General features: G+C 41.9%; 3 protein-coding genes, 1 long non-coding RNA gene and 1 pseudogene across 6 annotated transcripts in view; 3 read left to right on the top strand and 2 right to left on the bottom strand.

The window, feature by feature from the left end:
* Nucleotides 1–14,851: 14,851 nt before the first annotated feature.
* LOC311137980 (zinc finger protein Eos-like) lies at nucleotides 14,852–17,533 on the top strand (the record flags this gene model as incomplete). Its single annotated transcript, XM_084172625.1, has 7 exons — nucleotides 14,852–14,898; nucleotides 15,032–15,136; nucleotides 15,323–15,592; nucleotides 15,793–15,960; nucleotides 16,097–16,246; nucleotides 16,330–16,461; nucleotides 16,656–17,533. The coding sequence occupies exons 1-7, from the start codon at nucleotides 14,862–14,864 to the stop codon at nucleotides 17,531–17,533; spliced, it is 1,740 nt and encodes a 579-aa protein (XP_084028751.1). The 5' UTR covers nucleotides 14,852–14,861.
* A 5,130-nt stretch (nucleotides 17,534–22,663) lies between these two features.
* Nucleotides 22,664–24,589, bottom strand: LOC311138132. The gene is made up of 3 exons (XR_014614018.1): nucleotides 23,980–24,589; nucleotides 23,243–23,417; nucleotides 22,664–23,069 (listed from the first exon to the last, which is right to left on the bottom strand). It is a non-coding gene; the product is annotated as an uncharacterized lncRNA (long non-coding RNA).
* A 9,740-nt stretch (nucleotides 24,590–34,329) lies between these two features.
* Nucleotides 34,330–39,779, top strand: LOC311138807 (dynein regulatory complex subunit 2-like; annotated as a pseudogene). Its single transcript has 6 exons — nucleotides 34,330–34,473; nucleotides 34,609–34,776; nucleotides 34,873–35,042; nucleotides 35,448–35,586; nucleotides 35,642–35,812; nucleotides 38,492–39,779. The product of its transcript is annotated as a dynein regulatory complex subunit 2-like (transcript).
* Nucleotides 39,780–39,877: 98 nt separating this feature from the next.
* LOC311138773 (peptidyl-prolyl cis-trans isomerase FKBP11-like) lies at nucleotides 39,878–51,558 on the bottom strand. Its single transcript, XM_084173595.1, has 6 exons — nucleotides 51,282–51,558; nucleotides 51,030–51,092; nucleotides 50,279–50,369; nucleotides 50,057–50,090; nucleotides 49,717–49,787; nucleotides 39,878–40,131 (listed from the first exon to the last, which is right to left on the bottom strand). Exons 1-6 carry the CDS (start codon nucleotides 51,393–51,395, stop codon nucleotides 39,923–39,925), a joined length of 582 nt encoding a protein of 193 aa, XP_084029721.1. The 5' UTR covers nucleotides 51,396–51,558; the 3' UTR covers nucleotides 39,878–39,922.
* Nucleotides 51,559–67,248: 15,690 nt separating this feature from the next.
* The window catches only part of LOC311139062 (receptor tyrosine-protein kinase erbB-3-like), a 32,205-nt gene continuing 27,364 nt past the window's right edge, over nucleotides 67,249–72,089 (top strand). Inside the window, exon 1 of one of the 2 annotated variants that reach the window (XM_084173916.1) lies at nucleotides 67,249–67,725. In XM_084173916.1, the coding sequence (XP_084030042.1) occupies nucleotides 67,641–67,725 (85 nt within the window). In that variant the 5' untranslated portion in view covers nucleotides 67,249–67,640. The remainder of the gene's footprint in view (nucleotides 67,726–72,089) is intronic. The other variant, XM_084173917.1, reaches the window with a different exon arrangement.

Genomic DNA, 72,089 nt, shown 5'->3' on the forward strand with positions numbered 1-72,089 from the left:
TTTTACTGAGGAGTGGCTTCCGTCTGGTCACTCTTCCATAAAGGCCTGATTGGTGGAGTGCTGCAGCGATGGTTGTCCTTCTGGAAAGTTCTCCTATCTCCACAGAGGAATTCTGGAGCGCTGTCAGAGTGACCATCGGGTTCGTGGTCACCTCCCTGACCAAGGCCCTTCTCCCCCGATTGCTCAGTTTGGTCGGGCAGCCAGCTCTAGGAAGAGTTTTGGTGGTTCCAAACTTCTACCATTTGAGAATGATTTAGGCCACTGTGTTCTTGGGGACCTTTCAATGCTGCAAAAATGTTTTGGTACCCTTCCCCAGATCTGTGCCTCGACACAATCCTTTCTCTGAGTTCTACGGACAATTCCTTCCACCTCATGGCTTGGTTTTTGCTCTGACATGCACTGTCAACTGTAGGACCTTATATAGACAGGTGTGTGCCTTTCCAAATCATGTCCAATCAATTGAATTTACCACAGGTGGACTCCAATCAAGTTGTAGAAACATCTCAAGGATGATCAATGGAAACAGGATGCACCTGAGCTCAATTTCGAGTCTCATGAATACTTATGTAAATAAGGTATTTCTGTTTTTTATTTTTAATACATTTTCCAACATTTCTAAAAATTTGTTTTTGCTTTGTCATTATGGGGTATTATGTGTAGATTGATGAGGAAAAATAATAATTTTATCAATTTTAGAATAAGGCTTTAACGTAACAAAATGTGGAAAAAGTCAAAGAGTCTGAATACTTTCCGAAGGCATATAAATATATACAGTGCCTTCGGAAACTATTCAGACCACCTGACTTTTTCCACATTTGGTTACATTACAGCTTTATTCTAAAATTGATTAAATAAAATAAAAACTCCTCAGCAATCTACACACAATACCCCATAATGACAAAGGGAACTGTGTAGAAAATAGTAAAAATAAAGAAAAACCCTTGAATTAGTAGGTGTTCTAAAACTTTTGACCGGTATATATATATATATATATATATATATATATATATATATATATATATACAGTGTGGAAAAAAAGTATTTAGTCAGCCACCAATTGTGCAAGTTCTCCCACTTAAAAAGATGAGAGAGGCCTGTAATTTTCATCATAGGTACACGTCAACTATGACAGACAAATTGAGAAAACAAAATCCAGAAAATCACATTGTAGGATTTTTTATCAATTTATTTGCAAATTATGGTGGAAAATAAGTATTTGGTCACCTACAAACAAGCAAGATTTCTGGCTCTCACAGACCTGTAACTTCTTCTTTAAGAGGCTCCTCTGTCCTCCACTCGTTACCTGTATTAATGGCACCTGTTTGAACTTGTTATCAGTATAAAAGACACCTGTCCACAACCTCAAACAGTCACACTCCAAACTCCACTATGGCCAAGACCAAAGAGCTGTCAAAGGACACCAGAAACAAAATTGTACACCTGCACCAGGCTGGGAAGACTGTATCTGCAATAGGTAAGCAGCTTGGTTTGAAGAAATCAACTGTGGGAGCAATTATTAGGAAATGGAAGACATACAAGACCACTGATAATCTCCCTCGATCTGGGGCTCCACGCAAGATCTCACCCCGTGGGGTCAAAATGATCACAAGAGCGGTGAGCAAAAATCCCAGAACCACACGGGGGGACCTAGTGAATGACCTGCAGAGAGCTGGGACCAAAGTAACAAAGCCTACCATCAGTAACACACTACGCCACCAGGGACTCAAATCCTGCAGTGCCAGACGTGTCCCCCTGCTTAAGCCAGTACATGTCCAGGCCCGTCTGAAGTTTGCTAGAGTGCATTTGGATGATCCAGAAGAGGATTGGGAGAATGTCATATGGTCAGATGAAACCAAAATTGAACTTTTTGGTAAAAACTCAACTCGTCGTGTTTGGAGGACAAGGATGCTGAGTTGCATCCAAAGAACACCATACCTACTGTGAAGCATGGGGGTGGAAACATCATGCTTTGGTGCTGTTTTTCTGCAAAGGGACCAGGACGACTGATCCATGTAAAGTAAAGAATGAATGGGGCCATGTATCGTGAGATTTTGAGTGAAAACCTCCTTCCATCAGCAAGGGCATTGAAGATGAAACGTGGCTGGGTCTTTCAGCATGACAATGATCCCAAACACACCGCCCGGGCAACGAAGGAGTGGCTTCGTAAGAAGCATTTCAAGGTCCTGGAGTGGCCTAGCCAGTCTCCAGATCTCAACCCCATAGAAAATCTTTGGAGGGAGTTGAAAGTCTGTGTTGCCCAGCGACAGCCCCAAAACATCACTGCTCTAGAGGAGATCTGCATGGAGGAATGGGCCAAAATACCAGCAACAGTGTGTGAAAACCTTGTGAAGACTTACAGAAAACGTTTGACCTGTGTCATTGCCAACAAAGGGTATATAACAAAGTATTGAGAAACTTTTGTTATTGACCAAATACTTATTTTCCACCATAATTTGCAAATAAATTCATAAAAAATCCTTCAATGTGATTTTCTGGATTTTTTTCCTCATTTTGTCTGTCATAGTTGACGTGTACCTATGATGAAAATTACAGGCCTCTCTCATCTTTTTAAGTGGGAGAACTTGCACAATTGGTGGCTGACTAAATACTTTTTCCCCCCACTGTATCTACATTGTAGAATAATAGTGAAGAGATCAAAACTATGAAATAACACATATGAAATCATGTAGTAACCAAAAAACTGTTAAAACTGAGATTATTCAAAGTAGCCACCCTTTGCCTTGATGACAGTTGTGCACACGCTTGGCATTCTCTCAACCAACTTCATGAGTTAGTCACCCGGAATGCATTTCAATTAACAGGTGTGCCTTGTTAAAAGTTAATTAGTGGAATTTCTTTCCTTCTTAATGCGTTTGAGCCAATCAATTGGGGTATACAGAAGATAGCCCTATTTGGAAAAAGACCTGGTCCATATTATGGCAAGAACAGTTCAAATAAGCAAAGAGAAACGACAGTCCATCATTACTTTAAGACATGAAACCTTCTGGTTTTACTACTTGGTTGCTATTGAGATGTGTAGTAAATAATTAGTGCTTTATATAGTAATTTAAGTAGTAATGAATGATAAATGGGGACGTTTCACTACTGGTGAGCACTACATATTTCCTACTCAAATCACGACTTAAAACCTCCACATTGCTACACAATTTTTGTATTTTTTATTAAATTAATGACATGTATTAAATTAATTAACTACAACACTTTTAATCCATTTTAGGCCTTGTCTTCATTCAGCGTTGACTTACAGTAACTATCTTCAGATCCTCTTTTTTGTTGCAGACACATTTCTCCACCACATAACCTTTTAGAAAATAAAAACAAGCACAAGAGACAACAAATTATTACTTAAGCCATTACCAATCATCTGCTAACCGAGTTAATCTTACCAACAATGGCCTCCAGTCTTATGTCGAGGGCCTCCTTGGCAACAAGTTAAAAGAGGTAAGTAGAATGGGTAAGTATACTAATATGAAAATACTGTTCATTTGCATACAAACACATACTTATTAGCTAGTATTGATGAAAACAGAGGCTACATAGCTTCATTTCAATGGGGCTAGCAAGCTGCTAGGCTAAACACAATACATCTCTATGACAATGCTAAGACCGTTTTGGCTAGCAATCTTTTTGATGTGGTAAAAAGCAGTGGTGTAAAGTACTTAAGTAAAAATTATTTTCAAATACTACTTAAGTCGTTTTTTTTGGTATCTGTACTTTACTTTACAATTTTTATTTTTGACTACTTTTACTTTTACTTCACTACATTCCTAAAGAAAAGAATGTACTTTTTACTCCTTACATTTTCCCTAACACCCAAAAGTACTCGTTACATTTTGAATGCTTAGCAGGACAGGAAAATGGTCCAATTCACACACTTATCAAGAGAACATCACTGGTCATCCCTACTACCTGATCTGGTGGACTCACTAAACACAAATGCTTCGTTTGTAAATTATGTCTGAGTGTTGGAGTGTGCCCCTGGCTATCTGTAAATGATGTCTGAGTGTTGGAGTGTTCCCCTGGATATCTGTAAATGATGTCTGAGTGTTTGAGTGTGCCCCTGGCTATCTGTAAATGATGTCTGAGTGTTGGAGTGTGCCCCTGGCTATCTGTAAATTATGTCTGAGTGTTGGAGTGTGCCCCTGGCTATCTGTAAATTATGTCTGAGTGTTGGAGTGTGCCCCTGGCTATCTGTAAATGATGTCTGAGTGTTGGAGTGTGCCCCTGGTTATCTGTAAATGATGTCTGAGTGTTGGAGTGGGCCCCTGGCTATCTGTAAATGATGTCTGAGTGTTGGAGTGGGCCCCTGGCTATCTGTAAATGATGTCTGAGTGTTGGAGTGTGCCCCTGGCTATCTGTAAATGATGTATGAGTGTTGGAGTGGGCCCCTGGCTATCTGTAAATGATGTCTGAGTGTTGGAGTGTGCCTCTGGCTATCTGTAAATGATGTATGAGTGTTGGAGTGGGCCCCTGGCTATCTGTAAATGATGTCTGAGTGTTGGAGTGTGCCTCTGGCTATCTGTAAAAAAGAAAAGTTAATGGTGCTGTCTGGTTTGCTTAATATAACGAATTTGAAATGATTTATACTTTTACTTTTGATACTTAAGTACATTTGATCAATTACATTTACTTTTGATACTTAAGTATTTTTAAAACCAAATACTTTTACTCAAGTAGTATTTTACTGGGTGACTTTCACTTTTACTTGAGTCATTTTCTATTAAGGTATCTTTGGTGTCAGCCTAAGGGGTATAAAAGACAGGATGGAAGGATGGAAGATGATTACATTAGGGATTGACAAACAGTAGCTAACTAACAACAACAAATATTGTGGTTAAACTCAAATATACTAATTGATAAAAAAAACATTATAAAAATAAAATAAAAGTATAATCTTCGTAAATGATATCATAGGTAGGACTGGTGGACTTATGTCGCACATGCAGCTAACAAAAACATATGGAAATGTCTGCTCTACCCAAAATTACAACCAAATAATTGCAGCATTACCGCAAAAATGGAAGAGGAAAGTGGAAGGGGGAAAAAGTAAGGAACTTGTCTGTTGGCCTTGCATTAAAGATCATAATTGGTTAAAGAAAATTGTGATAAATAAAAAAGTGTACCAGTTTCATTTAAGGACCAAAGGATTGACAGCCGTCCCATATAGATTGCAAAATAGTTGGGAAGAGATTTTTGACGTACCGATTCCATGGAATAGTGTTTATGAACTGACACGCAAAATGACGCCGGATTCAAAACTTTGAATTGTTCCATTTAAATTATTATATAAAATTCTTGCTACCAATAGAATATTATTTATATGGGGGATACAATCTTCCCAGCTCTGCAGATTTTGCTGTGAAGAGACAGAATCATTCGATAATTTGTTTTGGTACTGTCCATTTGTAGCTTGTTTTTGGACACAGGTCCAGGAATGGCTAAAGGATTGCAATATTTACCTGGAGCTAACCCTGCAGATAGCACTACTGGGTGATCTGAAAAGTCATAGTCAATCTGTAGAAACAATGAGAATAGAAAGGTTCAGAACTTTTGTAAAACATCACAGTACAGTTGAAAAATACAGTGGGGAGAACAAGTATTTGATACACTGCCGATTTTGCAGGTTTTCCTACTTACAAAGCATGTAGAGGTCTGTAATTTTTATCATAGGTACACTTCAACTGTGAGAGACGGAATCTAAAACAAAAATCCAGAAAATCACATTGTATGATTTTTAAGTAATTAATTAGCATTTTATTGCATGACATAAGTATTTGATCACCTACCAACCAGTAAGAATTCCGGCTCTCACAGACCTGTTAGTTTTTCTTTAAGAAGTCCTCCTGTTCTCCACTCATTACCTGTATTAACTGCACCTGTTTGAACTCGTTACCTGTATAAAAGACACCTGTCCACACACTCAATCAAACAGACTCCAACCTCTCCACAATGGCCAAGACCAGAGAGCTGTGTAAGGACATCAGGGATACAATTGTAGACCTGCACAAGGCTGGGATGGGCTACAGGACAATAGGCAAGCAGCTTGGTGAGAAGGCAACAACTGTTGGCGCAATTATTAGAAAATGGAAGTTCAAGATGACGGTCAATCACCCTCGGTCTGGGGCTCCATGCAAGATCTCACCTCGTGGGGCATCAATGATCATGAGGAAGGTGAGGGATCAGCCCAGAACTACACAGCAGGACCTGGTCAATGACCTGAAGAGAGCTGGGACCACAGTCTCAAAGAAAACCATTAGTAACACACTACGCCGTCATGGATTAAAATCCTGCAGCACACGCAAGGTCCCCCTGCTCAAGCCAGCGCATGTCCAAGCCCGTCTGAAGTTTGCCAATGACCATCTGGATGATCCAGAGGAGGAATGGGAGAAGGTCATGTGGTCTGATGAGACAAAAATATAGCTTTTTGGTCTAAACTCCACTCGCCGTGTTTGGAGGAAGAAGAAGGATGAGTACAACCCCAAGAACACCATCCCAACCGTGAAGCATGGAGTTGGAAACATCATTCTTTGGGGATGCTTTTCTGCAAAGGGGACAGGACGACTGCACCGTATTGAGGGGAGGTTGGATGGGGCCATGTATCGTGAGATCTTGGCCAACAACCTCCCTCCCTCAGTAAGAGCATTGAAGATGGGTCGTGGTGGGGTCTTCCAGCATGACAATGACCCGAAATACACAGCCAGGGCAACTAAGGAGTGGCTCCATAAGAAGCATCTCAAGGTCCTGGAGTGGCCTAGCCAGTCTCCAGACCTGAACCCAATAGAAAATCTTTGGAGGTAGCTGAAAGTCCGTATTGCCCAGCGACAGCCCCGAAACCTGAAGGATCTGGAGAAGGTCTGTATGGAGGAGTGGGCCAAAATCCATGCTGCAGTGTGTGCAAACCTGGTCAAGACCTACAGGAAACGTATGATCTCTGTAATTGCAAACAAAGGTTTCTGTACCAAATATTAAGTTCTGCTTTTCTGATGTATCAAATACTTATGTCATGCAATAAAATGCTAATTAATTACTTAAAAATCATACAATGTGATTTTCTGGATTTTTGTTTTAGATTCCGTCTCTCACAGTTGAAGTGTACCTATGATAAAAATTACAGACCTCTACATGCTTTGTAAGTAGGAAAACCTACAAAATCGGCAGTGTATCAAATACTTGTTCTCCCCACTGTATATGGCAAATAGAAATCCAATATGAATGGTGTTAAGAGATAGATGGGTGGTGTTTAATGGAGTTGAAGGATGGGACTAATAACAACTAATAACAACAAGATAACTAATGTAAAGCATACTGTGTCCATAATAAGTATATAGGTTATAGCTTGAGAGTTTTTGTGAAAGAGCACAGTTAGAAAGATATGGCATATAGAAGCAAACCGGATGGACATCATGAAAATGATCGGAGAGGTTGAGGGTAGAGGAATTCAGGAGTAAAAACAAACAAAATATAATTATTGTAAAATTGACTGTGTCCATAAAATGTATATAGTATGTATAAGCTGGAAGTAGAGGCCTAAGCATTGTTGTTCACTAGTTTACTCCAATTAGGGAAGGGGTGGTGGGGTTGGAAAGTAATAAAGGGAAATATATATTTTTAAAGGATATGTATATGTATGTATGTGTATATATATATATATATATTTGCGAGGGAAAAAACACGTATGGGGGATTGGAAGTGATGCAGACAATTATATTGATGGAAGTTACAATCTATCTGCAATATTAAAGCTGATCTACCCCATAAAAAAAGTAATTAAAATAAATAAAATAAAACGTTTGTCTTCTTCTGCGGTCACGAGCACAGGAAGTGCAGCCACAAGCTGCAAAACTCTACTGCTCACTACTGAAAAAACGGTGTAGTTTGCCTGTAGTGTTTTGGCTACTTATTTACTACCAACATGAAGTATTAAAATCTCTACCTGATTACTACTGGAAACACTACTGTTTTCCTACTGAACACTACAAAACTCTACTTGAGTAGTGCATCTTGAGTATTACATAAATTATACCTTCACTACACAACTATCTACATAGTCACTACAGCACGAATAGATTTTGTGTAGTAATTCAGTAGTACTTTTTCATGAGGGATGTGGCTCTGGTGGCTGTCCTTGATGTTCTCCTTGGCCTTCCATGACACCGGGTGCTGTAGATGTCCTGGAGGGCAGGCAGTGTGACCCCGGAGAGCTCTGCGGGTGGTGCAGTTGCCTACCAGGCGGTGATACAGCCCGACAGAATGTTCTCGATGGTGCATCTGTAGAAGTTTGTGAGGGTCTTGGGGGCCAAGCTGAATTTATTCAGCGTCCTGAGGTTGAGGTTCACCATGGTGTCAGTGTGGAACTATATATATATATGAGACGGATCAAGAGACACCAGAATGACACGTTCCAACTGACTTATGCAGTTAAATCAAAGACAGCCTATTCTGATATTTCACAGGCTCTACATGGGCTTATCTGGATGTACTATGCAATCACTCTTTCTCTTGTGAAGGACACAGAAACACACACACACACACACACACAGTACAGCAGCAGTGCCACCCTCTGGCAGTTCTCTATACTGTGTCTGTAACATTGCTACATACCACTGCCAAGTGTCTAGTTTTGGGAATACAAATACTTATGTGTTTGCTGGTGTTTCACCCAGGTCAGTACAAATGGTTAATTAATATCAATCTGCATAATTAGACATTTCCAGTGATTGTTCCCTATTGTCTTTTGCAGTCTTATGATTGAGCTTGTATAATTCAATCAATTTTACTACACTTCTTCCCAACCACTTCGTTTCCATCAACCCTCCACTCATCAAAATCTACAGGGAACAGAAATTATACTGCTCATGGGCTGTAGCCTATATACAATTATCTCTTGGATGAGTACAGGGCTAGCCTATCCCTACAGCAAGTTTAGTGAAAATAAAATACTGGTGAAAAAGGCAATTGGCAAGAGGGTGCAACAAATTAGTGCATGAAAGAAAGACAGTTTGTCCTGGCTATAAACTTTTTCATCTGATTGAAAAAACTGGACTATGTATGTGACATAACATGTAGTCTAATGTGCAACAAGTGGGTAATTTGAGAGAGATTAAGGTAGCTGAGCCTTCAAACTCGACATTCTGTTGATGAGAATCCATGGGAGTTAGAAGCGGGTCTTTATCCTGGTGTTTGACGGACCGGAAATTGTTAAGAACTCGAGGTAAATGCTGCCGAGTGCCGGGTTTCCACTAGATAGCACAGCCACAAAGTCAAAATTGTCTTAATGTAAAAGTTCATGAAAACAAAAATTTAATTTTTGGTCTTAATTTAAGGTTAGGGTTAGGGTTAGGCATAAGGGTAGCAGTGTGGTAAAGGTTAGGTTTAAAATCACATTTTAAGAAGATAAATTGTAGAAATGGGCGGGGTTTATGACTTCGTGGCTGTGGTAACTAGTGACGACCCGAGTGCCGGGAGATGCTCTCGTCGCAAGAGAAAACAAGCAGAGAACCAGAAAATCCCAGAATCGAGGCCTATCGTGACAGGTAAGGAAGATTTGCAAAAAGGTTTGTGTAGATGCTGTTTCTATAGAGGTTGGAGTTTGTTGAAGTGCTTTTAATGTAAAGTTGGTAGCTGACGATGCCATCAGCCAGAGATGCTAGCCAACTGATTAGCTGTCTAGCGCATTTTTCTGGGCGGTGGGTACCATAGCAACCGCTTAAGAAACGGGCATTATTCATGTATCTAGCTAGCCAGACATGCTAACCAAGACTTGGCATTGAGATTAAACACTTGCATCTAAAATGTTTGCAATCGATATGATTTAGCTAAGCATCGTTATTAGTAATATTTTATGTTCCTTACTATTTTGTTGATGTTATATCCAACTGTCACTGTCTGCCTTTCTGACTCGGTTAGCTAACGCTACTTAAAAGCAATTGGCTAATAGTTAGCTTGTCAGTTGCCAGGCTGGCCAGACGGCTAACTCAAAGATAGAAGAAGGGTTAGTTACCACTATCTTTGGCCAACTTTAGCATAGCTAGTTAGTGAGTGGCTGACTTGCTGAGCTCAGTTAGCTAGCATGTGCAAACAAGCCAGCTAACTAAGTAGCTAGCCATCTGACTAACGTCAAGGATCATAATAACTACTGTAGCTAGCTAACACTTTCATTTGTGCTAACCAAAGATTATCTGCGCTAACGTAACGTTAGTGCAGTTTACAACCCCCACCAACAGTGTGAGAATATAGCTACATCAGCTAGTTAGCTATGTACCTAGCAAGAAGATGGTCAGTTGGTTTGTTTGGTGATTAAAACTTGCATGACCAATGTATATATACAATTATTTAGGCTATGTTACACTGTAAACAAGTAATTTAGCTAGCTAGACATTTTCATACACATTAACTGAGTATTTGGTGACTTTCTTCTGTACATCAGTAAAATTTAGCCAAATTTATCTTGGTTTTGACCAGTTAGTCTTAGAATTTTTATGCACTTGGCTGGTAGCATATTTGCTTGCATTGCAATCTAGCTAGTTGCTCTAGGGCAATTCCACAGTAGCATAATGATGCAGAGACTTTAAAATGTATGCCAAACAAAAAGCAATGATTGCAAAGTTAAACAAACTACGCAACTCATGCACAAGGACTATTTTTTAAAAACAATTTCAACTGAACATGTTTCTAAAACACATTTACTTGAAGAACAGTGCAGATGCAAAGTTTGGTAACAGAATGACGGTTTGTGCTGTTTGTACCGTCATTCTGTTACCAAACTTTGCATCTGCAAAGTGTAAAATCTGAGTCTCAGCATCATTCTCTGATCATGGAATTGCCCTAGAGCTAATGTAGCTAGCTAGCTATATGCTCTCACTTTTAGTGGGGGTTGTAACCTGTACTAGGTTAGCACAGATAATCTTTGGTTAGCACAGATGAAAATGTTAGCTAGCTAGTTATCATGATCTTTGACGCTAGTCAGACGGTTAGCTAGTTAGCATAATTATGTTACCGTGGTATTTCCCTCTACCAACCAACTATCCTTAAGCCACAGACATTATAGGCTTAGTCCACGGTCTTGAAGGACTTGATAGCTAAGTGTTCAAGTGTTAAACAAAAGGCCATTGCCTCACTCCATTTCATGGGTGATTCTCACAAAACTGGCACTTGACAAAAAAATCATCTTGGATCACTAATATTAGGATCTGTATTTATCTTTTATAATTATTGCTATGTTTATTGATCAGATGTTATGCATTTTATCACACTCTACAATCATTACTGCAACAGTTTAAGTACAAAAAAGGATTAAGAAAATAAATGTCTAATATATTTTTTTTTTTACATTGCTCACCTAATGCAAAGGCCTCAGTTAAACAACACTGAAAACAAGTATATTTAAAATTAAATACATTTCTCAATACCGCAACAACCTTTTCTGAATTTGTATTTTTTCATAATTACTTGTGTATACATGTTATTTTTATGTACACATATTTGGATAAAGAACAAAAGGCACACTCAGATTAAGCCAACATTATTAAAGTATACGTTTTATTTGTCCTAATATTTGCTAAATATTGGGGCATTACGGTAATGATAAGCAGGTTTCGGAGATGATAGTTTGCCATTGAAAAACTGTACTGGGCTCTATTAGAGATTCAGTAACCCAAAACAAACTGTGTCATTTGATAATCCCAAATGATTTGCATAATACTAAAATCTCTGATCTTAATGCAACTGACTAAAATACCCCTTACTGTACTGTAATTACGGGCAAGTACACTTAAGCATAAAGTTACTTTTTTTTAAATGTTATTTGTCCCAGTGCTTGAGGCGTCACTACAGACCCCCTGGTTCGATTTCAGGCTGTATCACAACCGGCCATGATTGGGAGTCCCGTAGGGCGGCACACAATTGGTCCAGCGTCGTCCGGGTTTGGCCGGTGTAGGCCGTCATTGTAAATAAGAATGAGTTATTTAACTAGGCAAGTCAGTTAAGAAAGGTAAACTAAAATAAAAATTAGGACGTGGATATGTGTGGTTCTAAGGTATTTTAATTGTATTTCTAAATTGAATGGGATGCTATGGGCAAATGGCATAAGATGATATGCCTATAAAGTATCTAAATATACTGTTTTGGGATATCAAACAACATTATAGGTGTGCGCTAAAACAGGTACACTTCAAAATGGGGGATATCCTCCTTTAAGTGGTGGGGTTGCTCTTTGCTGAAACACAAACTCCAGATTGTGGCTTTAAGTAAATTAAATGTGGTTTATACACCCATATTTCTTGACAACCCCTACTTAATGAAATAACTAATGTTTTACAAAAATCTATACAATATGTGTAAGCTGTGGTCCTAGTAAATAATTAAAGTTACCAGCACAGCACACCCATTGACATTAGAATTAGCTTATTATCAATACCGAAATGAAGGTTCTCATGACCAAAACGGACCTAAAAGTTATGCGGTAATGAGAAATGTGTGTTTCGGTAATAAGAGCCCCTTAGCTCAATCTATAAGTAATAGGAGACACCCATTATAAGTAAGCAAACAATTGACCACATCACTAAAGCGCATTCATGTCTCCATATACAGTGGGGGAAAAAAGTATTTAGTCAGCCACCAATTGTGCAAGTTCTCCCACTTAAAAAGATGAGAGAGGCCTGTAATTTTCATCATAGGTACACGTCAACTATGACAGACAAAATTAGGGAAGAAAATCACATTGTAGGATTTTTAATGAATTTATTTGCAAATTATGGTGGAAAATAAGTATTTGGTCAATAACAAAAGTTTCTCAATACTTTGTTATATACCCTTTGTTGGCAATGACACAGGTCAAACGTTTTCTGTAAGTCTTCACAAGGTTTTCACACCCTGTTGCTGGTATTTTGGCCCATTCCTCCATGCAGATCTCCTCTAGAGCAGTGATGTTTTGGGGCTGTCGCTGGGCAACATGGACTTTCAACTCCTATGGGGTTGAGATCTGGAGACTGGCTAGGCCACTCCAGGACCTTGAAATGCTTCTTACGAAGCCACTCCTTCGTTGCCCGGGCGGTGTGTTTGGGATCATTGTCTTGCTGATGGAAGGAGGTTTTCACTCAAAATCTAACGATACATGGCCCCATTCATTCTTTCCTTTACATGGATCAGTCGTCCTGGTCCCTTTGCAGAAAAACAGCCCCAAAGCATGATGTTTCCACCCCCATGCTTCACAGTAGGTATGGTGTTCTTTGGATGCAACTCAGCATTCTTTGTCCTCCAAACACGACGAGTTGAGTTTTTACCAAAAAGTTATATTTTGGTTTCATCTGACCATATGACATTCTCCCAATCCTCTTCTGGATCATCCAAATGCACTCTAGCAAACTTCAGACGGGCCTGGACATGTACTGGCTTAAGCAGGGGGACACGTCTCGCACTGCAGGATTTGAGTCCCTGGTGGCGTAGTGTGTTACTGATGGTAGGCTTTGTTACTTTGGTCCCAGCTCTCTGCAGGTCATTCACTAGGTCCCCCTGTGTGGTTCTGGGATTTTTGCTCACCGTTCTTGTGATCATTTTGACCCCACGGGGTGAGATCTTGCGTGGAGCCCCAGATCGAGGGAGATTATCAGTGGTCTTGTATGTCTTCCATTTCCTAATAATTGCTCCCACAGTTGATTTCTTCAAACCAAGCTGCTTACCTATTGCAGATTCAGTCTTCCCAGCCTGGTGCAGGTCTACAATTTTGTTTCTGGTGTCCTTTGACAGCTCTTTGGTCTTGGCCATAGTGGAGTTTGGAGTGTGACTGTTTGAGGTTGTGGACAGGTGTCTTTTATACTGATAACAAGTTCAAACAGGTGCCATTAATACAGGTAACGAGTGGAGGACAGAGGAGCCTCTTAAAGAAGAAGTTACAGGTCTGTGAGAGCCAGAAATCTTGCTTGTTTGTAGGTGACCAAATACTTATTTTCCACCATAATTTGCAAATAAATTGATAAAAAATCCTACAATGTGATTTTCTGGATTTTGTTTTCTCAATTTGTCTGTCATAGTTGACGTGTACCTATGATGAAAATTACAGGCCTCTCATCTTAAGTGGGAGAACTTGCACAATTGGTGGCTGACTAAATACTTTTTTCCCCACTGTAGGTCAGGTAATTTCCCAATTTGAGTTTAGTAATTTCAGTAATGAAAAGGTGTAGTGAAGGCGGTGTTTGAGACTAAGATCCTAATTCTGAAGGCATATAAATGAAGAAATTTAAATGAACTTGTGCTCATCTAAGGATTACTCCTCTAGACGATGCATCATGGGTGAATAAAACATGACTTACATTTGAGTTTTTACAGCATCTTGAAAAAGTGATACGATAATGAGAAACATGTCCACAGACACTGTTTTTACGTAATAAATATTATAGTTTAATGCAAACTTCTAGTTTACCATTTGTATGATTTATGGACAAACTACAGCAACATATTTTGTGTTTTATTCAAATAAGTTTGGTTTTTCTCAAGTGAAATTGTATAAAATGACCCGAGAATTTAATCCGGACGCATTTCGGTAATGAGAATTTTGGGTAAAAAAACAAAAAACAAAATGTATTCAAAAATAAGACTGTGCCATACACTAGGCATCTTAGTCTTCATAATGATAGTTGCAGATGCATCATGGTTTTCTAACTCAATTTGATAACTGTCCGCTGAAATTGCTGGACTTGGCTCAATGAGGGTCAGTTGCACTTCATGAATTTTCAGCTACTATACATTTCCTGGAACTGTGTATTAATGTGTGTACAGAGTAAAGAACTGTGATGATTTAAAGAGGTTCTCCTCTACCTGTTTTCCTTCAGTTAGCTGGTGTTAGAATGGATGACGACTGCAATGGCCGTCCCTACATGTCAGGTAAGTCTATGGAGGGCAGGGCATGGACAGTCCTTTGTATTAGCTGATTTACTGAACTTATGGTTGTGACATTATCGAGATGGCTGAATGGACTGTCAGTAGGCCTACATCATTTTGTGTGTGTGGACTGCAGGCAGTGGAGACTCTTCGATGGAGAGGGAGTTTTCAGGGGCCCTGGGAGGCCCCACAGTGAGCACCCCCAACAGCCAGCACACTTCCCCCAGCCGCTCTCTTAGTGGTCAGTTCCAATTTGTTAATTCCTTTGTTGTTGTTGTAGTAGAAGTACTGAACTTTATTATTCCCAAGGGAGAGTATGGCAGTTGGTTTTGTGGCTCAGATGTTTTTATTTTACTTTAGCAAGCACATCCGTGTCTCTGCTCTCATCATATGTCCCTCTCCTGGTCTAAACCCTGTCTCTCTCCAGCCAACTCCATCAAAGTGGAGCTGTACAGTGATGAGGAGGCGGGCCGCGGCACGGGGCCAGAGGATGAGAGAGGGGACAGGGTGGAGGAGGAGGGGGGTTCTGAGCAGGGAGGAGAGGCCGGAGGAGGGGGCTACAGGGAGCTGGCCAGTCCAGAGCCCATGTCACCAGGAGGTGCCATCCGGCTGCCCAACGGGAAACTCAAGTGTGACATCTGTGGGATGATCTGCATCGGGCCCAATGTCCTCATGGTGCACAAACGCAGCCACACAGGTGACTGATCAATTGATTGAGTGATTGATTGATTAGTCCTTTATACAAAAATATGAGGTTAGTTTGTTGAGCAGATCTGCCCCGAAACCAGGTTGACATTGTAATTTGGGCACGTGACTGGGAATGAAACTGATTTCAAACTGGTTTGTAATTTGGTTTGTAAGGGGTCGGGTGTATAAACTGGTATGTGCCTCCTCCAGGTGAGCGGCCATTCCAGTGTAATCAGTGTGGGGCCTCTTTCACCCAGAAGGGGAACCTGCTGCGTCACATTAAGCTGCACTCGGGGGAGAAGCCCTTTAAATGCCCCTTCTGCAGCTACGCATGCCGCAGACGGGACGCTCTTACAGGCCACCTCCGCACTCACTCAGGTGAGAGGGATACACATACTGTACACACACTTGGGTGAGGAAAATAGGGTCTGAGTTGAACATGTCAGTTCCTGAGCAAAATACAGAGTTCTGTATGTATTCAAGGTATGTTGACTTTATCCCTGTCTGTCCCCAGTGTCGTCTCCCACAGTGGGGAAGCCCTATAAGTGTAGTTATTGTGGCCGCAGCTACAAGCAGCAGAGCACCCTGGAAGAGCACCGTGAACGCTGCCACAGCTACCTGCAGAGCCTGGAGACACAGCAGCCAGCCAACGCTCACACTCAAGGTAGTGTAGAAATAATACATACACACATACTCACACACTGTATGTTACTGCTTCTATCTATGGTGTTATCATGTCTTTTATAGAAGAGGAGCTGAGGGACCTGGAGTTCATGCCTGACAACCTGCTGCAACCTTCCTCAGACAAGATGGCGTTCATCGATCGGCTGGCCCACAGCATCACCAAACGCAAGAGATCCACACCACAGAAATTTGTAGGTAAGCACTTAATTGGAATTTGTTTATGGGGAGGTGAGCAAAGACACCGCTCACACACACAGGTAACACAAAGGGTACAAGATCATTCATGAGATCAGGTGTCAGTTTAAAAATAATGACCGACCTGCACATCACTAGTTCCTCCCTATGAGTTGTGGTACAGTGTGATTCCATGCCTTCTATCTGCCCTGCAGGACAGAAGCACATGCGCCTCAGTCTGGCCGACATGCCTTACGAGCTCAGCACCGCCTTCGACAAGGATGGGGAGACGCACCACGGTGGTCTGGAGCAGCAACACTACACTAGCCTGGGAGGAGGGTACCTGGGGGGACAAGGAGGTGGAAGTGGTGGTGGATCTGAAGGCCTCCGACCCCTACGGTTGCCTCTCCCTCACCCCTCCTGCCTGTCGGAGCTCCGGCCGGTCATCAGCTCGGCTCACACCCCCATGGCTACACAGGGGCCGAGGCTGGACTGCACTGGGGCCGGGGCTGGCCTAGGGTCCACGGGTGTGGGGGGCAGGGAGGCTGCAGAGGGCCACGAGGACCTGCCTCCTGGCTGCAGCCACGGCCCGTCACCTAGCAACGGTTGCCAGGACTCAACGGACACAGAGAGCATGCCGGATGAAGTGTTTAGCAGTGTGGCGCCTGCCCTGCCGCTCAATAACAACAACAATCACCACAACCTCCGCCACCTCCACTCCAACCACCACCCTCCTCCTCCGCCCCTACTGCACCACAGGGGCATGGACAGCCCAAGCCACACCAAAGACAGGGATGGAGAGAGGGACAGGGAGGAGGGTGGCCACCCTGTTGTCCCCCCACCTCCTGCCCTGGCCCCAGGCTCCCCTACCTCCAGGCAGGCGTTTCGGGTGGTGGACGGAGAGGGGCACACAGTGCGCTCCTTCCGCTGTGAGCACTGCCGTGTGCTCTTCCTGGACCACGTCATGTTCACCATCCACATGGGCTGCCACGGCTTCCGCCAGCCCTTCGAGTGCAACATCTGTGGCCACCGCAGCCAGGACCGCTATGAGTTCTCCTCCCACATTGTCCGTGGAGAGCACCTGCCAGGCTGAGGCTGGCTGGACGGGCCTCTGTACTTAGGGCTGTTTTTACTCTGAGAGAAGGGCCTGCAATGGGTTTGGTCTGCACTGCATCACACGAGGGGGAAGGATAGTAAAACACTGTTTTTGGTAAATGATTTGTACACAGGCATTGATACTGATATCACAAACCTCAACTTCAAATAGGCACATTAGAATAGCTCAATTGCATCACTTTTTAAAAAATGGAGAATCCTCACCACTCTGAATACACTTTTCAAAATGTCTGCATTCTTACAAGAAAATGCTAAGATAAAGAGTAAATGCACTTTTCTATCCTCAGAAGTGCCTTTCTCTGGTGTGGTCTGTCTACCTTTCCTCTCTTATCCGGGTAAAAAACCGGGCGCACAAAACAGTGATGCTACTAGCTAGACAATGTGATTTATATCTGACCTTGTTTTCCTCTACTGCACTTTAATCAAGATTTTAACTAACATATAAAATGCAAGAAAACAAACAGTCGTCAATGTGCACTTTGTTGCGCTTGCGAGCTGCAGTCAGACAAATCAGTAGTCGTCTTCTTTAGCTGCCATTAGGCTCCCTAGGAACTTGTCCGTTTAGCAAAGCCCTATTTGAAAAGCACTTTTATCAAATCCATTCCATTCCCTAAAACACTTAGTCCCTGGGGGCGTGGCAGACACAGTGTTGTGTAAGATTGTGTATTTGGTGTATAGTAGGTCATGTATTTTAAGAAGAGTTGTGGTGCAGGCCAGACCCAGGATCCCAAGTCAAATGGTAAGAAGGATTTGAGGGGTTGGCCTCAAATGAGTGCACTTTCCAATTTCAGTTTGTGTGTGTGTGTAGGTGTTTGTTCTTTTGGAAGTTTAGTAAGTTAAATGAGAGAGTTGAAGGCTTTTATCAGTGTGAATGTCGTGGGGTGGAATGCGGTACAGTATGTTTGTTTTGTTTCATTTGATTGCTTTTGTTGCACTGATTATATTAAACTATTTTATAGAAGAGGTTATTTATGGCCTGCACATTTCTCTGTGCAGTGTGTTGAAGGAAATAAAACATTTTTTTAAACTCACTCCACAAAAGGAGAGCCACTGCCACTATTTTGGAGTTGACTTCAACAATGGGTGGAGATAAGATTGTTGGCAATTTTAGAAGGTCCCTGATATCCCACTGTGTTGCTTACTATGAAACAAACCAAAACAATATTATTTATTTAAGTGAGACCTAAAACAATTGTTGTATATTCATTGTATTGTGCCTTTCATGATGTTGACCTCGCTGACAATTCTTGGAAAAATTTATCTTTGACATTACATTAAATATCCCAGCTGGCCCTGCTAAATACCCAAGCTGAATCCTAAATTGCCCTCTACTAATCACTAATTTATGTTTATCAACATAAGTGGCCTAATGTTGATAAACATTTTATAACATCGTCCCAAAAGGAAAGAGACAAAGACATGTTAAAAAAAGAAGCACTTTCAGGCATATGAAAGGTTTTCAAATTATCTTTATTTGATAAGTACATGTGCATGAGATTGTTTGTCACCTGCTGCTAAGGCATGAATGAGTGTAATGTGTGTGTGGTTGACCACAGTCATTGGTGGTTAAGATTGAGAACGTGATTCTTCAGAAGTGACTTCGAAATGCTTATTTTGATTCAATGATTTTCTTTCTTTCTCATTGTTGTGTTTATAGAGCACTGACGTTGGTAAACATTTTCCTTGGAATCATGAAGCATTCAGATCCCTTCAGTCAACTTTGACTTAACAATGCTTTGATCAAAAGGAACGTGATGAATACACAATTGTGAATTAAAAGAAGCAGTTTGGTCAGTTGTGGCCCTACTCTTTTACCCAATCTCTTAGTCTTCACAGTGAATGAACTTGGAAGCCTGTAGGATTTATAGTTCTTGATTAGGGCCCAGAGTTTCCCATGGTCAAGCAAAACTCCTGGCCCTACTCTTGACACAGAATAAGTATGAGAGACAGGAAAATCTGCTGTGGGATTTATTTTTTAAATAAATGTGAAACCCTTTACCTCAAATGATAATTGCCTCTGTGGGGAGTATGGGTTTGGTGATGTTTTTATTTTTTGGTTAATTTGATTTAATTTTGGCAGCCCTGTATCTTCACTTCATTTAATATTTAATTAATCTTACAAAAAAAGGAATGTGCTTTGAAGTGGACTGTATACAAGAAAATGCCTCATCCCAATGTCAGAAGAGTCACAATCTTCTAAAGCAATTACGTAGAACTGAAATTGTACTGAATTACAGGGCATAGTTGCACTTAATCAGTTGCATTAAACTTAATCTGTAATGCTGTTCTAATAGTAATGCCTTATGAACGGATATGTAATTACTGTTCAAAGTAGAGAAATTATATTTCTAATGTAATCCGAAATGGTTGGATTATTGAATTGACGTGGAAGTTCTGCATCGATCGTTTGACGCCAGTTCTTGAAACAGCAGATTTAGGTGTCTCTCCAGATATGTTTCTGTGTGTAAATGTTGCTATTGTGCCTTTGCCCCCTGAGGCCCCTGAGGTTTTCACACTGTTTGATGTTGGCTACATCATAGATTTGAGGACAGAACGCTTGGCCATGGGTCTTGAAAGCTCAAACGGTAACAAAAATTGATGTCATAAGCTAGGTTTCCATCAAATTGGTGACAGATTTTCATGTGAATATTCTAAAATCCGCATAAAGAAAATGTGAATTTTCCCGCAGTGGTGCATTTCCACCAAACTGACTCGTTGCGGATAAAAATCAGTGCGTGATAACAGTGCACAACGTACTTTTTCACGTAAGTTTTCATGTACCGAATAAAAATCTAATGTTCAATGTGTTTCTATCGCATTCAACTCTGATAGTTTTATCACAAACTGTTAAGTTAAATAGCAAATGTGCCTACTCTGGTCTTAGCACGTGCGCTCTAGCCAACAGCTTGCGATACAGTGCGGGTAGGCTCTGCAGGTAGGCTAGTCTACAAACATGAGATTATTATGGATAAGAGTGAAAATATTTGTATTTGTCAAACGGCAGTCAAGCATCGATCATCATGTCACCAGAATATGACCCTCTACATTTATTGGAAAGGAGCATTAAGCTCATACCGTGAACTTTCACCACCCTGTGAAGTTCTTTTATTTAATCTGTAGCCTAATACACTGCATGGATTCCCAAATTGTAGTGGGAGGACCACACACCATGTCATCACGAGACTCCCAAGTTTACTTCGATATGATGGTTATATCAATATTTGCGCATAAAGGTGTTTCCACCGCCATTTCTCGCATAATACATCTTACCGACACAAAGATCCCACCATGTCAAACTAACAAATGATCTGTTACCATTTATAAAATTGTACCGAAGCTTGTTTCCATCACAGCTGTTGTGATTTTTATTTATACAGTATGACTTTACTCACAAAAACTGGATGAAAATGTGGTTAGAGATACATTTGGATTTTTGTGTTAGTTCTAGCTATTTCACATCAGTCACCAATCCAACAACTAGCTACACATGCAGCCCAATCAAAAGACCAATTAGTGAAAAGATCAGAGTCAGCTGCCTGTACAAACGCAGCCTATGGGAGAATCTCAATTGCACACTCCTCCCGTCCTCCTCAAAATCCATTGGAGGAGCAGGTCAGAGGGGTGGGACCTCTGGCATTCTCATCCAATGGGTTATGAGGTGGAGAGTGGCCTCAAGGAGTATGCAATTGCTATTCTCCCAGTGACAATGAGGGGGTTCGATTAATTGTGCCCGTGTAGGCTGAAAGTTGACTGCATTCGATTTGGAACCGGCTGCCTCTCGGGCATGAGCCAGGTGTCCCGCCCTGTCCGACGGCATCTGCCTTCCCAATTAACTAGTTTGAAAATGTAAACATTTATTTTATGGAAAAGAGATGTACGTTTCTGGACGATGCACCCAGGCCAGCGTAATAGAACTCCCTCATTGACTGTCATTCTACAAACTCTGTAGCTTGTAATTGACCCATCTCACAGTTTTAGCTTCAATTTAAAATGTGCCTGGGACTTTACTCAGATCTGTGAATTATGATGCAAAAACATATTTGTTCTGTAAACCAAATGGCATGTACAGTTCTTGAACAGAGCTATATTAAAGAGCTTAACTGAATTAATAGCAGATATGTCTGGGCTTTGGTAATAGTGTGAAAAGGCAAATTCAGTTAACGTAACTCGACAAGGATAATTGGACAGGATGTATCTCATACTTGCCCTGGCTATGACCAGTGCAGTTTCTTTCACATGAAATCCATTTTGACCAGAAGTTCAGCAGAAAATCCCTGAAAAGGTAATCCTGGATTTGATTCTTTAGTGTACTACACTGGATTGCAGTTATGCTTTTAAAACCTGGTGCATGAGGTAACAATACTGTTTGCAACACTTTCCTTACTCAGCTTTCCCCAAATAGTCTTGAGGACAAATTACTCAAGCTTATTTTGTATTTCTCCTTAACAGCCACCCCAGCTTAAGAGAACACATTTTATTACTGATGTGCTCGTTTTTGTGGTTGCATTTTGCCCTTGTTTGAATGTTTTCCTTTTCAAGGTTTCTCTATTGCACTGTGTTTGTGTTCCCTTTGACTTGACTATCTGCTCTGTTACCTTTTCTCCTCCTTCCCCTGTGAATCGTGTGGATTCGCTTTAACTACTGCAGAGCATTTTTACATGTACCATAATGTAATTAAGTATTTGTGTAATCAAGATTAAAACTACTGTAAGTTTTGTACTGTATTGAAGGAGAGTCTATTCCAAATAAATAAACTTTACTTGACTGGCTGATATTTCCTACATTGATAAATAAGACTCAGATATTTATAAAGACATTTTGATTTTGTAGCAAGTGAAAAACATCTTCAAATCAATCTGAGCTCTGGGTGGCCCACCCTGTAAAAAAATAACATATGCCATCAGAACAGTAATCCAAAATCACACCATGTAATAACAGGCAACGTTAGAGGAAAAACAGGAATGGTAATGTCAGTTTCTGGATTTGGTTGAGGATTCTCTTAATGCATGCAGATATCCCAGGCATAAGGCTTTGTCCAGGCCACAGGTGTCAAACTCATCTCATGGAGGACAATGTCTGAGTTTTCACTCCTCCCTTGTACTTAATTGATTAAGGCCTAGATTCAAGCAGATCAAGCGTTAACCCGCGATAGCCGACACCCGCAAAACAACTGCTATGCTGATCTGATTGAATAGAGCCCTAAGGTCACTAATTAGTTAGGAACTCTCCTCACCTGGTTGTCTAGGTCTTAATTGGTCATATTGAAAGGAAATCATGAAAACCAGCACACGCTCAATCCTCCATGGAATAAGTTTGACACTCCTGATAATCAGTTAGTGGCAGAGTTAATGGCCATGGCAGAGCTTGGCGCTTGAGTTCTCACACTGGGCCTGAAGTGGGGTGGTGGTGTGCGGTCCTTCCTGGCCTCTGGAGCAGTTCCTGACCACCTTACTGTGGATGACACAGCTCACGCAGTAGTGTAGCTTCACATAAGAGTTTGGGCAAAACGTAGGCTGCACAGAGGAAAGGATGTTTGAGTATTTAGTGTAATAAACCACTGATCTGGGATCTAATCAAGCAAAAGACAGATGCTCCAGTGCAGTGTCATTCAATGCTGGTCCTGGGGACCGACAGTGTGCCTAATAGCGTCACACATGACTAGTTACCCTTTGACCAATCTACTCACATTCAAACACGCTAGCCTCTGAGATGTCCCTGACAGCAGCCTCAACAATGTTCCTGATGACAAACTCTTTGATTGCCTTGTCCTTGGACACACAGCGAGCACAGTTGGTGCAGCGGATAGGCTGCACATGCACACGGCCCATCTTGGCACGACCGCAGTTCCTTCTCTTCTTAGTCTAAACAAAGGCACAATGGATGTCTTGAAACATGAGCACAGAGGCTCACTGTCGAATTATTCACAAGGGTTTCTCAACTCCAGTCCTGGGGACCCCACTGTGTGCAGGTTCATTTCAGTCAATTAGGTACTCCAATTTCACTTAAGTGCTGTGTCAGTAATCTCAGTATAGAATACTTTGTTACACACGAACCTAGAGTGCAGAAAAATAACCAACCTGCAATGTAACAACTCTTTGAAAACCAAAACAAACAGACAAAACCCATTTTTCAAGTAGCCTCAAGTTCAGTTTCCTCAACTCGAGCATTATTCAGCCTACATAAAATGCATTCATGTTTACATTTCCCGCCTGAGCGTTTCCAAGCAGTGTAGTGGTCTTTGCCAGAACAGGTAGCTAGCTAGTTAGTCCACAGTTGTGCAATAGTTCATTGTATAAACTTAATTCATCAAGTTTTTTTACACTTCAGAACATAAACTGATTGGATGTCAATAGGGGGGACTGTACATTTGACAACAATGTGAGTTGTTTTTCAAAAACGTGGACAACTCAGCAAAACACTCACCATGTTGAACAAAGGCTGGAAAGGGGACCAGAAGTAAGGGTAAGGACGAACGAGTTGTTATTCTTCGGTGGAGTTTAACCGCTGTTGGCATTCAATATGTTGCATTACCGCCCCTAACTGAACTATAGTATACATCCATTACACTTTGTGATACAAATGGGAAAATATTTTTAATGACCCTACCAACTAACCCTACACTCATTAAAACCCACCACCTTATTCCACTACTTTACCCTATCTGATTCTATCCCAGGCCTACGAGTCGGACCTGAGAGGACAGGATACTGCCACTCAACACACCCTGTAACTCTTACATTTTAGTCATTTAGCAGAAGCTCTTACCCAGAGCGACTTACAGTTAGTGAGTGCATACATTTTCATACTGGCCCCCCGTGGGAATCGAACCCACAACCCTGGCGTTGCAAGCGCCATGCTCTACCAACTGAGCTACACGGGACTCTTCTGAAGTCAATCTCGTACCCCAAGTACTTCTCTGCAGCTGCCACCACATCTATTTTCTGTGATTTACGTTCCATTTCTGCGGTACAGTTGATTACCATTACTAGGAACGCTAAGATGCCAACCGTACTGAAACATATCACTCATTGGCCTATCCTCTCAGAATCCCTCACCCTTGACCCACCCTCCTCTACTTCCTCAACATGCGCCATCTTCTGCACTACTCTGACCCTGGCCACCGCCACCGCAACCGCCCTCTCTCGCACCGGACACCTCCGATCCCCAGCAACATGGACCGACAGAACTATATCTCTCCAGCACTTATTATACCTCCGTGCTCCAGCACCCTCGATGTTGTGAAGCACACAAATCACTCATATATATTTATTATTATCAAATGAATCAACTATTGACTTATTTTAGTTCTACAAAATAAACAATTGCAGAAGGATATGGGGGCATACGGTATCTTCGTCAGTAGTAGTCCGTCATTTCCCATGATGCATTTCCATGAATGCGCAATTTACAAGCATTTGTTCGTTGTATTACAAACGACATTTCTCTGTCGATCTATGATGTTACAAATTGACTAGCGCTTCAGGTATCCAAACATTCTGTTTAATTAATTGGACATCATTTCAATTAGTTAGAGGGAAAAAACATGCGTCCATATTTTCCTGTCTTTCCTTGACAGCGAGAAATGTCTCCATGCACCCCTCGAAGACAGAACGGGGCGGGGTCGGCCCCGGCCATCACAAGTTTTCATTGGCTGAGGCGCGTCGCGTTCCACCCTCCACACAACGTAGTATAGTGTGGTCATTGTTCTATCTGTCGTGACTCGTGATACCTCAGCAGTAAGCACGTACATATAACAGATCAGCTAGCTTGCCACTCTAGCTAGCTAAAATTACCGGCACAGATAGAACAATGATAAAAACATATTTGTTATTGGTTTACCGAGTCATATCTAGCCATAACCTTCAAAACAACGTCATCACGTCGTTGTCAGGCCTCCCTTGGAAGTCTGGAAATTGTTTAATTACCAAAACTGTTTGATGTTACATTTCAATACATTTTAACCACACTGCTAACCATATGCCTAACCTTAAATTAAGATCAAAAAGCATTTTATGATATAGACAATGTTGACTTTGGGGCTGTGGTAACCCTTGGACGCTGTGTGTTAGTTCATCACTGTTTTCAGACCGGGTAGGACACATTTTGCAGCGAGTTGTTCCATATGCTAGTTTGCAACATTGCAGAGAATGTGCATTAATGATGATAATAAATTATCTGGTGGTTATTGGAAATGGAATAACTCAATGTTATTGCATGATGATTTAAAAAATGTGATTAAGAATCTTATTTCTGTTTACTGGAATTTAGCTACCTCTAATGCAGAATATGGGAAATATTGGGAACTGCTGAAATTTAAAATCCGCTCAGCCTGTATTACTTAAGGGAAACGGCTTGCTTTAAAAAGGAGATGTGTGGTAGCTGAGCTCGCTAACAAAATTGCTGATATCGCAGAGATTGAGCATCTTGATCTTAATGAAAAAGCTAAATTGAATGATTTACAGAATCAACTACAGTGGGGAAAAAAAGTATTTAGTCAGCCACCAATTGTGCAAGTTCTCACACTTAAAAAGATGAGAGAGGCCTGTAATTTTCATCATAGGTACACGTCAACTATGACAGACAAATTGAGGAAAAAAAATCCAGAAAATCACATTGTAGGATTTTTTATGAATTTATTTGCAAATTCTGGTGGAAAATAAGTATTTGGTCACCTACAAACAAGCAAGATTTCTGGCTCTCACAGACCTGTAACTTCTTCTTTAAGAGGCTCCTCTGTCCTCCACTCGTTACCTGTATTAATGGCACCTGTTTGAACTTGTTATTAGTATAAAAGACACCTGTCCACAACCTCAAACAGTCACACTCCAAACTCCACTATGGCCAAGACCAAAGAGCTGTCAAAGGACACCAGAAACAAAATTGTAGACCTGCACCAGGCTGGGAAGACTGAATCTGCAATAGGTAAGCAGCTTGGTTTGAAGAAATCAACTGTGGGAGCAATTATTAGGAAATGGAAGACATACAAGACCACTGATAATCTCCCTCGATCTGGGGCTCCACGCAAGATCTCACCCCGTGGGGTCAAAATGATCACAAGAACGGTGAGCAAAAATCCCAGAACCACACGGGGGGACCTAGTGAATAACCTGCAGAGAGCTGGGACCAAAGTAACAAAGCCTACCATCAGTAACACACTACGCCGCCAGGGACTCAAATCCTGCAGTGCAAGACGTGTCCCCCTGCTTAAGCCAGTACATGTCCAGGCCCGTCTGAAGTTTGCTAGAGTGCATTTGGATGATCCAGAAGAGGATTGGGAGAATGTCATATGGTCAGATGAAACCAAAATAGAACTTTTTGGTAAAAACTAAACTCGTCGTGTTTGGAGGACAAAGAATGCTGAGTTGCATCCAAAGAACACCATACCTACTGTGAAGCATGGGGGTGGAAACATCATGCTTTGGGGCTGTTTCTCTGCAAAGGGACCAGGACGACTGATCCGTGTAAAGGAAAGAATGAATGGGGCCATGTATCGTGAGATTTTGAGTGAAAACCTCCTTCCATCAGCAAGGGCATTGAAGATGAAACGTGGCTGGGTCTTTCAGCATGACAATGATCCCAAACACACCACCCGGGGAACGAAGGAGTGGCTTCGTAAGAAGCATTTCAAGGTCCTGGAGTGGCCTAGCCAGTCTCCAGATCTCAACCCCATAGAAAATCTTTGGAGGGAGTTGAAAGTCTGTGTTGCCCAGCGACAGCCCCAAAACATCACTGCTCTAGAGGAGATCTGCATGGAGGAATGGGCCAAAATACCAGCAACAGTGTGTGAAAACCTTGTGAAGACTTACAGAAAACGTTTGACCTGTGTCATTGCCAACAAAGGGTATATAACAAAGTATTGAGAAACTTTTGTTATTGACCAAATACTTATTTTCCACCATAATTTGCAAATAAATTCATTAAAAATCCTTCAATGTGATTTTCTGGAATTTTTATTCTCATTTTGTCTGTCATAGTTGACGTGTACCTATGATGAAAATTACAGGCCTCTCTCATCTTTTTAAGTGTGAGAACTTGCACAATTGGTGGCTGACTAAATACTTTTTTTCCCCACTGTATATCCACAGTAAAACTAGTCCTATATCGACATAACCTGAAAGGCCGCTCAGCAAGGAAGAAGCCACTGCTCCAAAACCGCCATAGAAAAGCCAGACTACGGTTTGCAACTGCACATGGGGACAAAGATCATACTTTTTGGAGCAATGTCCTCTGGTCTGATGAAACAAAAATAGAACTGTTTGGCCATAATGACCATCGTTATGTTTGGAGGAAAAAGGGGGTTGCTTGCAAGCCGAAGAACACCATCCCAACCGGGAAGCACGAGTGTGGCAGCATCATGCTGTGGGGGTGCTTTGCTGCAGGAGGGACTGGTGCACTTCACAAAATAGATGGCATCATGAGAAAGGAAAATTATGTGGATATATTGAAGCAACATCAAGACATCAGTCAGGAAGTTAAAGCTTGGTCGCAAATGGGTCTTCCAAATGGACAATGACCCCAAGCATACTTCCAAAGTTGTGGCAAAATGGCTTAAGGACAACAAAGTCAAGGTATTGGAGTGGCCATCACAAAGCCCTGACCTCAATCCTATAGAACATTTGTGGGCAGAACTGAAAAAGCGTGTGTGAGCAAGGAGGCCTACAAACCTGACTCAGTTACACCAGCTCTGTCAGGAGGAATGGGCCAAGATTCACTCAACTTATTGTAGGAAGCTTGAGGAAGGCTACCCGAAACGTTTGACCCAAGTTAAACAATTTAAAGGCAATGCTACCAAATACTAATTGAATGTATGTAAACTTCTGACCCACTGGGAATGTGATGAAAGAAATGAAAGCTGAAATAAATCATTCTGACATTTCACATTCTTAAAATAAAGTGGTGATCCTACCTGACCTGTTAGAAATTGCGTAATTCAAATCTGGTATTGGAATAAGAATCAAGAGATCTTCAATCCAAGCTAAATTTATTATATGCAAAATGTATGTATGATGAGTATGAAGGTTCGTATATACGGGTCCACTGAAATACCACGCAGGGCACTCAGAGAACTAATCCATTGTTACAGGTTCTTCTTCAAATACTCTGACAGAGATATTTCCCACTCCCTGCTGGCCAATCAGAGTAGAGACTGAGCATGGTTTAGACTTACTCAGCCAATCCGTTGGCGCACCGGCTGGTCCCAGCCTCTTGGCGCATCCCTGTTGCCAGGCATAAGTTTTTATCATAACAACCTGTAGAGTCATCACTTTTTGCAGTACCCATGTCCTTGGACGGTTCACAGATCACAAAGAAGCAGTGTAGTCTCTGTGAGAAATACAAGTCTTATCTATAAGAAATACAAGTTTATCTCATCCTAGCCCCTAACGTTCCTCACATGAATCACAGCCTGTTATGTGAAACAATTCATATCAGTACAGTATAAACCTTTTATGCTTTAATCATTAATGCATTCTTTGTAAGTTAGTCATCCCATCCAGTTATGAGAAAATAGAACCCCACAGACCTAAAACAGGGATTATTTACTAGGATTAAATGTCAGGAATTGTGAAAAACTGAGTTTAAATGTATTTGGCTAAGGTGTATGTAAACTTCCGACTTCAACTGTACATCCGTGGACTCATCGAGGAGGAGGCTGAAACGCTGGTCACCCACATCTGCGACCAACTTTTTCAGAAAGCATGATGCTAGAACACCATTAATCATTTCTGTGCACTTTGTCCTGTGCATTTTGAAGTGGGTAGCAGCAGTGGAGTCTGAGAAAGCAGCTCTACATGTTTCTCCAAAGTGATCACATGCCAGCATGGAACAGTGTTCAGCGATAGCTAATGCCATGGGGGCCTCAGCCTTTTTTGCAGAGGTAATTTTTTTAACCATTTTTTTAACCAGCCTTTGAATTCAGGGTTTGATTCTCACTCCTTTCTGTATTTTTGAGTGTACAGTTTAGACTGAGACATGATGAGCTAGCCAGCTAGATGTTTAGCTTATGTCACAGAGAGGCACACACACAGTGGACGAGGTGAGTAAGTGACTGAGGCTGTGTGAGTCAAATGCAGTGATTTATTTTAGACAAAGAACATTTTACATTTACATCTCTCCCTGAATGTGCGATTCATTTGCAGTCTGGACGCGGAGGGGTGAACATCTCCTGCTCTGACTGCAGCTGGGAGGGACTGCTGCGCGAGGACTTGGCCGCCTGTGAGTGCTTTGGGACGGGGGTGGGGGCCACGGCAGCACCCGCTGCTCGTTGAGAAGAGTAAGAACGATACGTGCTTTCACGTCAGAGTCTCCAAAAGTCTCCAATAACACCAGAAAAAGTCGCTAGATTTGTCGCTAGTCGATTTTTTGAAAATGTGTCGCTAGATGGGTCTGAATACTCGCTAAATATAGCGACAAAGTCGCTAAGTTGGCAACACTGCAAGAGACATTTAATAAGGCACACTCGGATGTGACGATGTAAAACGTCATTCAAGGGCTGAGGGTTTAGGGCCGAGGGCTGTCTACTTTGAGTTTGGACTGCAGCCTTGGGGCACAGATAGAACAATGAGACAGATATTTAATTGGATATATAAATGTGAAGCATCCGCTTGGCTTTCCACTCGCACGAGCTGGCTGGCGGAGAGAGGGCTGAAAGCTGTGGCTAACGATAAATCGTTGATAAACAAATAATCAGACTTTACTAGGTGTGGCGGCGGTTTGGCACGGCTGTGCTGTGACTGGGTCAGAGATGGTAGGAGATAGTGATGGAGAAGAAAGTGAAGCAAGTATGGAGCATAGTGGTACAAATAAAGGGGAGAGTAAGAAAGAGAAAAAGAAAGCTGGAGAGAAAAGGAGTAGGGGTTTGAAGGGTGTGCTATGTTATGTTGGCCCATCTTAGTGATGAGGCACTGGATAAGGTTTTAGTGTTGTACAACAGAGTGTGGGAGGAGGGGAAACTACCAGGCAGCTGGAAGGGGGCAGTAGTGGTACCAATCTGGAAGCCAGGGAAGGACCAAACGTATGATTACGGAGAGGCTAACTTATTTCCTGGAGAGCAGGGGGCTAGTATCGCCACATCAGAGTGGGTTCAGGAAGGGTAGGGGAACTATGGACCCAGTACTCTGCTTAGAAGCAGAGGTCAGGAAGGCTCAGGTGAACAAGGCTGTTGTAGCTGTCTTTTTTGTGGAGAAGGCGTATGATATTGTCAAAGTTGCGTCAATTCAAATCTGGCATTAGGAACAAAAGAGGTCAACACGACTTCTAAGATATACTAGTTATTTTAATTAATGCAAAAACCTTCAATGGTAAATATGATGTTTCGTATATACGGGCTCTCTGAAATACCTCGCAGGGCACCCCAGAGAACTAACCCATTGTTCTAGGATCTTGCTCAAATACTCTGACAGAGAGAGTTTCCCACCTCTCTGCTGGCCAATTAGAGTAGACTTGAGCGTGGTTTAAACTTACTCAGCCAATCCGTTGATGCATCTCTGTTACCAGGCATATGTCCATATCATAACAACCTGTCATAGTGAGAAGAGCCAGCTCCCTTAGTCACCATTCCTACGTCCAAGGAAGGTTCACAGATCACAAAGAACCAGTATAGTCTAGCATTTGGAGACACAAATCCCTATCTCACTTTACCCCCTAAAACAGCTCTTTACATCAATCACAGCTTGCCAGGTGTCACAACCTACATTAGCCCAGTCAAGAATGCATTCTTCCTAAGTTAGTCATCCCATCAATTATAAAAATAATAAATCTCTCACAATATGATGTGGAAGGAGGGGTTGTTAATCAAGCTTGATATTATGGGGGTAGGAGGAAGAATTTACAACTGAATAAAGGATTTCCTGTTTGGAAGGTCTATCCAGGTGAGGGTGGGAAGTCTCTGTCAGCTACCTGGTGGATAAAGGTACACCGCAGGGGAGCGTGATTAGTCCTCTGTTGTTCTCAATCATGATCAATTATGTTTACTCTCAGGTACAGACGGATATTGGAAGGTCGTTATTTGCAGATGATGGGGCCTTATGGAAGAGGGGAAGAAATATGCCACACATAGTCAGGAAGGTACAGGAAGCAATTGATGAGGTAGAGCGGTGGGCATTAATGTGGGGATTCAGGTTCACTGTAAAGAAAACTCAGACAGTGTTCTTTACCAGGAGGAAGGTGGGAGATGAGGTATGCTTGAGGTTATATGGGAGAAACTTGGAGAGGGTGGGGGCCTTCAGGTTCCTTAGGGTATACTTCGACACTAGACTGACCTGGGCAGAACACATTGAGAGAGTGGTGGGAAAGTGTATGAAGGTGCTAAATGTGATGCGCTGTCTGATGGGGGAAGGAGTGGGGGGCTGGGCGTTCCTCATTGAGGACCATGTATGTTGCATTGATCCAATCTGTAATAGACTATGGCAGTATAGCGTGTGGTTCGGCAGCCCGGACCTCATTGGAAAGGCTAGATGTCATACAGGGGCAAGGACTCAGAATATGTAGTGGGACATTTCGGACCTCCCCAGTGGCTGCACTATAGGTGGAGATGGGGGATATGCCATTGCAGATTAGGAGACAGCAGCTGGCAATGAATTATTGGGTCAATCTACAGGGACATGGGGTGTCTCATCCTGCGAAAGGGATTTTACAGGCATGCTGGGAACATGAGCGAAGACAGAACACGAGCTTTGGGTGGGTGGGTAATACCCAGGCGAAGGGGATGGTACTGTATGGAAGGGAGTTTAGTCCAAAGGTAGCTATTCCTGTAAATCCACCATGGCTACTCCCGCCTCCAGTAGTTGATCTAGAAGTGTTGGAGAGACTACAGAAAGATAAGGAGGGTGTTGATCCATCTGATATGTTTAAGAGACGTCTGGATACTGTGTGTCAGGATTTTGTGGCCATTTACACAGATGGTTCAAAAGATCCAACGACAGGACATACTGGGTCAGCATTTGTAGTGCAGGAATGTGGGGTGGCAGTCAGGAAACGTATTACAGATCATCTGGCTGTATATACGGCAGAGCTGATGGCCATACTGTTGGCCTTGCAGTAGGTGGAGGAAGTCAAGCCAGACAGAGTAGTTATTTGCTCTGGTTCATGTGCAGTGTTGATGAGTCTCCAGTCCTTTAGCTCATGTAGCAGACAATACCTGCTTTATGAGGTGCTACAAACCCATGGCAGGATTAGACAGATGGGTATACAGATAAGATTTACTTGGGTCCCAGCCCATGTGGGGGTGGAGGGGAACGAGGCAGTTCTCTGTGGCTGACGTGAGTAAGACATTTAAGCGTGTTAACCCTCTCAAGGCTGCCGCCCCCAGGTGGTGAAGGTAGGAAACAACACCTCCACTTCGCTGATCCTCAACACAGGGGCCCCACAAAGGACAGACAATTTTTACGCACTACACGCTTCAGCACTCGGCGGGCCCGTTCTGTGAGCTTGTGTGGCCTACCACTTCGCAGCTGAGACGTTGTTGTACCTTGACGTTTCAACTTCACAATAACAGCAGTTACAGTTGATCGGGGCAGCTCTAGCAGGGCAGAAATTTGACAAACTGACTTGTGGGAAAGGTGGCATCCTATGACGGTGCCACGTTGAAAGTCACTGAGCTCTTCAGTACGGGCCATTCTACTGCCAATGTTTGTCTATGGAGATTGCATAGCTGTGTGTTACATTTTATACACCTGTCAGCAACAGGTGTGGCTGAAATAGCCGAATCCACTAATTTGAAGGGGTGTCCACATACTTTTATATTGTGTATTTGTTTGTTTTTTATTATTATATTTTTTCTTCTCACAAAAGTAGTGCACTGGGCCTTTACTAGTCCTGTATTAGCAGACCGATTATAGCCATCTGTAGCCCAGGCAACTAAAAAAATCTCAGCACCCCCACCCAAATACAAAATACAAATACCCCCTTCCTGCGGCTATGCCTATATTATAATTGTCAAACATGACTGGTTTAGTCTATATTTATGTAATTAAAAGTCTCATTTTCTGGTGCCTCCCTCATGTCAGTGTGGACATGAGAGGCTGTAGCGAGGCTAAAATCTAACCGAGGATACACTTTTACATGTAGGCTAGTTATTTATGCAAAATAGATTTAAGTATTATTCCAATGTTGGCCTTTTTAAAGGCAATTATTTAAATGTGAATTTCTGGCTCAGTTGACAGCCCCATTTATCTATTTAAGTAGTAGGCTACTCTTATTAGCATTTTAAATATGTGAATGACCTAGGTCTTAGAATAGACCCATGTTGGCATATCAAAACATTTAAAACAAATTTGGGTTCGTTCATCTTCAGTTTGGGATGATTTAAATTGCACTTCGGGACTATTCTGGGACAGTGATGAAAAAAGTTAATTTCGAGCCCTGTATGTAGCAGGTTACCTAGGTAACATTGGCCAGAAAGTTGAAGTCAGAGGAGAGAGAAAGAGTGCCGCGCTGCGGCACAGAGGTGAGGACAGAGCGGAACCGATTAACTCCATTACTGACTATCAAATGACAGTAGTAGTGACTGATTGATTAATAGTAGAATACCACTCTTGATGTACTGGACTTATGATGAATCTGCTCTCTCTCTTTCCTTTCCATCTTGCTCTAGAGGATGGATGACTGGGACATCAGGCTGCCTGCTGCCACACATTAATTGAATGTTTTAATGAAATAAAAGAAGCCAAAAAGCAAACTGTTGGGGCTTTTCGATTTTTATACTCCAGTTGAAAATACGATTATTTTAGAGCACCAAAACAGAGCACCCCACGAGGAGCTTGAAAGAGAGGAACCATGCCAAATAAGGGTGCAAAGAGAGGAGGAGGGGGAAGCAGGCAGGGATGACAGAGGAGAGACTCCTGTACATGCAGCAGAGGGCCCAGGCAGAGGAGGAGATGGCCAAAATGGAGGGAGGACGTACTAACTCAATTCCTCAAGGTATACGTTCAAGTATTTAAACCAATGAAAAGTCACACAGGCCGATGCAACTTGTTAAGCCTATTCTATTGTCAAAGTTTCCTTGCATGTCCTCTAAGTACCATCCCGTAATACTATACCCTGTAATGCAACCAGGATAAGCTGCAGAAGGAGGAGCGCAACAGTGCGGTGAACCTGCACAAGCTGACGCAGCAGTGGCGAGCAGTTCTCCGCCAGACAAGGGCAGCTGAACTGCACAGTGACATTGCTGTGCTCAGCCAGACATTTGAGAGGGTGCTGGACCGGAAGGACAGTGTCATCAAGGTGAGGTATTTATTTCCACAAACATCTGTGAGAGAGTTCTTGTTTGACTGTGTCTGTGTGTGTGACAGTCTATATCTCTTTCTCTCTGTGCTGTAGTGTTTGGTGTGTAACCTGAGTGAGGCGGAGCAGCAGTCAGCCCAGGCCCTGCGCTCTCACCTGCAGTGTGTGGACTCTCTGCTGGCCCTGCAGAAGGGTAGGCTGGCATCCCTGGAGCAGCAGTGGAACATCGTCCTGGAGGGACTGAGCTACGAGTTCAACTCTGAGAGGTGTGTGTAAAACCTTCTCACACACACAAACACACATACAAACACACCAGGACAGATGGACCTATCCATCCAGTTCTCTAATAGACAACAGACACACTATACACAGTTCTGCACAACCATTAATATAGCTGAATTATGTTGCACTAAACTATTGAATTTAAAAGCTTTTCTAACCCCAATCATGCAAGTTTGATATTAACTAGATAGTGATGCTCTGTGTTGTATGTGAATTGACAAGTGTGTGTGTGTGAAAAATGTACTTACTATGACTGAGATATGTGGTTGTCTCACCTAACTACAGTATCTTAAGATGCATGCACTAACTGTAAGTCGCTATGGATAAGAGTGTCTGCTAAATGACTAAAATGTAAATGTACTGTAAATGTGTGTGTGTGTGTTTCCCAGGGAGCAGATCCTGTCCCAGCACCAGCAGGAGCGTGCCTACCTGGAGGACGTGACCTTTGCCATGGAGCAGTTCTACACGGAGGTGGATGGGGAGGCACGCCAGGACTACCAGAGCACCAGAGATGACATCAAGAACAGGGTAGGGGACCGGCTCAGACAGCCAGCATCACAGTTTTATTGCCCTCTTGCCATAGCTGCGGGAAGTAGCGGTGCTGAGGATCCAGTTAGAGGGGACGGTGGAGCGTCTGTGGCATCAGTTCAAACAGGCCCTGCGCTGCTACAATGAAGCCACGGAGAACCGTCACATGGCCTTCAAGTCACTGAGGACCTTCGACCAGCAGATGAGGAGGCTGCAGAAGATGCAGGTCAGTATAGGGATACAGAGACTACTGTTAGGAAATCTATGCATTTTTTATGTGTTTTGATTTAAGCACTTCTCAGTATTTGGTATTGAGACTTACCATATGCAGGTGGGCAACAAACTCTTTGGGTGTGGCGCCATTATGTGCACTGAATAAATGTTATTCAACTGCCGAAAACCCTCCCACTAATTGACCAACAGATTTTCTCATGGAGTTTTCATTCAGTACATTTTTCAGTACATTTATCAAAAGCCATCCCTTTAAATATGGTGTACCTTTAATTTGAATGATCTCTACAGACTCACTAGAATATATAGAGAGAACGGGTTCTGAGCATTAGGAATCAATGAAGAAAGACATCAAAATATGCATATTTGCTTCCATTTAGTAGATTTAAAAATACTCTGATCTTGTAGAATATTTAGGGTTAGGAAAGTATTTATGAATTGACCTACTTCATTAAAAAAAACAGAGCGGCTGCGGTTCCGGATCTTCTGGAACCCGACTTGCCGTGGCTATTGATATGGAGATTTCTGCGCATGTGCAGGATTATTTTATTTTTTACGTAGCTGCTGCCTACGTCGCTTCTGCTCAGTGCTCCGCTGTAGCTTCTGCTCAGTGTTCCCACTGCTCCGCTGCAGCTTCTGCTCAGTGTTCCCACTGCTCCGCTGTAGCTTCTGCTCAGTGCTCCCACTGCTCCGCTGCAGCTTCTGCTCAGTGCTCCCACTGCTCCACTGCAGCTTCTGCTCAGTGCTCCCACTGCTCCACTGCAGCTTCTGCTCAGTGCTCCCACTGCTCCGCTGTAGCTTCTGCTCAGTGCTCCCACTGCTCCGCTGCAGCTTCCCCCTCATAGACATGGAGGGGAAACTGTCAAGTTGTACACTAAAGATGGTTGACATGTTCAAACTATGCATGCCATGCCTCAAGTTATTTTTTCAGGACGGGTGTTAGGCTACATGCAGCTATTTAGGCAAGCATATCAAACTAAAGCAATCTTTAGGCAATTAAATTAAACACAAGCAAGACACATACAGGCAGTCAAAATAGTGATTATTTTGTCATTATCATTGCAAACATTGGCTAGTTATTTTGTCAGAAACTCTCTGTGGCAGCACAACTATGAAGATTATCATCAAAAATAGTATGCGGTCTAAAGCAGTAGTTGACAAACGACGTAAGGAATAATAGCGCACCGGGGGATGCAAAACAAACTCGGCCATTGTTAGACTCTGGTTACCGGTCCATGCTAGGGCTGCCTAGAATGTTCGGCTGCCCAGAGGTGGAACAGATAGGTAGCCTACTTGTGCAGTACTTGCATGATCATTGAGAAGCGAAATAGCAGTTAGTAGGGCCTGTGTTTGGTTAAAGCGCTGATTGTTTTTTGCCCCAATGCAAAACTCAAGTAGGGAGTTACATTATTTTTCGGAAACTCCAAATATGAAGAGTGGTACTCAGTGATGTGTTGTGTTGGATTTGCCCCAAACATAACTCTTTATATTCAGAACATAAAGTTAATTTCTTTGACACTTACTTTAGTGCCTTATTACAAACAGGATGCATTTCTCAGACTGCCCATCTTAATCTTTTATTTTTATTGGCCAGTCTGAGATATGGCTTTTTCTTTGCAACTCTGCCTAGAAGGTCAGCATCCCGGAGTCGCCTCTTCACTGTTGACGTTGAGACTGGTGTTTTGCGGGTACTATTTAATGAAGCTGCCAGTTGAGGACCTGTGAGAGGCGCCTGTTTCTCAAACTAGACACTAATGTATTTGTCCTCTTGCTCAGTTGTGCACCGGGGCCTCCCACTCCTCTTTCTATTCTGGTTAGAGCCAGTTTGCGCTGTTCTGTGAAGGGAGTAGTACACAGCGTTGTACAAGATCTTCAGTTTCTTGGCAATTTCTCGCATGGAATAGCCTTCATTTCTCAGAACAAGAATAGACTGATGAGTTTCAGAAGGCCATTTTGAGCCTGTAATCGAACCCACTATTGCTGATGCTCCAGATGCTCAACTAGTCTCAAGAAGGCAAGTTTTATTGCTTCTTTAATCAGCACAACAGTTTTCAGCTTTGCTAAGATAATTGCAAAAGGGTTTTCTAATGATCAATTAGCCTTTTTAAAATGATACACTTGGATTAGCAAACACAATGTGCCATTGGAACACAGGACTGATGGTTGCTGATAATTGGCCTCTGTACGCCTATGTAGATATTCCATTAAAAAATCAGCAGTTTCCAGCTACAATAGCCATTTACAACATTAACAATGTCTACACTGTATTTCTGATCAATTTGATGTTATTTTAATGGACAAAAAATATGATTTTCTTTCGAAAACAATGACATTTCTAAGTGACCCCAAACTTTTGAACGGTAGTGTATATGCACACTATACAGTCACACTTATGCAGGTGTACTGACTGACTCCCTTCCTATACATTCTCACATTTGCGCTCACACCCTGTCCTCATTCTGTGCTGTGTGATGGTGTGGATAAGGGGGAGAGGCTGCTACGTCTGGCTGAGATTTACATTTACATTTTAGTCATTTAGCAGACGCTCTAATCCAGAGCGATTTACAGTTAGTGAGTGCATACATTTTCATACTGGACCCCCGTGGGAATCGAACCCACAACCCTGCCGTTGCAAGCGCCATGCTCTACCAACTGAGCTACAGGAGGCCTACAGGAGATGTGTCGTAAGCTGGATACAGAACATGAGAAAGTCCAGCCCATCTACACCTCTCTCACTGCTGAGGAGAGCAACGAGAGAGCTAATGCTATGGAGCCTCCATCTGAGGAGTTGGCACATGCACGGGTAATACTGTTGTTACGGATACAGGTATCCTGTGTCTTTTTGTGTTTTTCCTCTCCTTCTGCCCTATTCACAGGTGTCCTATATGTTCCTGATTGATGGTCGTTGGGGTGTCTGCTGATTGCTGAGGTGGACCAATCAGTGGACATTCCTCTGCATTGCACCACCTGTTTCTGGTTTTTCAATCACACATCCCATTGTTTAAAAGCCAGTCAGTTGTGTTTGTAGAGAGATACTATTTTCCCTATGTGAGTATGGATACTGTGGTGTCCTGTGTTTTGTGTACTCACTCATTTGCTGGTTACTCTGTTTGGTAACTTTGTTGTGTGTTTCTGGGAAAAGGGGAATTTAAGCAAGTTGCCCTTGGGCATACATTACCCGTAGGAAGAAAACAGTCTAAAAACACTAGTTAGACCTGAGCGGACCACCCACTGTAATTATTGTATGATTAGCAGTAGCTTAGCGGTTCTTGAGGCAGGCAAGATCAGTTTAGTTTTTTTTTACACTATTGTTTCATTTCTTGGGTCCTGCTCAGCCCTTTTTCCCAAACATTTACAGTGTGTTAAAAAATAAACATTTTATGTTTGACGGTAGTTTATGGTTGTTGTGTAGTTTTTGTTCTCACTGTTTCCATGTCACGACTCTAATTTGCATGAATTATGTTACGGGTCTCTTGTCCATCCACCCTAGACGTTTAAAGCCACGGGGTTCGTAACAACTGTATTACACACACTGATCTGATCTTCATGACTCACACCTAACTTCTCATTTATAACCCTGTGTGCTCAGGCCATGCTGGACTACTCAGTTCTGGCAGCGTTATAACAAGGTTTTGCTGGAGCGGCTGTGTCTGTAACGGGAGAGAGGAGCTCTAACCCGGGAGACCCAGCAGCTGTGGGTCTTACTGCGCTGTCATCTCTGTTAGTGACCAGATCTTCTACCATCGCAACTCACTGCTGATGGTATCACAACCCACCCTCGCCATTCAACTCACTGCTGATGCCCAACGCAAGCGCCATACTGTCAAGAGGTGGCACACGTTGTTCAGCACAGGCACACATCAATCACATACAGCATCACTCATACATTAACTTCAAAAGGTGTTCAAGTTGTACACTGACTAAGAGTAAATAGAACTTCAAACCGGCAGAATGCCTCCTACTGGCAGAATCCTATTCCTTATTCTATTTTTGTGTTTTCCAATAACTATCAAATTTTAAAAAATTGGAATATTTAATCCAATAACAACAAAACACTCCCTTGTTGTTTTTAATTGTATTATTTAAATAGTTCTGTGAGTTTCCTTTATTTCTTCTTGCTCTTCTTGTCCTTGGCCTTCTTCTTGCCTGGCCGCTGGGTGTTGGCCTTGTTATAGAGGTAGAGGCCCACCATGCCCAGCAGAGTGGGAACCAGGCCCAGACACACTAGGGGAAAGACATCATTCACCATCTTCTGCCATGGTGTTGCCTGGATCAGCGACATCACCTCCACCTCAAACTCTAGAGCAGCATCAGCTAACAGGACAGAGGGAAGAAGAGAGACGGAGGATCAAGTACTGGGTCTAGGGATGCAAAATTCCGTTAACTTTCCCAAAATTCCCAAGTTTTCCTGAAATCCTGGTGGGAAGCTTTCCAGAATTGTGAGGGAATAAGCAGGGAATTCTGGAATCCTCCAACCTGGATTTTTGGAAAATCAGGGAATCTTGGGAATGTTAACGGAATTTTGCAACCCTAACTGAGTCACGTTGTTGTGTTGTTTGTTTGTTTGTGTGTGTGTGTGTACTGTAAAAAATGTCCTGTAATTTTTACAGTAAAATACTGGCAGCACAGAAGCCAGTAAATTACTGTATATTTACAGGACCTTTACTGAAACGCAACTTTACAGCATATTACTAGAACACCTGACTACAGCAACATGCTGTATTTCTCGAATTTAGAGATCTACAGTGCAGGCAGCTAGTGCCAAAAATGGGCAGTATTTCTGTTACATGTATTTGATATAGGTATTTCAATAGTTACAATACCTATTTTGTAATTCACTGGTTTGAAGTACAATTCATGTGTTTTGTAACAGTTTAATTAGAATACATGTATTTTGTATTTTTATAATACAAAAATAAACGTGCAAGTAGCCTGCTTAACTACAACAGCATTCTCGCTAACGGTAACATAATATTTTTACTTGTTATGACTGATATGTTCTTGTTTATCTACCTTAGTTTAATGCACTGACTGTAAATCGCTCTGGATAAGATCGTCTGCTAAATGACCAAAATGTAAATGTAAAAATGAACACTTGCAAAGCACACTCCTGGGTATTATTCTATCACAGTCATAACAAGTAAAACATTTCTGTAACCGTTACTGAAAATGTTGTTGTAGTTAAAGTTCATGAACAGTCAAAATCCTGTTTTCATTAAATTTGATGATATTTGGATCAAAGTATGATGACCAAAGTATGAAAAATGACTGCTTTTACATTGATAAAGTTTGATCATGAAATTACTGGTGCCGTCCCCAATGTCAAACACTTAGATTCAGGAGGTGGGATTATTAAGGGGATAGGGTGACATCACCCTAATTCTCATTTTAATACACCAATTGTAACATGATATTTAAATAAGTACTGCCTTGTAAATTGAGAAGGCATGTTTGCGGAGGGGCTGGGTTTATATAGCTAGATATCTACTCTACTGGTGCCAAAATGTGACTGTAGTGTGTCACCAAATATTATTAAAAGTTTACACTATTCATCTATGGCAAAGATATTTACAGTGCATTCGGAAAGTATTCAGACCCCTTGACCTTTTCCACATTTTTTTTACGTTACAGCCTTATTCTAAAATTGATTAAATTATTGTATTTCTGTCACACCCTGGCTCTGGGGACTCTATATGTTGAGCCAGGGTGTGTAAATTCTATGTGTTTATGTTATATGTTGTAGATTCTAGTTGTTCTATTTCTATGTTGGCCAGTGTGGTTCTCAATCAGAGGCAACGAGTGTCAGCTGTGGCTGGTTGTCTCTGATTGGGAACCACATTTAGACAGGCTGTTTTCCCACAGTAGTTGTGGGATCTTGTTCCGTGTTGGTTGTGTTTAGACCTAGGACGTCACGTTATCGTTTATTGTTTTGTTCGTGTTATCACTATTGATAATAAAATATGTTTGCATTTCACGCTGCACCTTGGTCCTCCTCCTTCGACGATCGTGACAGAAGATCCCACCACCACAGGACCAAGCAGCGTGTCCAGGAACACACGCAGGAGGTAACTCTAGTGGATGTCCTCCTCGGTTGGGGGCAGATTACGGAGGAGGAGGCCGTCCGGTACCGGAAGGCTATGAAGGGGGAGACCCAGGCAGGAGAGGAGAAGCGGCGCCAACCGGGCCGTGGTCGGACAGGCGAGAGGCACCCCCAATAAATTTTTAGGGGGGGGCACACGGCATGGGTGATGGGGCAGCAGGAGGCTGCCACAGGGCTTATTGGGAGATTAGGAGAGGAGGCCACCGGGTTTGGGGGGCCGGAAGGCAGGTTGGCGGAGCCTGGATGTAGAGCAGAGCCAACTCCCCGTACTCAGGCATGGCAGCATGAGACTGGGCAGGTTCCGGGGTATGCGGAGCTGCGTACTGTGCCACGAGTGGTCCGGCATAGTCCGGTACGTCCTGTGCGAGCACCCCGCACGTGTTGTGCGAAGGTGGGCATGCAGCCAGGACGGAGTGTGCCGGCTCAGCGCTCGTGGCCTCCAGTGCCCCTCCTCGGTCCCGGATATCCTGCGCCAGTGTCACGTGCTGTTATGCCAGTACGTGTACACAGCCCTGTACGTCCTGTGCTGATGCCTCACACAGAGTGTGTGAAGGTAGGCATTCAGCCAGGACGGGTTGTGTCAGCTCTTCACTCCAGGCCTCCAATCCGTCTCCACAGCCCAGCCCGGCCTGTTCCTGCTCCTCGCACCAAGCCTACGGTGCGCGTCGCCAGCCCGGCTCGGCCTGTTCCTGCCCCTCGCACCAAGCCTACGGTGCGCGTCGCCAGCCCGGCCCGGCCTGTTCCTGCCCCTCGCACCAAGCCTACGGTGCGCGTCGCAAGCCCGGCCCGGCCTGTTCCTGCCCTTCGCACCAAGCCTACGGTGCGCGTCGCCAGCCCGGCCCGGCCTGTTCCTGCCCTTCGCACCAAGCCTACGGTGCGCGTCGCCAGCCCAGCCCGGCCTGTTCCTGCCCCTCGCACCAAGCCTACGGTGCGCGTCGCCAGCTCGGCCCGGCCTGTTCCTGCTCCCCGCACCAAGCTAATGGTGAGCGTCGCCAGCCCGGCCCGGCCTGTTCCTGCTCCCCGCACCAAGCTAATGGTGCGCGTCGCCAGCCCGGCCTGTTCCTGCTCTCCGCACCAAGCTAATGGTGCGCGTCGCCAGCCCGGCCCGGCCTGTTCCTGCTCCTCGCACCAAGCTAATGGTGCGTGTCGCCAGCCCGGCCCGGCCTGTTCCTGCTCCACGCACCAAGCCAGGGGTGCGCATCGTCAGCCCGGTCCGGCCCGTTGCTGCTCCACGCACCAAGCCAGGGGTGCGCATCGTCAGCCCGGTCCGGCCCGTTCCTGCTTCCCGCACCAAGCCAATGGTGTGCGTCGCCAGCCCGGCCCGGCCTGTTCCTGCCACTCGCACCAAGCCAGGGGTGCGAGTCGTCAGCCCGGTACGGCCCGTTCCTGCTCCACGCACCAAGCCAGGGGTGCGCGTCGTCAGTCCGGCACAACCCGTGCCTGGGTCACCGGTGCCTGGTCAGGTACCGGTCAGCTGCTCCACACCGGAGCCTAAGGTATCCGCTCCTACGATGTCCAGTCCAGCTCCAGCCAGCGGGGCCAGACCGGCCCAGGGGCGCTACGGGGGGATGGTTGAAGGGTGGTGGTCTAGCCCGGAGCCGGAACCGCCTCCGAGGAGGAATGCCCACCCAGCCCTCCCCTGTTTGGTTTATGTTTAGGCGCGGTCGCAGTCCACGCCTTTGGGGGGGGGGTACTGTCACACCCTGGCTCTGGGGACTCTATATGTTGAGCCAGGGTGTGTAAATTCTATGTGTTTATGTTCTATGTTGTAGATTCTAGTTGTTCTATTTCTATGTTGGCCAGTGTGGTTCTCAATCAGAGGCAACGAGTGTCAGCTGTGGCTGGTTGTCTCTGATTGGGAACCACATTTAGACAGGCTGTTTTCCCACAGTAGTTGTGGGATCTTGTTCCGTGTTGGTTGTGTTTAGACCTAGGACGTCACGTTATCGTTTATTGTTTTGTTCGTGTTATCACTATTGATAATAAAATATGTTTGCATTTCACGCTGCACCTTGGTCCTCCTCCTTCGACGATCGTGACAATTTCCTCATCAATCTACACACAATACCAAATAATGACAAAGTAAAAACAGGTTTAGACATTTTTGCAAATGTATTAAAAAATAAAAACAGAAATACCTTATTTACATAAGTATTCAGACCCTTTGCTATAAGACTCGAAATTGAGCTCAGGTGCATCCTGTTTCCATTGATCATCCTTGAGATGTTTCTACAACTTGATTGGAGTCCACCTGTGGTAAATTCAATTGATTGGACATGATTTGGAAAGGCACACACCTGTCTATATAAAGGTCCCACAGTTGACAGTGCATGTCAGCGCAAAAGCCATGAGGTGGAAGGAATTGTCAGAATCAATCAATAAAATGTATTTATAAAGCCCTTTTTACATCAGCAGATGCCACAAAGAGCTCAGAGACAGGATTGTGTCAAGGCACAGATCTGGGGAAGGGTAGCAAAAACATTCTGCAGCATTGAAGGTCCCCAAGAACACAGTGGCCTCCGTCATTCTTAAATGGAAGAAGTTTGGAACCACCAAGACTCTTCCTAGAGCTGGCCACCCAGACAAACCGAAAAATCGAGGGAGAACGGCCTTGGTCAGGGAGGTGACCAAGAACCCAATGGTCACTCTGACAGAGCTCCAGAGTTCCTCTGTGGAGATGGGAGAACCTTCCAGAAGGACAACCATCTTTGCAGCACTCCACCAATCAGGCCTTTATGGTAGAGTGGCCAGACGGAACCCACTCCTCAGTAAAAGGCACATGACAGCCCGCTTGGAGTTTGCCAAAAGGCACCTAAAGGACTCTCAGACCATGAGAAACAAGATTCTCTGGAATGATAAAACCAAGATTGAACTCTTTGGCCTGAATGCCAAGCGTCACGTCTTGAGGAAACCTGGCACCATCCCTACGGTGAAGCACGGTGGTGGCAGCATCATGCTGTGGATAAATATTTGGACTGGGAGACTAGTCAGGATCGAGGGAAAGATGAACGGAGCAAAGTACAGAGAGATCCTTGATGAAAACCTGCTCCAGAGCGCTGAGGACCGCAGACTGGGGCGAAGGTTCACCTTCCAACAGGACAACGACCCTAAGCACACAGCCAAGACAATGCAGGAGTGGCTTCAGGAAAAATCTCTGAATGTCCTTGAGTGGTCCAGCCAGAGCCCGGACTTGAACCCGATCTAACATCTCTGGAGAGACCTGAAAATAATTGTGCAGTGACGCTCCCCATCTAACCTGACAGAGCATGAGAGGATCTGCAGAGAAGAATGGGAGAAACTCCAAATACAGGTGTGCCAAGCTTGTAGCGTCATACCCAAGAAGACTTGAGGCTGTAATCGCTGCCAAAGGTGCTTCAACAAAGTACTGAGTAAAGGGTGTGAATACTTATGTAAATTTCATTGCAGGTTTTTTTTAAATATACATTTGCAAAAATGTCTAAAAACCTGTTTTTGCTTTGTCATTATGTGTAGATTGACGAGGGGGGGGCTATAACGTAACAAATTGTGGAAAAAGTCAAGGGGGTCTGAATACTTTCCGAATGCACTGTATATGTCTCCTTTCATCTGTGTCTGGTGTTACTGGCTAGCTAGGTCTTCAGCCAGCATGGAACAAAAGGGGAGAGGTTGTTCAAAACTCAGAGACATGCTAAACAGAAGATGTAAAAAAAAATTTTTTTACAGAATTGATGCAATTTCAATGTTTTAGTTGCTTTGTGTATCACCATATTAGCTTGTGATGATTTTACTGCAACACTGCATCCAAGTTTCTTGATATAGGCGTCTCAAAGAGCTGTCAGTCAAGGTGAGCTCATGAATATAAACTCACTGCCCACTCAGCCTGTCTTTTCAAACTTCCTGGTAGTTAGCCATGAGAGAAAAATTACTTTCTCAAATTTTGAGTCTTTCTATCCCCCCAAAATATTATGAGTGACATTTTAGTCACTCAAAAGGCTCTTTTACATGGGAATCAGAATGACTGTTTGGGACCTTTAAGGATACATTGGTCTTAAAGTTATTTTGTTTTTGTAACAAGATACCTTTTGATGTATCTTTGCCCAACTCTGGCTAGTGCCAAGTTTGGTCAATAACAAACTTTTGTTATTGACCAAATACTTATTTTCCACCATAATTTGCAAATAAATTCATTAAAAATCCTACAATGTGATTTTCTGGATTTGTTTTTCTCAATTTGTCTGTCATAGTTGACGTGTACCTATGATGAAAATTACAGGCCTCTCTCATCTTTTTAAGTGGGAGAACTTGCACAATTGTATGTTACTGTAATATTCACAGTAACTTGCCACCAACTTGCCACCAGCTTCCTGTAAGTTACTGTAATAGAGTAATCATACAGTACAATCCTGTAAAATTAGCCTACTATAGTGTAAGAAAGTAAATGCTACTTTCTAATTGTAATATTGGTATTTTACTGTAATTACATGGGATTGGTGCAAGCAGGTTGGCTACTAGGTATGTCTATATTACAGCATATTTATTCATATTTGCCATTTTATATCACTTGCACTTCTAGAGGCCTAAACAAAGTCTTCCAAACTGGCCGTGATTACAGCGCAAACAGACCAAAAGGACTTGGCAAAACACACTTAATTACTTGCTGCCACTCTGATCTGTCCCCTCTACACATTAACTTGTATGGGCACTACTACCACATCAGTTCAATTGGTACAGCATTCTCACTAATGGGTGCAACAAATATAGCCACTTACAAGGCATGCCTTGAAATATGTTAATGAGCCAAATATTCTTTCCCCTCCTACACCATTTTTCCACAGTGCACCATAATTTACAGAATGCTGCAGTAAATATACAGCAAAACAGCACTTTATTGTTAAATTGTATTGAAATAAAATTACAGCAATTGCTAACAGTGAATATGTAATCATATATTGTAATTATATACAGTATTACAGCATACCAATTAATATTTGGTGTTTTATATCACTTGCACTTGTAAAGGATTTTAAACTGGCAGTAGCTAGGTTTCTATCCAATTGGCGACAGATTTTCATACGAATATTCTAAAACACGCATAAAAACAATATTTTCCACCAGAGATGTGTTTCCATCAAATTGACTTGTTGGGGGTAAAGGGCTGTGCGTGATGACGTACTGCGCATAAAAATATAATTTGCAGTTAAATTCCCATGTTCTAAATAGTAAATACAAGTTAAATTGGTTTCCATCGAATTTTCAACTCTACTGATGGTTTTTACAAAACTAGTTTTAGTTATATAGCGGGTGTGCCCACTCTGGTATTTGCACATGCGCTTTAGCCAACAGCTCGCAGATACAGTGCGGGTATAGCCTACATGAGATTATTATAGACAAAAGAGCGAGATTATTTGTATTTGTCACCATAATAAGACCCTCTATATTTATTGGAACGGAGCATCCAGCTCATCATAATTTATTTAATCTGTATCCTAATAAACTGCATGCTTTCCCGACGAGTTGCAGTGGGACACACGACATGTCATCGCGTGGCTCCAAGTTTACTTCGATATGACTGGGAGTGCAGTGTCATCAAGGTGAGCCATATTTATTTAGTGTTGGTTTCTTTGTATTATTGAGTGTGTACAGTATGCATGCGTGTACAGTGCCTTCAGAAAGTATTCACACCCGTTGACTTTTTCCACATTTTGTTGCGTTACAGCCTGAATTTTTAATTGGATTACATTTAGATGTGTCATTGGCCTACACACAATACCCCATAATGTCAAAGTGTAACTATGTTTTTAGAAATGTTTACAAATTAATAAAAGTGATTGGGGACATTGTCGTGTAACGTGTCGTCTTTCGGGTGGGACGTTAAAACGGGTGTCCTGACTTTGTGGTCCCTAAAGATCCCATGGCACTTATCATAAGAGTAGGGGAGTTAACCCCAGTGTCCTGGCTAAATTCCCAATCTGGTCCTCATACCATCATGGCCACCTAATCATCCCCAGCTTCCAATTGGCTCATTCATCCCCCTGTAACTATTCCCCAGGTCGTTGCTGTAAATTAGAATGTGTTCAGTCAACATACCAGGTAAAATAAGAGTAAAATAAAACCGAATCTCTGTACCCCTCTGTACCCCCCAGTCAATACAAAGATACAGGCATCCTTCCTAAGTCAATTGCCGGAGAGGAAGGAAACCGCTCAGGGATTTCACCATGAGGCCAATGGTGACTTTAAAACAGTTACAGAGTTTAATGTGATAGAAGAAAACTGAGGATGGATCAACAACATTGTAGTTACTCCACAATACTAACCTAAAGTGGTTGGGTTAAATGTGGAAGACACATTTCAGTTGAATGCATTCAGTTGTGCAACTGACTAGGTATCCCCCTTTCCCTTTCCTTAAATGACAGAGTGAAAAGGAAGCCTGTACAGTATAAAAATATATCAAAAACATGCATCCTGCAATTAGGCACTAAAGTAAAACTGCAAAACATTTGGCTAAGAAATTAACTTTGTCCTGAATCCAATACGTTATGTTTGGGGCAAATCCAACATAACACATAACTGAGTACCACTCTACATATTTTCAAGCATGGTGGTATGCATGTCATCGGCAAAGACTAGGGAGTTTTTTTAGGATAAAAATAAACGTAATAGAGCTCAGCACAGGCAAAATCCTAGAGGAAAACCTGGTTCAGTCTGCTTTCCAACAGACACTGGGAGACAAATTCACCTTTCAGCAGGACAATAACCTAAAACACAAGGCCAAATCTACACTTGAGTTCCTTACCAGGAAGGCAGCGAATGTTCCTGAGTGGCAGAGTTTGAGTTTTAACTTAAATTTGATTGAAAATGTATGGCAAGACTTTAAAATGGCTGTCTAGCAATGATCAACAACCAACTTGACAGAACTTGAAGAATTGTAAAAAGAATACATGTATATTGTACAATCCAGGTGCCCAAAGCTCTTACAGCTGTAATCGCTGCCAAAGGTGATTAACTTGTATTGACTCAGGGGGTTTGAATACTAATGTAATCAACATATATTTGTGTTTTATTTTTCATGAATTTTTTTTTTTAAGTTTGCATTTTTCTGACACTTTGACATTACAGAGTATTTTGTGTAGACAAAAACAAGACAGTTAAATCCATTTTAATCCCATCTTGTAACACAACAAAATGTGGAAAAAGTCAAGGGGTGTGAATACTTTCTGAAGGCACTGTATATAGTACATACGCATGTACATTGGGGAAAAAAAGTATTTAGTCAGCCACCAATTGTGCATGTTCTCCCACTTAAAAAGATGAGAGAGGCCTGTAATTTTCATCATAGGTACACGTCAACTATGACAGACAAAATGAGGGGAAAAAAATCCAGAAAATCACATTGTAGGATTTTTTATGAATTTATTTGCAAATTATGGTGGAAAATAAGTATTTGGTCAATAACAAAAGTTTCTCAATACTTTGTTATATACCCTTTGTTGGCAATGACACAGGTCAAACGTTTTCTGTAAGTCTTCACAAGGTTTTCACACACTGTTGCTGGTATTTTGGCCCATTCCTCCATGCAGATCTCCTCTAGAGCAGTGATGTTTTGGGGCTGTCGCTGGGCAACACAGACTTTCAACTCCCTCCAAAGATGTTCTATGGGGTTGAGATCTGGAGACTGGCTAGGCCACTCCAGGACCTTGAAATGCTTCTTATGAAGCCACTCCTTCGTTGCCCACAATTGGTGGCTGACTAAATACTTTTTTTCCCCACTGTATACAGTATGCGTATGTACGTGTGTATATGCACATGTGTTTTTTAAGTACCTGGGATAGTTGGAGGGTATCCTCTTTTTCCATAGGCAAGGTGTGGTGGAATAGTGGTCTTGAATTTTTGTCTGGAGGAACATAAGACAGAAAAAGGCTATTCTCATAGGTTTGCATGTTTTTCACTACTACTTTAGTGACACATAATGTTAACAAAGTAATTTGAGACAGGATCTTTGATTGCTTCACATACTGGTAATTTCTATATTTGAAACTAGTTATCCTAGTTCATGTAATATCATTTTGATTTCCTAGTAGAAGTGGTTCTCTTAAGTAAATTAATGCAGGCTACATGTCCCTTTCAAAACGTTGTATTGGCAGACCTTGACTGTTTACTTACCCTTCACAAACTCCTACCAAACTCTGTTCCAGACCTGTTGGAGATACAGTATTTCATGTTATCTATATACAGTGAATGATGCAATAACAAAAACACTGCACTGCTAGTGTGAGCTAAATATGAAGGTATATTGCTGTTTGAAACATAAGCTAGTGTTCCTGTTGTTTTGTGTGATCAATATCATGTCTAATACAGGCAATTTGAATAGTTATGTGATTTTACCAGGGATAACTGTCCTCTTTCCCAGCTCAACAACAAGAGGGTCCCGGGATAGTGATGAGTCAATCACCTTGCCATCAGCCAGCAGTTTACCCTGTTCAGAGCATTGGAACAATATGAATGGAACACGCATGTTAAAAGAGGGATTTTGCACGCAAGCAGTGATTAGAATCTAAATAGAAGGTTAAGATGCATTCCCTGCAAGTCACATTAAAATGTGAAACACTTGACACATACTTTTTTCATATGTATTTATAGGAGTGGCTGTATGTTAGGTGATGCCATGGTCAATCAAGCATGACGCTTCATGAGTGACGAGTTTCTGTTGGACTACTGCCCTACTGACGGCCGGAGCAGGAGTGCTGACGTGTTAGACCTCCCCATCACACTGCCGAGTAGAATGTCTGGCACGCATAAAACGTGAAATTGTTTTCTCCACATGGGGTAAAACACTGCAGTTTCCTTGCCATCCCAGATATGAATAAACAATGTGTAACGCAAGATAGAATGTTGTTCCGCACCATGCCACATAGACATCGTATTGACTAGTCAAGTTTATTAACGTGCAATGAATCAGAATCACTTAAATTGCAGAACACTTTTGACCAGATTTCATTACCATTTTGTAATTGACATTTCTCTCAATAAGCAGGCTAGGTCTGAAGTCAAACAGGGCGGTGCCTATACCTTTGAAACTGAAAATGTTATTTAGGCCATTCATTTCCACTAATTTTTTCTTCCCCTTGTTTCTTACCGTATAGTGGATTTGAAGCGTGTCTCCCATTTCTGACGTTATAGAGCAAGTTTCGGGTTTCACCTTATGAAGGGGGAGAAAGAAAAAAAGTATGAGATAGTTGAATTCCAAATAAATTCGAATGCGTCGTTTTATTACATAAAAGAAGCAATACATTGACAATGATAATCAATGAATGGCATTCGGTTAGTGCAAGAGTCGCCACTTTCCTATCACTCAATTGCCTACGTTAGAGAAATAGACAGAACTCACCAAGGTTTCCACCAATAACTCTTCCACAACATTTTGCTCTGCTTTGCCTTCATGTGCTGCAACATAAACGAAAGCAGCGAGCAAGACTAAGATGACCCTAGTCTTGGCTTTCATTGTAAATACGAATTTTTGGAAAACTATCCAACTAACTTCCGTGAAGCTGTAGAACAGTAAGCGCCGACGACTGACCGCCACAGACAGACTATCAGTCGAATAGAGATTCGGAGGTACTGTCTAGGCTAGACGCCAGTTAAGGCTGATGTGTTGTTATAGTATGGTGATAACGGGGCAGTCGACCCGGGTCGCCGAAGTGCCCGCCTTAAACATTCCGCCAGCATCCCAGAAGTCCATTGCTGATGGGTAACGGTGCAGTTACATTCTTTGTGCCGGTTGAGGGCAGTTATGAGTCTCCTAAAAGCCTCAGCAGTTATCTCATTTCAACTGGCCATGGGCCATAGCCGCATGAAGTTGGGGTGTTGTAGCACCCCCTGAAAAATCAGAATTAATATTCCCTTTAGAACCCATAGCGGCCCTCGACAGCCTTTCTTTAAATTACTACAGCGGCCGCGAAAGGCCTTACTTTCTAACAATAATATCTGTGTAAATTTCGCAAAATTAACTTGCTTACGATCTGTTATCGGATTCGCGTGGCAGTTGTCATCAACTAGAAACCAGAAACAGGGTATGCTCACTATGCTGTCATTTGTATTTGTTTTACTTCATTACTCAAAATGACGGCCCCGAAAGCGGACATGACTTTTCACTGTGAAAGAGGCAGTATCTATGTTGGTTGGTGATACGGATTCTGACATGTCCTTGCACTTTGAAAAGCGATGATGTCGAGGTGAGTGAAATAAGTAAACAGCAGATATATGTTTGGCGTTGTCGATGTTTGATGTTGTGAAATTTCAGGAATAGCTCTCATATTAGCAAGTCATGTCAAGATAACTTGGTTGGTACAAGCGAACACATCAGCCATGGAGCTCGAATGATTGCTCTCTGTCTCATGGAAAAAGTTTCCGTGTTTAGTTGTATATAGTCATCGAACTATACTGAACAAAAATATAAACGCAACATGCAACAATTTCCTAGATGTTACCTAGTTACAATTCATATGAGGAGATCAGTCAATTAAAATAAATAAATTAGGCCCTAATCTATGGATTTCAAATGACTGGGAATACAGGTATGCATCTGTTGGTCAGAGATACCTTTTAAAAAATGGGCCTCACAATAGGCCTCAGGATCTCGTCACTGTATTTTTGTACATTCAAATTGCCATCGATAAAATGCAGTTGTGTTCGCTGTCTGTAGCTTATGCCTGCCCATACCATAACCCCACCGCCACCTTGGGGCACTCTATTCACAATAATAATATAATAATATGCCATTTAGCAGACGCTTTTATCCAAAGCGACTTACAGTCATGCGTGCATACATTTTTGTGTATGGGTGGTCCCGGGGATCGAACCCACTACCTTGGCGTTACAAGCGCCGTGCTCTACCAGCTGACGTTGACATCAGCAAACCGCCCGCCCACACGATGCCATATACGTGGTCTGCGGTTGTGAGGCCGGTTGGACATACTGCCAAATTCTCTTAAACAACATTGGAGGCGGCTTATGGTAGAGAAATTAACATTACATTCTCTGGCAACAGCTCTGGTGGACATTCCTGCAGTCAGCATGCCAATTGCACGCTCCCTCAAAACTCGAGACAACTATGGCATTGTGTTGTGTGACAAAACTGCATGTTTTAGAATGGCCTTTTATTGTCCCCAGCACAAGGTGCACCTGTGTAATGATCATGCTGTTTAATCAGCTTCTTGATATGCCACACCTGTCAGGTGGATGGATTATCTTGGCAAAGGAGAAATGCTCACTAACAGGGATGTGAACAAATTAGTGCACAACATTTGAGAGAAATAAGCTTTTTGTGCATATGGAACATTTCTGGGATGTTTTATTTCAGCTCATGAAACATGGGACCAACACTTTACATGTTGACAGCTTAGCTATTTGACAGCTTAGTAGATGCCCGCGCAGTGGAGCTCATGATGAGTTGGATTTACATAGGCAGATTTACATAGCCTGCTAACAAGTTGCTTGTTTTGTCCAGTTTCTACCGATGCAATTCATTTGGAAACTGTCCCAGCTTCATAACTAATCAGCTCACATTGGTGAACTCTGAGAGAGAGAGAGAGAGAGAGAGAGAGAGAGAGAGAGAGAAAAATAGTTATTATGGAAACCCCTTATTAGGAAGAGAGTATGTATGGTTGAGAAAAAGGAAGAGAGAAATGGTGGGAGAGGGAGAGATTATGTTCCTGACCACAATTGTATCCTATTTGTTTCTCCTCTCTCTCTGTTACACTGTTCCTCTAGGTCAGTGAAAATGAGGGAAGTGATGTTGAGAGTCAGGGCTCAGCAGCAAAAGGCAGGGAGGAAGAGGAGTTAGAGATTATTGGAGGGATAGAGATGTGGAGCAAGGAGGAGGCGCGAGAGGAGAGTGGAGGGAAAGGAACATGGAAGGAGGAGGAGGAGGAGGATGTGGAGGGAGAGGACGAAGCAGAGGGAGAGGAGGAGGGAGGGGAAAGGGAGAGCGCACCCGAGAGGGGAGCCTACGTTTCCATGGAGTGTGTCTGCCCCAAGTCCCACCATTAACCCTTGTACCACACAGTCTGGGCCTAAAGTGACAGTGGCAGGGGTTTTGGAGTTGTTTTTAAAAGTGGTAGGAACTTAATGTAAATCTGTTCCAAAGCGTGTAATGGATTACAACAAGAAAATGGGCAGGCTTGACCATCTTGACCAACTGAGGAGCTATTACAATGTTGGAGGCACAGGCAGAAAATGGTGGAAGTATGTGTTTTGGAGGATGCTCAACATTTCCATCATAAATGCATACATTGTGTGGAGGACCCTGAAAAGGCCCCTCCCCAGAAACCGCAAGCGCTGGTCCCTGAAGGCATTCAAAATGCAGCTTGTGCATTCACTTTGTGATATGGCTACAGTGGCAGGAAGAGGGGAGCCAAGAGTGTGGCACCAGGGCGTGTGGACCGAGTTGTAACTAATTTGAAAGCAGGAGAAGTTTGAAGGGTGCAAGAGAGGGTGTGTGGTGTGCATCCTGAGTGGACACAGGGCAAAGAGTGGGAGGGGTGTAGAAACCTCCTTTGGGTGGTCTATGTGTTCTGTGCCACTTTGCAGGATGGTGCAGTGAATAAGTTCCATGACAGGTTGTAGGCTAAAATGCAAACACTAAAGTGACAGTGTGAAATATGAATGTTTTATTGTCTCTGAACAGTTGTTGTTTTGTATCTTTTCTCTTTATCTGTCTCTATCTAGTGCTTGTTGCATTCACTGAATTGTTGTCAAAGTAGGCTACTATTTCTACATTTTGTGTCAGGCCTGGTCTGTACTAAATCTTATTGAGAGAGGTTACCTACATTTTGAAATAGTTGTTATAATATTTAGAGCTGAAATAACAGATCCCAGAAATGTTCCATACACACATAAAGCTTATTTCTCTCAAATTTTGTGCACAAATTTGTTTACATCCGTGTTAGTGAGCATTTCTCCTTTGACAAGATAATCCATCCACCTGACAGGTGCGACATATCAAGAAGCTGATTAAACAGCATGATCATTACACAGGTGCACCTTGTGCTGGGGACAATAAAAGGCCACTCTAAAATGTGCAGTTTTGTCACACAACACAATGCCACAGATGTCTTAACTTTTGAGGGAGCATGCATTTGGCATGCTGACTGCAGAAATGTCCAACAGAGCTGTTGCCAGAAAATTTTATGTTAATTTCTCAACCATAAGCCACCTCCAACGTCGTTTTAGAGAATTTGGCAGTACGTCCAATTGGCCTCACAGCCGCAGACCATGTGTAACCACGCCAGCCCAGGAAATCCATAGATTACGGCCTAATGAATTTATTTCAATTGACTGACTTCCTTCTATGAACTTTAACTCAGTAAAATCTTTGAAATTGTTGCATGTTGCATTTATATTTTTGTTCAGTATATACAGTGGGGAGAACAAGTATTTGATACACTGCCGATTTTGCAGGTTTTCCTACTTACAAAGCATGTAGAGGTCTGTAATTTTTATCATAGGTACACTTCAACTGTGAGAGACGGAATCTAAAACAAAAATCCAGAAAATCACATTGTATGATTTTTAAGTAATTAATTAGCATTTTATTGCATGACATAAGTATTTGATCACCTACCAACCAGTAAGAATTCCGGCTCTCACAGACCTGTTAGTTTTTCTTTAAGAAGCCCTCCTGTTCTCCACTCATTACCTATATTAACTGCACCTGTTTGAACTCGTTACCTGTATAAAAGACACCTGTCCACACACTCAATCAAACAGACTCCAACCTCTCCACAATGGCCAAGACCAGAGAGCTGTGTAAGGACATCAGGGATAAAATTGTAGACCTGCACAAGGCTGGGATGGGCTACAGGACAATAGGCAAGCAGCTTGGTGAGAAGGCAACAACTGTTGGCGCAATTATTAGAAAATGGAAGAAGTTCAAGATGACGGTCAATCACCCTCGGTCTGGGGCTCCATGCAAGATCTCACCTTGTGGGGCATCAATGATCATGAGGAAGGTGAGGGATCAGCCCAGAACTACACGACAGGACCTGGTCAATGACCTGAAGAGAGCTGGGACCACAGTCTCAAAGAAAACCATTAGTAACACACTACGCCGTCATGGATTAAAATCCTGCAGCGCACGCAAGGTCCCCCTGCTCAAGCCAGCGCATGTCCAGGCCCGTCTGAAGTTTGCCAATGACAATCTGGATGATCGAGAGGAGGAATGGGAGAAGGTCATGTGGTCTGATGAGACAAAAATAGAGCTTTTTGGTCTAAACTCCACTCGCCGTGTTTGGAGGAAGAAGAAGGATGAGAACAACCCCAAGAACCCCATCCCAACCGTGAAGCATGGAGGTGGAAACATCATTCTTTGGGGATGCTTTTCTGCAAAGGGGACAGGACGACTGCACCGTATTGAGGGGAGGATGGATGGGGCCATGTATCGTGAGATCTTGGCCAACAACCTCCCTCCCTCAGTAAGAGCATTGAAGATGGGTCGTGGCTGGGTCTTCCAGCATGACAATGACCCGAAACACACAGCCAGGGCAACTAAGGAGTGGCTCCGTAAGAAGCATCCCAAGGTCCTGGAGTGGCCTAGCCAGTCTCCAGACCTGAACCCAATAGAAAATCTTTGGAGGGAGCTGAAAGTCCGTATTGCCGAGCGACAGCCCCGAAACCTGAAGGATCTGGAGAAGGTCTGTATGGAGGAGTGGGCCAAAATCCCTGCTGCAGTGTGTGCAAACCTGGTCAAGATCTACAGGAAACCTAAGATCTCTGTAATTTCAAACAAAGGTTTCTGTACCAAATATTAAGTTCTGCTTTTCTGATGTATCAAATACTTATGTCATGCAATAAAATGCAAATGAATTACTTAAAAATCATACAATGTGATTTTCTGGATTTTTGTTTTAGATTCCGTCTCTCACAGTTGAAGTGTACCTATGATAAAAATTACAGACCTCTACATGCTTTGTAAGTAGGAAAACCTGCAAAATCGGCAGTGTATCAAATACTTGTTCTCCCCACTGTATAAACTTTAAAAGTTCTTGAAATGTTCCATATTGACTGACCTTCATGTCTTAAAGTAATGATGGACTGTCGTTTCTCTTTGCTTATTTGAGCTGTTCTTGCCATAATATGGACTTGGTCTTTTGCCAAATATGGCTATCTTCTGTATACCACCCCTACCTTGTCACAACACAACTGATTGACTCAAACGCATTAAGAATCAGAGAAATTCCACAAATTAACTTTTAACAAGGCACACCTGTTAATTTAAATGCATTCCAGGTGACTACCTCATGAAGCTGGTTGAGAGAATGCTAAGAGTGTGCAAAGCTGTCAAGGCAAAGGGTGGCTATTTAAAGAATCTCAAATGTAACATATATTATGATTTGTTTAGCACTTTTTTGGGTACTACATGTGTTATTTTATACTTTTGATGTCTTCAATATTATTCTACAATGTAGAAAATAGTAAAAATAAAGAAAAACCCTGGAATAAATAGGTGTGTCCAAACTTTTGATTGGTACTGTATATGTATGTATGTATGTATGTATGTACAGTTGAAGTCGGAAGTTTACATACAATTAGGTTGGAGTCATTAAAACTTGTTTTTGAACCACTCCACACATTTCTTGTTAACAAACTAACGTTTTGGCAAGTCGGTTAGGACATCTACTTTGTGCATGACACAAGTAATCTTTCCAACAATTGTTTACAGACCGATTATTTCACTTATAATTCACTGTATCACAATTCCAGTGGGTCAGAAGTTTACATACACTAAGTTGACTGTGCCTTTAAACAGCTTGGAAAATTCCAGAAAATGATGTAATGGCTTTAGAAGCTTCTGATAGGCTAATTGACATCATTTGAGTGAACTGGAGGTGTACCTGTGGATGTGTTTCAAGGCCTACCTTCAAACTCAGTGCCTCTTTGCTTGACATCACGGGAAAATCAAAATAAATAAGCCAAGACCTCAGAAAGAAAATTGTAGACCTCCACAAGTCTGGTTCATCCTTGGGAGCAATTTCCAAACGCCTGAAGGTACCACGTCCATCTGTATAAACAATAGTACACAAGTATAAACACCATTGGACCACACAACCGTCATACCGCTCAGGAAGGAGACGCGTTCTGTCTCATAGAGATGAACGTACTTGGGTGCGACAAGTGCAAATCAATCCCAGAACAACAGCAAAGGACCTTGTGAAGATGCTGGAGGAAACAGGTACAAAATTATCTATATCCACAGTCAAAGTGCTATATCGACATAACCTAAAAGGCCGCTCAGCAAGGAAGAAGCCACTGCTCCAAAACCGCCATATAAAAGCCAGACTACGGTTTGCAACTGAACATGGGGACAAAGATTGTACTTTTTGGAGAAATGTCCTCTGGTCTGATAAAACAAAAATAGAACTGTTTGGCCATAATGACCATCAATATGTTTGGAGGAAAAAGGGGGATGCTTGCAAGCCGAAGAACACCATCCCAACCGTGAAGCACGGGGGTGGCAACATCATGCTGTGGGGGTGCTTTGGTGCAGGAGGGACTGGTGCACTTCACAAAATAGATGGCATCATGAGGAAGGAAAATTATGTGGATATATTGAAGCAACATCTCAAGACATCAGTCAGGAAGTTAAAGCTTGGTCGCAAATGGGTCTTCCAAATGGACAATGACCCCAAGCATACTTCCAAAGTTGTTGCAAAATGGCTTAAGGACAACAAAGTCAAGGTATTGGAGTGGCCATCACAAAGCTCTGACCTCAATCCTATAGAACATGTGTGGGCAGAACTGAAAAAGCGTGTGCGAGCAAGGAGGCCTACAAACCTGACTCAGTTACACCAGCTCTGTCAGGAGGATTGGGCCAAAATTCACCCAACTTATTGTGGGAAGCTTGTGGAAGGCTACCTGAAAAATTTGCCCCAAGTTAAACAATTTAAAGGCAATGCTACCAAATACTAATTGCATGTATGTAAACTTCTGACCCGCTGGGAATGTAATGAAAGAAATAAAAGCTGAAATAAATAATTCCCTCTACTATTATTCTGACATTTCACATTCTTAAAATGAAGTGGTGATCCTAACTGACCTAAGACACATAATTTTTACTAGGATTAAATGTCAGGAATTGTGAAAAACTGAGTTTAAATGTATTTGGCTAAGGTGTATGTAAACTTCCGACTTCAACTGTAAGACCAAAAATATGTATTAGTCAACAAGAAGGGGTATACGTTCATATTTAAGTGTTCTAGTAGTAGGCAAACTGGATTTTGTCTCATCTTGAAACTTTTGAGATTAATTCATTTCTATAATATCAATAATATTAACATTGCTGATTACATACAGTAATAAAGTGTTAACTAACACAACTTTTGGATTTGCATAGGCTTTTGAGGAACTCATACGCCTCTGTTAACCTCATTGACGCTACAAACTGTCAGTGTTCAATCTTAACGTGATGACAATACAACAGAACAGATGAACAGGAATGACATTTACTCTTACGGGTGGCCAAAAAATATATATCTTAAAGCCACCCCACGCATCCACTCCAGGGTTCCTCCGGGAAACAGTTGCTACATTGAACCATTAAAGGTTCCTGCAAGAACCCTTCGACTAACCTTAGCTGAGACCCTCCTCTCATTCCCCGTCCTTCTTTGTACTTCCTGTAAGGCATGATGTTCTCAAGGTGTGTCTCTCCATCTCTCTCATGTTGATATACTTGTTACCTGTGTGTTTATATACTGCATCCCTCTCACAGGTCCCTCAACTGCCCCATGCTCTCTCTCTTTCTCTCCAGGATACATTAGGGGAAATTGTTTTGCTGTTGGCAAAGATGGCCCGTGCATCACAGGCTCATAATGGCTGGAACGGAGTGCTATGCCTGGAATGGAATGGTATCAAACACATGAAAAACATTCCAGCCGTTATTATGAGCCGTCCTACCCTCAGCAGCCTCCACTGGTTGGCACCAGTCCCATGCTGCCAACTAAGACAACATCAACTTCTTTATTCCCCTCATCCTAAACTTAGCTCACTCTTGTTCAACTGGTCTTTGATTAAATTGGTTTAATTCAATGTTTAAATTTGCTTCAAGTGTGTTTTTTACTGAAAGTTGACAGATGGTACTTGTATGGAGGGATGTAGGCGTGGGGGGAGAGAGAGGATGGATGGGTCTAGATGGGTTTGGTTGAAGAAACTCCCTATCTCCCTACCTACTTTCCTTCACTTGATGAGTAATACAATTTAATGTAATTGCTGTATTTAACATGTGATCAAAAATCAAATAAAGTTGAATATTTGAAGTTAAAAGCTCAAACAAAATTAGATTACTTTGTCTTTACACATCTATTCACTACTGGGAAAATGCAGTCACCTTCCACTTCAGCTAGTATTACCTGTTTTAGGCCTGTTTTTAAATTAAGGTTAAGCACTTTGGATGAAGTCAACATTCCTCTCTGTGTGGTTCATGTTTTTCACCAATAGTTCCATATTTTCTGGTATTGTATATAGTAGTATAGTTTATTTTATATTCCAGAGATTATCTTAATAAAACAACTTAAATGTAGCAGCAAACTCTTTGGCAGAGGGGTTGAATGTGTGCCCACTTTTTCCCCTAACAGTAGTCATGTAGTTGTCTGACAGTTCAGGGGGGGGGGGAACGAGCGCCGACTGGGAAAATACGTTTTGAACGGTCATCCAACTCAGAATTCCAAGTCGGGAACTCAGGCCTCTTTCTAGCTCTGATCTGAAGATCACTGACGTCATGATTCGACCTTGTTATTTTCAGAGTTCCCAGTTGTCTTGAAAGCACCATAAATTCAGAGAATGTCAGACTTTGATGACAAAGTTTGATGACTAAATTTGCCCACAAAGGACCACCACGCCACCTTCCTGTTCAAGTGAGCACAGCACAACAAGGTGAGTCCAAAAATGTATTGTATGCTGCTGCATTAATGATGTAATATGCCAGGGAGTTATGTATACTGTAGCTAAGAAAGTAATACTAAGTGTATGTTGTGTAGTAAGCTGTTAGTAGCCCATGTCCCTTTTCCCCTCCTAACTTATCTTACTGTTCTGACTTGGTGGTGCACATGTAGCTTATAACCTGTTTTAGAGAAATGTCATCATCAAATATTGTAAGGGCTTTCATTGTCTGCTTATATACCATCTTTATTTATCCTACGGTTCTGACTTGGTGTATACGGAGAATACTGTAAGAACGGCCCATGTTCTGAATTCTGTTGCTGTATATTTCAAAAGAGCTGAACAAAAGTTATATTGACTACGTCCACCCTAGCTCGCTCATTAATGTCTTAATCGAAATTACGGATTGCCTCTTATCCGCTAGTCGTCCCCTTATGCCATAGTTTGTACATCTCAATTGTCAATAGAAACCACATTTGTTTAAGCAACTCAGCCATATCAGCTATGGTTTTTTTAAAGGCAGTAAATGAGGCTGAATGAACTGTTTCAGTGCCAGACAAGTCCCTGCTGATAGCCAGGTGTAGCAGTGGCTGAAAAGAAAGGTCTGCTGTTGGGACAGCTTTATGTAGTCCCTAACAGTTTGTGGGCACCGTTTGCCACCGTTATAGTGCAATTAATGTATTGTTTAGTGTTGTGTAATGGCTTTGCTGGCATGCATAAATTTTTTTTTTTTAAATGGTTTACCCCACCAAGATTTACATGCTTAAATCGCCACTGGTTCAGTCATATAATTGCCCTTTTCCATTTGGATGTGACACTCCTGACCAAAACAACCATTGCCTGATTGGCAACTCCCCCCTAATAAACAGATTCTAGAAAAAAGACATACACTTTATCCTATGAAACTTTTTCAGTTTCCGCCCTCTTGAACCTCCTGATTGATCTTTTGAAGCTATGCTCTAATTCTACACATGGTGTATGTCTTTTTCTTTTTTTTTGGGGGGGGGGGGGGGGGTCATTTTCCCATTGAGAGGGGATGCGTGCTCAGCATGTTCTTCCAGGTTGTGATCAAAGGCTCTTTGTTTTCATGGCTCTTATAGGTTCATGGTAACTATGTTCTTTTTTTTTACCACGTTATAATGGGCCTTCAGTAAATGTTTGTTAAATTTACAAACTTTTGAGTCTTGTCTATTTTCAGAAAATTCATATAATTACATACACCATTTACACTACATTTACATTTACATTTACGTCATTTAGCAGACGCTCTTATCCAGAGCGACTTACAGTTAGTGCATACATTATTCTTTTTAATTTTCATACCCCATGGGAATCGAACCCACAACCCTGGCGTTGCAAACGCCATGCTATACCAACTGCATTCCAATTTTCACTGCTTAGGTCCTTCCTATTTTGGTATTCTGACCTAATCTGATCATGGGGCAACAGAATATACGTAGTTGCCTATGTACAGTGCATTCGGAAAGTATTCATACCCTTTGACTTTTTCCACATTTTGTTACGTTACAGCCTTATTCTAAAATTTATTAAATAATTTTTTTCCTCGACAATCTACACACAATAGCCCATAATGACAAAGTGAAAACACGTTTTTAGAATCTTTGGCAAATGTATTACAAATAAAAAATAGAAATACCTTATTTACATAAATATTCAGACCCTTTGCTATGAGACTCAAAATTGAGCTCAGATGCATCCTGTTTCCAATGATCATCTTTGAGATGTTTCTACAACTTGATTGGAGTCCACCTGTGGTAAATTCAATTGATTGGACATGATTTGGAAAGGCACACACCTGTCTATATAAGGTCCCACAGTTGACAGTGCATGTCAGAGCAAAAACCAAGCCATGAGGTCGAAGGAATTGTCTGTAGAGCTCCGAGACAGGATTGTGTCGAGGCACACATCTGGGGAAGGGTACCAAAAAATGTCTGCAGCACTGAAGGTCCCCAAGAACACAATGGCCTTCATCATTCTCAAATGGTAGAAGTTTGGATTGAACCAAGATTGAACTCTTTGGCCTGAATGCCAAGCGTCACGTCTGGAGGAAACCTGGCACCATCCCTACGGTGAAGCATGGTGGTGGCAGCATCATGCTGTGGGGATGTTTTTCAGCAGCAGGGACTGGGAGACTAGTCAAGATCGAGGTAAAGATGAATGGAGCAAAGTACAGAGAGATCCTTGATGAAAATCTGCTCCAGAGTGCTCAGGACCTCAGACTGGGGTGAAGGTTCATCTTCTAACAGGACAACGACCCTAAGCCCTAAGCCCACAGCCAAGACAAAGCAGGAGTGGCTTCGGTACAAGTCTCTGAATGTCCTTGAGTGGTCCAGCCAGAGACCGGACTTGAAGCTGATCCAACATCTCTGGAGAGACCTGAAAATAGCTGTGCAGCGACGCTCCCCATCCAACCTGACAGAGCTTGAGAGGATCTGCAGAGAATGGGAGAACCTCCCCAAATACCAAGCTTGTAGCGTCATACCCAAGAAGACTTGAGGCTATAATCGCTGCCAAATGTGCTTCAACAAAGTACTGAGTAAAGGGTCTGAATACTTATATGATATTTCAGTTTATTATTTATTTTTTGCAAAAATTTATAAAAACCTGTTTTTGCTTTGTCATTATGGGGTATTGTTTGTAGATTGATGAGGGGGAAAAACAATTTAATCAATTTTAGAATAAGGCTGTAAAGTAACAAAATGTGGAAAAAGTCAAGGGGTCTGAATACTTTCCAAATGCACTGTACAATGGAAACTTTAACAGAAACAATTTTGGTTTGCTGGATGTGTTCTGACATTCTATTGTTGTGTGGTTATCATGGCGCGTATCAGTTTGCTCTTGGTAAAGGGTCTGAGTAAAGGGTCAGAATACTTATGTAAATGTGATATTTCAGTAGTTTTTTTGTCTAAAAAGCTGTTTTTGCTTTGTCATTATGGGGTATTGTGTGTAGATTGATGAGGGAAAAAAATATAATATAATTTTCTATATAATCAACCTACAATTTCTTTATACCTAAACGTAAATGACTTATTGAAGAATTGTTCTGTGATGATGATGATGATGATGATGATGACCAAGTCTCAGGGGTGTCATGGACTGGGGCGGCAGGTAGCTTAGTGGTTAAGAGCGTGTGCCAGTAACCGAAAGGTCGCTGGTTCTAATCCCCGAGCCGACTAGGTGAAAAATCTGTCGATGTGCCCTTGAGCAAGGCACTTAACCCTAATTGCTCCTGTAAGTCGCTCTGGATAAGAGCGTCTGCTAAATGACTAAAATGTAAATGTAAATGTAATGGACTTCCTACCCTGTAAGGCTGTAGAGTGATGTTATAAAACAAAGGAAAATCCTGCTGTGTCAAAAATAAATCTGTTTTCTGTATGACCTGACTCACAAGCTCTGACAGATGGGGTGATATTAGATACAATCAACATTCAGAAGATGTTTGTCTATAGCCCTGGTGTGCTCCATTACATCTAACCTAGAGTCAGACAACAATCATTGAAGTTATTTCTTCATGCTGGCCAGAAGAGGTCAGTCTTCACCAGCACACGTCTCTCACTGGCTAATACATTACAAAAATGTTATTGTCATTTGTCTCTTAAATGTTTAATTGCCTGACCTAACGTGAAGTATTTTTTTGTCTAGCTGCATAAAAATATTGTAAAACAACCCCTACATGCTTGCTTTTAACTGTCTAATTTTTGTTTATTGTATTTGACCCCATACCTCACTGTTAACCAAGACGAAACGAGGTCCTTTTCGAAATGATAAGATCTTTGAGAATAACTTCCTGATAGAACCTCTGGCTATAGTGAGATGTTTACTTTTAATTTTAGCATATTGCATAACAAGAGTAGATCTATACATGTGGCAATGACATAAATAGGAACATTTCGGGGTCTTTCGGGTGTTCAGTTACAAAAAAAAGTCTTACAATGATCATTATTATTCTAAAACTAGGCTATGTTTGTCACGTGCTTAAGTGCAGGTGATTCATTCCAAAATACTTTGTTCAGTGTTGTTCTTTACAGTTTTTCTCAACCGTGTACATTTCTTGGAACAATGCTGTTGACAAGACACGACAAGAATTCTGTGGCCTTTTGCAAAACAGTAAATGCACATTCAAAATGTAGTTGCCTTCTCAAAACATGAACACATTCATCAAAACTATATTATACTGTCAAAATTGTAAATACATTCATAAAAAGAACACACCTGCCTGCAAAAAGATGAACACTACCATATGTATCTCTTGAGTCCAAGCACACAAAACAGAAAGTTAGTCTTTTAACAATTCCAGTAGATCAATATATTTTCTTTGCAGTCACTAAATCATGATGCTCAAAATTGGAAGTATGTCTATGAAAAGGTGCAGAATTATGGGCAATTACTCTCCTTTTATGCATATTTCACCAAACAATTTGATACACATCAAATCAAATTTTATTCCAGATAAAAAGTCAAATAAAAAATTAGCACATTGTACGCAGGATTTATTCATCAGTATCATCACAATCAAATTCCATGTATAAAATACATTGTCTGGTTTGCTCATAGTTTTGTGGACTTTCCATTGGCATACAGAAACAGAATCCACAATAGAAATAAGGAAAGGTGAATACAATGAAGGAACACAACTGATATGAATGTATAGGCCTCAATCCACTCCAAAGCGCAGCTCTATAATGGAAAGTCACAATGTTGGAGATGATGACTTAGTAAGCCAAAGTTACTTAGATGTAACCTAACTTCATTTTCTGCATCTTTGAATGTCCGCAATATTGTAAATATCATAGAAATTAGACAGTCCCCATTGACTAGATCTTTCCCTATATTGTATGACACTGATGGGATAATTTAGAATTTCGTGCAGTAGTATTTACTGATTGTTGGAAACAGTGAACACAATTGCACTTCTGATGAAAACAATGTGTTAATATTCTGTGAACAAAACACTTAACAGTGAATTTTGTGTTCGCTGATGACATTTGTATTTAAGGTTTTGTAAAATGGGGTCTAATATACGCAACTCGGGCAAGAAAATGATCCGATGTTCGGTAAATGTATTTGAGCATTTGGTCATTGCTGTTCTGCTATTGATAAGTATCAACACAGATCAAAAAAATGCTTGTACGTGATTGAGAAAAACTGTAATCCGTGCATGTCTGTTCAATCACTGACTCAAACGCACATACAGACTGGAGCTACAGGCAAAGCCAGTTTCAGTAGAGCAGTTGTTTAGCTGGCTCAGCCACTCAGACAGACCATGTTTGCATAAAGCTCAAGTGACTAGCCAAAGAGAGGAGATTATGTTGTTCTTTGTCTTGCCAGACCAGAAATGTGCCGCAATTCGAGCTGTGTACCCCTTGTCTTTCCTCTGTGTGTGTGTGTGTGTGTGTGTGTGTGTGTGTGTGTGTGTGTGTGTGTGTGTGTGTGTGTGTGTGTGTGTGTGCATATTTGTCTGTGTGTGTGAGTGAAATAGTGAGAAGTCTAAATACATGTACCATTTTTTCAATCAATAACCACTATGATAATGGTATGACCTATAAAGAGTCTATTCATATACAGTTCCTGTTCCACTACTAGGATAACATCATCAGTTCATTAGCCTACTGTCCGTCACTGAATACCAAAATTGAATAGTTGAATTCATGCCTGAATATTGATGTACTTTCACGCTGAGAAAAACACAAAACAATAGGAAACATTTTATATAAAATGTGATATTTTGTTTCAGTGACGCAGACAAGAGAATGCAAGAATGTTTGCCCCCTCTGTGCGTGTGCTTGTAAGGGTTGAGAAGTCAATTTGATGCGTTGACAATGCGGTCATTGTGATAGCTCTGGTCCAGCACCCTTCAAAGAAAGACTGATTAACCAGTCCACGATACCGAGGTACAATACAGCCCTTCATGGGGAACAGCGGCGCAATGTAACTCTCAACAAGCAGCCATTTATCAATGGTGGGCTTACATTAGCCCAGATAAGGACTCCCTGCGAGAAGCCAGGAAGCCCAAATGATGTTGAGTCTATTGTGTGTGGTTCATCATATTTAACTGGTAGGGCTACAAGATTGTCTACAAGTTATTTCTTCAAATCACTTAGATATAGAATTATGGAGGGATATCAAAATATATCTCAGAAATATTAGTCAAAAAATGACCTTGATTTATCATACAGTACTAGCATAACCAATAGGCCTAATATAGGCGGATGAAAAAGGAGCTTTATTTACTCCGAAAGATGGTTAAATAATAATCAATTTGTGGCAAGTGCTACTTTGTAGATTTGATTTATTCAGACAGTTGTAGTCTACAGAAGGCGCATCTGCCTCTGATTGGTTCAACGACCAGTCTGTGGTCCAATCAGTGACTAGTGATGATTTTACACATCAGAGGTTGAACGATTGTAAACTCTGTGCCAAACCGATGTACACTCGCCTTTAACCTATTCATAGCGTATACTTTTGTCAATAATCTTATCGTTTTTCTGTAAATTAAAGAAATGTATGAACCAATTGAACTCTGCTGAGTAGCCTTCTGCTTCAAAGAAAAAGTTCAAGAGGACTCTTCAGTCGACTTTAAATTGACTTACTTTACCTGTTCTTCTCTTTGAGATACTGTACATTGGAGGGGATACATTCGAAGACTTCACCTGGAGAGGTCGTTTTAACATTTTGACTTTTCTTCAAAGGATTTCTTAGCCTAACAATTCCTGAGCAGTCGGAAATAGTCGAGTTTAGTCGATATTGTACATCTCTCCGAGCTCGTAATGTTTGATAAATTGTGTCTACTGTTCGAATGAGGATGACAGGTCTCCGGCAGGTGCTCGCGCTGTGCGTCGCGCTACCATGGCTCCAGTTTACCTGCGCTCAAACCCAAGAAGGTAGGTTCCGTGTCTGTATTGCGCTCGCCATCAAAGTGAGTAGGCTACACTGTCTTTCAAATGTTTTCCTAATCCCCCGACTTTATTAGCCATTATGTTTTTTTTATTAGACTTTAACCAAAACAATTGTACTTGGGCAATAGTTTAATTTATGCCCAATGAAAGTTGCCTAAAAACTTACACTGCTTATGAAATGTTGTTACAGCCATTTACATTTTGAGGGCAAAAGGCAATAAAAGAGCCAACAGTATTTCGTGGCACTGGTGCCCATATGTCCTATATGTTTTTCTCACTGTGTTAATTCACAATCAAGCTTACATGCTGTAGTGTTTTTATTTTATTTTGGCAGCGACCAATCCCACAGTGTTGTGTACATAAATGAGTCAATGGTACATATCTTGTCCTCACCTAAATCAGTGCTGTCAATCTGACCATAGGGACAAAACCAGTTTCATATGTGCAGAACCTGTTTGCTGTGTGTCAGACGACTTTCAGAACAGAGTGTACTTATGTGGTTGTGTCAATTGTCTCTGTTTCTTTTGTATGTTATCGCTCTCCATGCAAGCTGCTAACCAAAAGCAGCTCCTCCCTAGAAATGTCAAAGAAAACTATGGCTATTTTGTCTTTCTGTCTTTCTCACTTAGCACCTCTTTACATTTTTTAACCCCAGTGTCCATATCATACGGTCAGGAGTTAGAAAATGTATAGCTACTCATTAACAAGCGTTCCTGGAAACTTGTCAAATCTGTGCGGTGTATTCACACTGAGTCAGGTATGATTGTATAGCCTCCATGTTAGAGTGAGGTGTTGTGATTTGAATCACAAACAACCGTGAACACTGGCTGAACTTTGGCTCTGTACTGATGTCATCTGGCCTTAGGTAAATAAGGTGGTGCAGTGCAGGAGGAAAACAAAGTCAACAACAGGTCGGGAGGCAGTTGATAGTCAGACTGATCCTCTGGCATCAGTGAAGGATAATAGGCTGAAGTAAATAGACTCCTACAAGTCACGCAACTGAGGAAATATAATTAATGTCGATTTTGATCTGCATCAAATCAGTACTTTATTTCCTCTGCTAGCACACTAGGCCTATACCTATTTCAATGTATTCTCTAGAGCAGGGTTCTTCAATTCCGGTCCTGGAGGGCCGAAACACTTCTGTTTTTTATTTCTACCTGGTAGTTAATTGCACTCACCTGGTGTCCCAGGTCTGAATTAGCCCCTGATTAGAAGGAGAGGATGAAAAACAGAGGTGTCTCGGCCCTCCAGGACCGGAATTGAAGAACCCTGCTCTAGAGATCTATAACCCCTCATCAATACGTGGTAAACAATGTGGTAAATGATGCATGGATCCATATTTATTACAAGTTCATAAATTGTTTATTACATAATGGACCAGAGTTGTGTCTGTATGTGCCCCAATTATTATAAACAGTTAAATGACTAACACTTTATTTATTGAGGGACAGTTGGTCCTACATTGCAGCTATGGTGTGAAGACAGTTTGGCTCCTATCCTAAAATTGATCCAAATATAATTTTAATGAAATATAATTTATATTTGATTGATTGATTGGTTGATTATTTGTCCTATATGTGACCATGGGCACTGGTCAGGCAGTGGTTTGTTTTCTTAGCCGTTGAAGATGTGGCACAGAGCTCTAGATTACAAGGCCCTATAAAGCACTGTGTGAACTCATATCAGGGGTCAGAGATAACGATAACAGCCATGCCATAAACATTTACCAATCACAGCACTTTCTCAGGCATCTCTGAAGCTAGGATTTTCCTCAATCTCTTCAAGCTTGTTTTTCTATCACCTGGAACTGTGTGTGTATGCGTACAGTGCGTGTGTGGTGTGTGTGTGTGTGTGTGTGTTAAGGTTCAACACTGGAGCATATTTATCCGGATCAAATCATTCTTGTTATGTGACACATGTTGTTTTAAATTATTGATGATTGAGTGATTTCTGATAAAGATTAATTATGGCATACCTTAATGAAATGATGATGCATGCACACCTTTGTAAGATGTGCGTTGTTTTTTGGTTAATAAAAACAACCCATTTACCAGATCATCAGGATTAATACTACAGATGTTGGAGTCAGGTCTGTGAAATAGAGAGGTAGGAAAGCTGGGTTCTTTTCATATATTGGTCTCCCAGACTGGTGCAGTGCATGGTCACTAGAGGAACATCATAAACCAGTGAATGTTTACTGAACAAAGTTAATTCCACTCGATCACTTTTTCTGATTTCATTGTTTTCAGTATGTATTAATAGCTTTGATTTGATTTCTTTCTTTGTAATTGCACAATACCTACCCACACGAAACAGTTTGCCTCCCAGGTAATCGTCTCGGTGTTTACTGCTTCACTAGAGTGACACCTGTTCCAATTTACTGATGCGTCACAAATGTAGTCGCACCTGTTGATGACACATGAGGAAGTTGTACCCCTTACAGTGAATTTCAGAAATGAATTCTTATGGGTACCTTTATATGTGTGTAAAATATTACTGTTCTCAGATTTTTTATTAATAGATTTTAGATTAGGGTTTTGTTGCAAAATGCTATACACTGAGTATACAAAATATTAAGAACACCTGCTCTTTCCATGACATAGACGAGGGGAATCCAGGTGAAAGCTATGATCCTTTATTGATATCACTTTTTTAAATAAACTTCAATCAGTGTAGATGAAGGGGAGGAGACAGGTTAAAGAAGGATTTTTAAGCCTTGAGACAATTGAGACATGGATTGTGTATGTATGCTATTCAGAGGGTGATTTAAGTGCCTTTAAACGGGTTATGGTAGTAGGTGCCAGGTGCACCAGTTTGTGTCAAGAACTGCAACGCTGCTGGGTTTTTCACACTCAAAGGTTTCCCATGTGTATCAAGAATGGTCCACCACTCAAAGGACATCCAGCCAACTTGACACAACTGTGGGAACCATTGGAGTCAACATGGGCCAGCAACCCTGTGGAATGCTTTTGACACCTTGTAGAGTCCATGCCCCAACGAATTGAGGTTGTTCTGAGGGCAAAAGGGGGGGTGTGCAACTCAATATTAGGAAGGTGTTCCTAATGTTTGGAATACTCAGTGTATATCCATTGTTTAGCTGGAATGGAATGTTCATATCCTGTATATTTAACATAGAAATTCAACCCATCATAAATCTAGCCTCATGCTATAGTGTTTGGTTAGTTAGATCTCGTCCCTATGGCACCCTATTCCCTATATAGTGCACTACTTTCGACCAGAGCCCAGATCGCATATTACTGTATTGATACATTTTATATATATATATTTAAATATTAATGTCAAATGTATCATTTGTACAGTTCTTTATTAAAAATGTAATTATTTGTCACATTTGACTGTGTAAATCCTTGCAGTGCTACTTTTTTCTCTGAGAGTGAGGCGGATGTATCTTGTTTTGCAACAAAATGTGATTGTTTCTCTCTGAAATGAAACAATCTAGTGAACAACCCCATGCCATGATTAGATGTGGAAAAAACACACCATTCTCTTTGGTAAGTTCATTAAACCAAAAAAGCAAATTTACCAACATTTCTGAAAATGGATATATAGCGCTTTGGAATGAAACTCTTCATTTACTCTTTTAATTTATCACAGAAAAAGTATGCCTAAGCTAAGCATTATTACAATATAAATGGACCTTAAGGATTATACCCTGTGGGAAGTGAACAATAGCAATATAAGATGTGCCTTATAAAATAAATGTGACATAGCATGTGCTTTGTTGTGTGTGTTGATCCTTCTGCTCTGTGTGTGTCAGTGTGTGTGTGTGCTGAACATACAGTACCAGTCAAAAGTTTGGACAAACCTGCTAATTCAAGGGTTTTTCTTTATTTTTACTATTTTCTACATTGTAGAATAATAGTGAAGACATCAAAACTATGAAATAACACATATGGAATCATGTAGTAACCCAAAAAGAGTTAAACAAATCAAAATATATTTGAGATTCTTTAAAGTAGCCACTTTGCCTTGATTACATCTTTGCACACTATTGGCATTCTCTCAACCAGCTCCATGAGGAATGTTTTTCCAACAGTATTGAAGGAGTTCCCACATATGCGGAGCACTTGTTGGCTGCTTTTCCTTCACTCTACGGTCCAACTCATCCCAAACCAACTCAATTGGGTTTTAGGTCATTGTCCTGTTGAAAAAAAAATGATAGTCCCACTAAGCACAAACCAGATGGGATGACAAATCGCTGCAGAATGCTGTGGTAACCATACTGGTTAAGTGTGCCTTGAATTCTAAATAAATCACAGACAGTGTCACCAGCAAAGCACCCCCACATCATCACTCCTCCTCCATGCTTCATTGTGGGAACCACA

Source organism: Coregonus lavaretus (genome assembly GCF_964263955.1).
Source record: "Coregonus lavaretus genome assembly, chromosome: 12".
In the NCBI taxonomy this organism is placed as follows: domain Eukaryota; kingdom Metazoa; phylum Chordata; class Actinopteri; order Salmoniformes; family Salmonidae; genus Coregonus; species Coregonus lavaretus.

Excerpts from the sequence above, each read along its gene's own strand:
- LOC311138773 (XM_084173595.1), bottom strand. The coding sequence starts at position 51,395 with ATGAAAGCCAAGACTAGGGTCATCTTAGTCTTGCTCGCTGCTTTCGTT. Across the intron at positions 49,788-50,056 it reads TTGGTAGGAGTTTGTGAAGG|ACAAAAATTCAAGACCACTA; the intron begins GTAAGTAAACAG and ends ATGTTCCTCCAG. Across the intron at positions 40,132-49,716 it reads ATACCCTCCAACTATCCCAG|CTGATGCTGCTCTAGAGTTT; the intron begins GTACTTAAAAAA and ends CTGTCCTGTTAG.